We start from the raw sequence: 72,089 nt of genomic DNA, 5'->3' as shown, positions 1-72,089 counted from the left end.
TCTCTTCACTTCAGTAACTAGAACTCTGATACAAGCCACCAACAAATCGCTCTGAGATCACAGTGTAAACCTCCTAACTTTAATATCTGCATTTACCTTTGCCCTCTACAGTCTATTCTTAATACAGCATTCAGAGTGTTTCTGTTAAATGAGTTAAATAATGTTACCTCTTTATTCAAAATCCTTCAATCTCTATAATGGCCAAAAATCCTTACATGTTAAAATATGTGCTCTGCTCCCTTTTATCCTCCTAAATGCTTTCTCATCTTCTTCCTCCACTCATGTGATTACAGTTACTGAGCACTCTTCTAAACTTCAGCACCATTCTGTGACAGTTTCTACTACCATTTTTCATCCTTGTTTTCCTCCTTAGTATTGATTATTTCCAAACATACCAAATATCTTACCTATTATGTTATCTTTCATCTCTCTTATTAGAATTTGAACTTCATAAAACAGAATTTTTTTTCTTGTCTGTTTTGTTAGGCATTGTATCTCTGGATTTCTATAATTGTCACTGATGCATACTAGTTGATAAATATTTGCTGAATGAATAAGTATTTGCTTTTCAATGAGTTAGAAAAAGCATATTTAATGTGTTATTTTTTAGAAAAAAAATATAGGTATGGTGTGCAAAAAGAATTGATAAGAACAACCCAAATAGAATTTCTGGGAAAAGTTATAACGATTAATATTAAAAACTCAAGGGGTAATTTGAGCATATTTTGTATACAGTTTTGTCTGTAGTTCTATTTCCAGTAATGTGATGGGTTAGTATTCAAGTGATAACTCCACTAAAAGCATCTTAAATACAGTAAAAACTTGGATTGCGAGTAACCTGTTCTGTGAGTGTTCTGCAAGATGAGCAAACATTTCTAACAAATTTTAACTTGATAAATGAGTGATGTTTTGCAATACAAGTAGTATGTGACACCAGATGTCACATGATCACAACCAAGCCAATGGAGCTGACCACCAAAGAACTGATGGATCTGCACTGCGAGCAACAGCAAGAGGTTATGGAGGAGATCTCATCTGCAGAGCAGGAGGAGGAAAAGGTGGAGGAATCCCTCACTTCAAATGAGATTAGGGAGATGTGTAAAATGTGGGAAACAGTGCAAAATTCTGTAGAAAAGCACCACCCAAATAAGGCTGCAGCAGTGCAAGCAATGAATCTGTTTAAGGACAATGCAATGTCACATTTCTGTGAAATCCTCAAAAGGAGGAAAAAGCAAGTGTCATTGGATACGTTCCTTGTTAAAAATGCATGAAAAGAAAAAGATTCCTTTGAGCCAATAAATAGCAGTGACTCCATTAGTGATAGTGAAAGTAGTCTTACACAATAACCCTCCTCTCTCTTGTCTCCCTCACACCAGGCACAAAGGTTTTAAAAGGTAAGTGCAGGTTAATTTGTTTATTTTTCTTTATATTTTGTGTTTTCTTTATTATTTTGTATTATATTACTGTATTGTAATCATTTTTATGTGAATATTTTTGGGTTGTGGAAAGAATCATCTGAGTCTCCATTATTTCTTATGGGGAAATTCGCTTTGATATACAAGTGCTTTGGATTACAAGCATGTTTCCAGAACAATTATGCTCGCAAACCAAGGTTTCAATGTATTGGGGAAATATTGCAAAAAAAAATTCTTAACAGCGTCTGACTGCTGACTACAGACTATAGACACAAATTATTAGATCAATACATAGAAAGAATTCAGAACAGTAAATGGAAAGCTAAAAGGGCTTTTGAGGATGTTTCACAAAGGTGGTGAATTTGAGATTTGTGTTCACAAACCTGGGAAACTTGCAAGAATGAAAATATTTCTCAGGACATGTTACATGTTGCAGATTCTAATATAATTCTCTCAACAACCATAGGAACTGAAAGTACTACCCACTATTTACTAGTGACCCAGAAATAAACCCACTCCATCCCTTATTTCAGAATTTCATGAAAAGTTACTTTGCTGCTAGTCAGAGTACAGCTGATAAAAACCAAATAAATATTTGAAACTTTATGTCTACAAGTTGACCACTTTGTGATACACAGTTCAAATTATTTGCATGATCAATGAAACTCAAGTGATGTATTTAACTTAGTTAGCCTAGTGACAAGATGAAAAGGTAAAAAGAGTGAGGTTTCATACATCTAATCAGAGTTCCAGAGGAGAAGGTAGACAGAGAGAGAATGGAGGCCAATATTTGGGGATATAATATTTCAAATGTTTCAAATATTTGCAGAGATAATAGCTAAGAGCTTTACAAAATTCTATTTAGAGGCTATTATCTGGGTGTTTAGAGTGCTTGTATTTCTGTGTTGCCATTGCTTCTAGGCCTTTTCAGTGAAGAAGTTGGAAATACATATATCTTCAGAAAAAATGGAAATTCAAGATTGCCAAATCTATTTGACTACTTAGAATTTATATTTATATCTCTTCTCCATTGAAAACTTGATTCCTAATGACATTAACAAGAACATAATTACATATTCATTTTATCTTCATTTTATTGATATCTACCTACCCGCATATGCATACTATTATTTTAACTTAGACATATTAATAATAATTAAATAATGAGATCAATACATGAAACATCATTTATTTGAATTTTTTAACTGTAGGCTATATACCACTAGAAATAGAGTCAAATATTGTTGTTTAGTTCACAGATCATGTCACCAACTTATATATAGTTAGATTTCATTTAATTACTTTCAATTTTAACAATTGTTTTATTAGGTTATTTTATTTTATTTTGCTTTTAGATTATGTAAAGTGCATACATGCTTCCAAAGTCAAAAATATAAGACAGAATTTTTACTTGCAATCACATGCCTGTTTTCAGTTTTTTCATACAACAAGATGAAATATAACATTTTATGTCTTGCCATTGTATCTCTGGACAGATAATTATAAATAGGATTTCTGAATTTAAAAGATGACTGCATGTATAATTTGGTTAGGTATTGCAAAATACCCTTCATTGAGTTGTACTATTTTGCATTCCCATCAGCAATATTTGAGAATGTATTATTATTTAAAGGCTTGCCAACAGACTATGCTGTCACACATTTCATTTGTTGCTAATTTAGTAGGTGAATGTTTTTTCAGAACATTAGTTTGAAATCATTTATTACAAGGATTTCAAAATAGATTTAAGCTTTTTGCATGTACTTAAGGGTTACAGTTATTTCTTTTTATGTGAAAATTCTACATAAATATCATTAATTTTTCTGTTAATTTGTTGGCCATTTTCTTCTCATTTTTTTAGAAGTTTAAACAGAATTGTAAAGGAATGATATTGAGGCTAAAGGAATATTATTCCAGATGGGGAGCCTAGGATACAAAGGAGAGAAGATTAAAGAAAGAGGTAGGTTCATGAATAAACCAAGTAAATACACTATTCAATTTATACTTAATAGTAATAATATCCCATGTGATTAACTAAAATACAATTTTAAAACATGAAAATAACAAAGTTGGAGTGGTAAATTCATTGACACTGATCTAAGATCTTTGTTATCTAAAAGGAGAGCAAAAAACTGAGTTAAATTTATATGCTGAAATGTTAATAATGCTTGATATAAATTTTAAGTTAACCACTAAACAAACACAGAGTATATTATTTTCAACTTAGTGGAAGGAAAAATAAAGCAAGAAAAATAAATCCCCCAAGCTAATAGACTCCAGACTTCTCAACAATAAAGGAAGCTAGAAGAGTATAAAATATATTCAAATTATAACTTAAAAATAATTGTCAAGACTTCCCTGGTGGTGCAGTGGTTAAGAATCTGCCTGCCAATGTAGGCGACATGGGTTCCATCCCTAGGTTGGGAAGATCTCACATGCCATGGAGCAACTAAGCCCGTGTGCCACAACTACTAAGCCTGTGCTCTAGAGCCCACATGCTGCAACTACTGAGCCCACATGCTACAACTACTGAAGGCCATGTGCCTAGAGCCTGTGCTCTGTAACAAAAGAAGCCACCACACTGAGAAACCCATGCACCACAACAAAGAGTAGCCCCTGGTGGCCACAACTAGAGAAAAGCTGATATGCAGCAATGAAGACTGAACACAGCCAAAAATAGATAAATAAATTTTTTAAAATGTCAACCAAAAATTGGCTTTTTTGCTAAACTGAGTTTCAAAAGCAAAAGTTAAAAAAATACTGAACAAGTAAAAACTGAGATATTTACCACCCAAATGCCCTTACTGATAGACCTTCTAAAGGTACTTCACAACATAATAAAATGATCACAGCTAAAGATTTGAGAGGAAGCAAGGACTAGTGAGTAAATAGAAACAAACATCTGTGTATAAAACAGGAACAACACTGTCTAATTTCTTGACATTAAAAATTCAAGATCAAACTAAAATATTCAATTGCTTGTGAATGAAGAAAATTATCATTAAAACTACACTGAAATACATTCATATCAATGAATTTTACATTTAAAATAAAAATGAGTTGAAACAAGCCATAATACAATACAACAAAATATGATAAAATACTAACAAATGGATTTGTAAATTATATCTTCAAATATAAAGAAAAATGTAATTGAAAAAACAAAAGTAATATCAAGACAAAAGAGTTTAATATTAAGATACTTAACAAAATAAAGGAAAAAGTATTTGATGATGAAAGGCACACTTTTGTAAGAAATAAACCTGTGTGAACAAACAATATAGCAGATAAATAATACAGAAGCAATAAACAGGAAAGAACAGAAAAAAGAAATCATAACAATATATCAACACATTAAATTCGTTATCATACACATCCATGACAAAATAGAACTATGGATATAGATTAATTGATTAATATAACCAACATATTAAGTTATTTATGTTTACTCATATCAAATTCTATAACTGTTTCAAGAAGTATTTTCCTCCAGTCTCCTGCTTCTGCTTCAAATCTCTACCAAATATCAGATATATAAATTAATTACAAAGTTGCAAACAATGAGCATTTTGGACATACAGTTGCATTGTGTTACTAACATACCATATTGTCCCTCCAGCAGTTAAAATTTGTTTTAGTTTGTTTTCCTTGCTTTGATCTTATAGTTGAGTACCTCTCTCTTTTTTCACTTTTTACATAAATTGGATATCTGTCTAAAATAAAATTTTAACTAGATTCTTAATGACGTTAAAAATCGAGCATTTGGAAAGGCAATTTACCTTTTTAAATCTGTTTTCTATCATCAATTTAATTCTTTTAAGATTCTCTTCTAAACCCCATCTACAATACAGTTGTAGCAATATGCTTATTAAATGTTTCTTTGTTCACTAATATTCATGGTATCATGAATCAATGTAAAGTAAAATCAATGGTCATAATTAAATACATTCACATTGTATTAAATTGTTTAATATGATAAACAGACTTTAACATATTTTTAGCATATGCGTTAGATACTGATAAATGATACATGTGTAAATAGGTGAATAGAAGAGAAATCACTTCAAGAATTTGTCACCATTTTTAAAGGAAAGAAAAAATAACAATTTAGAAACAGATTTTACTGCCCCCTGCAAGCATAATCCGTATAATTTTAAGTCACAATCAGAACAATTTTATAGTACCAAAAAAGTGAAATCTGACAGGTTTTCCTAGTTTTTAATCTTTAAAAAATCCCCCTTAGGTTGACTCTACAGTAGTTTTTTTTGGTTGTTATTTTTGCTTTTGCTTTTGTTTTTTTTAGTGTGTTGGTGTAAAATTTTTTTTAATTTTTATAAAAATTTTAAAGGTTACTTTCCATTTACAGTTATTACAAAATATTGACTATATTCCCTGGGTCACACAATACATCCTTGAGCCTTACACCCAAACAGTTTGTATACCTCTCACTCCCCAACCCCTTTATTGCCCCTCCTCTCCTCTGCTGGTAACCACTAGCTTGTTCTCTGTATTTTTGAGTCTGCTTCTTTTTGTTATGTTCCCTCATTTGTTGTATATTTTTAGATTCCACATATAAATGATATCATACAGTATTTGTCTGTCTCAGTCTGACTTATTTCACTTAGCATAATGGCCTCCAAGTTGGTCCATATTTCTCTAGAAGTTATCGCTTCAATATCAGAAGACAGATATTTTGGTTTAGTAAGAACACAAAGTTCCACATGTAGTTATTCAGGTTTTTTTGTGAGCTATCAGCACAAGAGTATCTACTTGCAGTCTCCCAAGAGCGAAAGCAAGGATTTATTTCCAGAAGAATTTGAAAATTGAATAATTTTTAAAAATACATGTATATATGTGCACAAATATATATATGTATATATGTACATACATTAATGTATCATTGAAATATCACTTAGTAATCCTATACCATCTGTGTTCCATTTAAACATATTTTTCAATATAAATTTAATCATTTCAAATACTATAGTGCAGAATATCAGCCCTTTATTTTACTCCTATTTTCCCACAGACCATGTGCAACTTCCCCAGACAGTGTAAGCAATAGGGGTATGGATTTAGGCATCAGACTTCTATTATTGCTGAAATTCCAAGCCAGCTTCTGTTGAGAACCTTGAACTACAACTTATACTATTCAAAGTCACCCCCAGGCAATGAGGTCAATCAGTAGAATAAGGCAGATGGCAAGGATACAGAAACAAAGTCTCTTAGAGATACAAGGCGTATGTGCACTGCCCAGAAGTTTTCAAGTGCAAAAGGTAAAATTTACTATTTTCTTTTATTCAGATTAAATTCTTCCCATTTTGCCATCATTAAAGAGAAGGAAGATGCAAGGAAAGACATTTTCTTCAAAAAATCATCTCTGCAAAATTTGTTTAAAGCAGACTGTGGTGAGGTTTTTTTTGGCATCCCTGTAAAGGGAAGTTTACAACAGAGATCAGATAAATTATGTGAAATAAAGAAATCACATTTTTGTTGTACATCTTGGTATAGAATGTGAATATTTGCATTTACCATTTCCACTTTTCTAAGACAACTTTAGACAATTATAACATTAAAATAACTTTTGGCCAAAGTCAAGCTTAACTTTTTCTAAACTTGTGAGTCCTAAGCTTACGCTTCTTTAGGATATAGCTTACACAATCATGACAGCTATAATGAGCCTCTCTAAGCCAAACAATTTCTGAGAGCTGGGAAGAAAGGCAACAGAGAGATAGACTAGAGAAGAATCTGGTGATTCAAGAACACCCATCCCACTACAAATGGGTAGTTCCACTATTATAAAAATTTAAAAGTATCTCACCCAACTCCCTTACTTAATATATGAAAAGAGAATCATAAAGGAAATTAATTTATGTACTCAAGATTCTAAAGCTGATTTAAAGTCCATTTCACACATCTGTTTTGTGGCAGAGCTAGGGTTGTCATCGAGTTACCACCTCCTTGTTCAGTACTGATTTCACCTGGCCCCAGATTTAAATTTGAGGATCCTTAAAAAGTCTAAAATTAATATATTTAAGTATTTCAGAAGACAGGTGGCTATTCAAACTACGTTATGCTAGAAGCATTCAGCCACTTATAAAACCTAATCAAATTGGAAAAATCCCAATAGACTATAAAGTAGAAAAAGATGTCACAAAAATCTACTCAGTTACCAAAAAGCTATCTGCAATACAAGGAGCAAAATGTTTCTTCATTGTTTTCTTAAAGTTTTATATGTATTATATATATACTTAAAAAAATTAAACATAAAGTCAAAAATAGTATTTCATCTATGCATACCAGGAAACAATTTCTCATCCTCATTGCAAAGTATTTGGCTGTAATTATGTATCAAATTATGATGATTAGGATGTTCATAGGAGAATTCAACAGTGTGAACAATTTATTTTTGTAAACCCAGTTTTCTTTCCTTTAACATTCCAAAGTACATAATCACAGATTTTTGATTCCATTAACTTCACCAAATTTTTACACTCTGGTAACTGTAGATTTATGAGAATGTGTACCACATATAATAAGTGCACAAAGTAAAGACACATTAAAAATTTAGATTGATGAGAGAGGCGATTTATGTTCTATTTTCCAGTTGTTTTCAGAATCTTGAACATTTCTCTTTTTCTCCATATCTCCATATCTATTGATCATTCCCCTCTCCCCCCAAAAACAATACACTTTTAATAAAATGTTTATCATATTTGTGGTTTTATTAAGAGTAAATATTAAAAGAACATGGTTGGGATGAAGGGTTAGTGTTTAGGATATAAGAAGCTTATCACTAAAAATATAAGCAAGACAAAGTTTTACCTGGCTAATTGCATACACACACACACATACACACACACACACACACACACACACACATATCCAGAGTTTGCAGACTATGGTGGTAACTATAAGGGAAGTTAAAAATTAACAGAGAGAAAAAAAGAAGATATAAAGGGGCCAGGGCATATACATAGTGATTACTAGATTTCTTAGAAAGGGAACAAATAGAATTTGGGACAGCAACAATCTCCAAATAACATATGAGAAAACTTTTAGTCTTGTTTTATACATTGTTTCTTCTTTCTGTATTTTTACTACACTTAGAAAGAAAGAAAGAAAGACAAGAAACAAAAGAAAAAAGAAAAGAAAAAAGAAACAAAAGAAAGGAGAAAAGAAAGAAACCTGGTCATTTATTCTTTAAATATACACTTAGTGTCTCCTGTTGGCCAGGCATCACATGGAACTCTTCTTAGGACACAAAGATACCTAGACTATAGTTCTCTTTCAAATGCTCTTCATTCAGTATCTCTATAGCTTCATAACAGTAAATATGGTCTCAAACAGATACAAATCAGCTCCAAAATCTTAATATATACAAAGTAAATATATCTGTAACAAGTGATATATAGGTATGCATATGCATATGTATAACATATAAGCATATGCATAAATATATACTTAGACATAGGTATAGGTATATATGTTTTTAAAAAGATATATGTACCCTAAAGTTTTAAGCATCTAAGGTCATCAGAACATTGGATCCCTTTAGTAGTTATGTTGTCTTGGAAGAGACATCAAGTCTCTAATAAAATAATCAGGGAATTCCCAAGACAACTCCAGTACAAATTTAAATCCAAAGGGTAAAAATCCTAAACTACATTTTTCTTAGGATTTCTGGTCCTAAGACCTTAATTACATGAGAACAAATTAAGACAGACACCATAGCATTTTTTAGAATTACTTTGAATGTAAGATAGAGTCCTTAGATCTATTTACTCATTCAATTGTTTAGTTGTAACTTATCTTGTGCCTAGTATGTACCAGGTTCTTAGTGAACAGCTGGTATACCCAACTGAATAATACAACAAACTTGGTTTCTGTCCATGTAAACGTTAGAGTCAAATGGACTCAAAGTTTATCTTTCCTGAGACTTGGGTGTCATAGCAAGGAAAAAACCATAACTATGTAGTGCATGGGTAACTTGCTCCAGAGTAAAAATCCTTCAACTTCTACCACTTTTAAGCACCTCTGGCATATATACAAAAGGACTCAATATTAAGAAAGAGCTTGTTTAATATAATCTATTATTGTCACACATCTTCTTCTGCAGAAAAATGAAAAATTGATAGCAAAACATTACTATAATTCTATATCATTGCTATTTTTTTTTTCTTAAGCTTTATATATTATATTCTATTTTCAGGATTGTTAGAATGACCTGACACTTTCAAAAGGCTCAAAGTCAAATGGCAATTATAAATATTTCATTTATTTTTCATTTAAAAGCATCTTTTCTTCATCAATTTAAGTTCCCCTTTTTTGTGCTATTTTAGCAAAATACACACAAACACACAACTATGTTAAAGCAACGTATATGCATGTATGTTTTGTAGCAATGGAGCAATTTAGTTGTCCACAATAATGGATGTATATTTTTTAATTCTTATAAAATTATGTTAATTACAAAGGCATAAAGGAAGCCTTTTTCTTTCAAATTATAACTTTTTGACACAGGGAATGTCATTTAACCATTATTACTTAAGCATATAGTCATTTATCATTTGACTTTTAAATCATATTAATAAAATAATTATTTACTAATTCATTAAAAATGTTTTGAGTACCATAAAGTTTCAAACAATACAGTTTTACCAGGAAGGACACACATTTTTAAAACAAAATCCCAGTCTAAAGAGGTATTTTGATATTTCATGTATGATCAATAGCAATTAAAATTATCCAGATGTTTAATTTTTTTAAATAATATTTTAAGTGGAAATAGCTCACAAATTTACAGAAGCATGTTTCTTATTCCTTATTTTAAGAATTCTGAATTTTTTCTATTTAGTGATGGATGCTCAATTACTGATTATTATTCAATCTATACATTCTTTATACAACCACAAAAAATTCAGTTTTCCTATTTCCTATCATATGAATGCCAGGTACGAATTTCTTTACTGGAAATAAATTTATCAAGTACCAGGAAATTGTTTAAGATCATTAAGTGTTACATAAGATTGGACCACATATCTAAATGAGATGCTGGTGGAAAATGATTTTGATCTAATTTTCCATGCTGTTAATTAAGTAAAGCACCACAGCAGAGTCTATTATATATTGTGTACCATTGTCTATCATGCTGTACAAAATTTAAGTTGTGGATTCAGTCCAACTTTCTTTTATTCTTTAAAAATTCAAGAATGTCATAAAAATAAGTATGCCACTCTTCCTAATTAAAAACTGTGCATATTTCATTAAGATATTCTTATGATTTAATCTGTGGCATTCTTTTAATTGAAAAGGAAAGGCCATGTAGGTGACACAGCACACTTAAACATTATTCATTGTGGATTTGCTCATATTAATCATGTCCTTTATGAACCAGGAAGACATTCTATAACATTAATTGTTATGGCAGTTTGAGAATACTATAAAAATAGAAGTTATCGGGCTTGCCCATCTTGGAGAAAAACTGTTTTATTCCAGTAAGAAGCATAAACACAAAATGATATGACTTTTCTATCTGTAGTAACCCCACCCCCACTATCTTAGTAGGGCACCCCTATCGGGTGAAGGATTAAACTATCTTATTAGTGCACTTATTATTATCTTTTCCATATTCAATTCATCAACCAATGAAAAGTTGTTCACTGAAACTGACAACACTTAAAAAGCACGAATAGAAATCTGTTACAGTTAATCTGTCTTCTATCTACCCACCTACCTATCTCTATTTTCCTCCCTGTTTCATCTTTTCCTTCTCCTCTCTCTCTCTCTCTCTCTCTCACACACACACACACACACACACACACACACACACACACACACAGTTGCCTGGGGGCAGCTCCACATCGTTCCCCTCTGGCGCTCTGTAATCACGGCTGTCCTGTTTCTCTAGCCTTATTCTATAACATTACCCATTCTTCTTCTATCTGTGAAAACTATTTTCTTTTCACTTGTCTCTTTTAGTTAAGGGCACCAAAACTCCCTCTTCTCAGGTATATAGATCTTGCCTATTTCTCTGTTGAACAAAAAAAGAAATCTAAAATATTAAAAGTCACATAACATCTAGAGCAAAAAAAAATTGTCTTAAGACAGGGAAAAGAGTGCATAAACAATTTATGACTATGGGATTTTGGAAAGTTGAAAGTTGAGAGCTTAGAGAACTGTATCGCTAACAACGTTAAGATAGATTTCATGTCAATAAGGTAAAGATTAAATGGCTTCATGATTAATAGTTACTCTGGAAATGGCTAATAGAACTTTGTAAGCTAAACAGAAAGGACTGCAAGTTTAACTCATTAGAGTAATAGAACAAGTTATTTTGATATCCAATAATTCAAAGAATAGAGAACACAGTTGATCAAGATTAGAATGTTATAGTACAGGCTTTTGGTATATTAATTGAATATGGTGGTAGGTTTATGGGGAAAATACTCCTACAACAAAATCTCGATAGCATTTAAAATAATATTTCTTTTTTTCTCCTGACTTTCCATGTTTGCCTCTTTAGATCTCTTCTCACAAGCAGATTGTATCTGCATGGAGTGTTGTGATTTGCCAACAGTTTTTTGCTGTTGTTGTTTGTTTTTCCATTTTCGTCAAGTTGTTGTTAGTCTTTAGAGAAAATGATTTAACTTGGTTATTTTCATATTCAGTTGAACATGAATAAGACTGGTTTACATTCAACTAATTTAAGTAAGAGCTGAGAAAAATCTGTTGGAGAGGGGAACCATTTTCCAAGCAAGAAAAATTAGAACATATTTGTGATACCTGGTAGCTTTTTTCATCTAAGTTTGTAGGCCTTGATCTGGGTAGTAGGCAGACTTTCATTCATTTTGCATCCAAATATGCTACCTAGATTTGGAACCAATTTCATACAGTGCAAATCTGAAGGAAAGAAATGATCCCTGAGATGTAAGATACAGCAATGGCAGTCAATTTAGATTTACAAAAGGAACAGAGCAATAATCATCACAAAACACCATCATGTAAAACATAATTTCTGCTAATTTTTGAGACACAAAAATTTTACATAAATAAATTTAAATTGGAAATATACAAACTAAAATATATCAGAAAGTTTTGATACAAGAGCTGGTCACTCATATTAATAATTTGTGTATGGGCAATTAAGAAATTGACTGTTTGGTAAATTTTATAAAATAGTGGAAAATGACAAGATTTAGAACCTCAAAGAGACCTGTATCTTAAAATTCAGTGTCATCACTTACTACCAGTACAACTTCAACCTCTTTGCATCAATTATCTTAACTATCAAAAACCACAACAAAAGTACACCTATCTCATGAAATAGTTGAATGGGTTAATTAATCTACAATGCACAGAAACATATTATAATTTCTAAAGCACGATATAGTTCTATCTGTGCTTAAATATGATTTTCGTGCTTCCTCCACTTTTACTATGCATTTACATGTTCACATGGATATAGGTTTATGTCACTCTTCCTATACAGAACTACTGAGTAAAATTAATGTACTATTTATTTATTATGTATATGTATATGTGTATCTCTATATCTTTATATTTCCCTTATTAGTTAGCTGCTATATATTAACATGTGTATATATATACACACATGCATACCTTCATGCACTCACACACACATATATAGTTGTTATAAACTGAAGAGTCTAATTGTAATCCCTAGCACAATCACAAATAAAACACCCCCAAAATATACAGAAAAGGAAATAAAAAAGGAACAAAAATGGCACACTACAAAAAATAATCAAACACAAGAGAAGGGAGTAAAGAGAATTTGAGGATCAAAAAACATATGATATATAGAAAAAATAGAAAAATGACAGAATAAATCTGCCCTTATGTGTAATTACTTTAAATATAAATGGAGTAAATGCTCTAATCAAAAAGCATAGAGAGGCAGAATGGATTTTAAAAGAGTATTATCCACCTTTGTGCTGTCCAAAAGAGACTAACTTTAGACACATATAGCTTAAAACTGAAAGATGGAAAAAAAAACCTTTCACACAAATAGTAACATGGGTGGTATAGTAATATAAGGCAAAATAGAATATGTCAAAAATTACAATAAGATACAAAGAAGGACATTATACAAAGAGAAAGAGCCAACCTATTAGAAGATATAACAATTATCAACACATACACACCTACAAAAAAGCCCCAAAATATATGAAGCAAAAGCTGACAGGACTGAAGAGAGAAACAGACAGTTCTACAATAATTAATGGAAATTTCTACACCTCACTCTAAGTAATGAATAGAATAAGACAGAAGATCAATAAGGAAACAAAACACTTAAGTAACATTATACACCAACTAGGCCTAGCAGACATATGTAGAACACTTCACTCAAGAATAGACATTTTCTTGGGACTCCCCTGGTGGTGCAGTGGTTAAGACTCTGCACTCCCAATGCAGGGGGCCCAGTTTCAATTCCTGGTCAGGGAACTAGAATCCCACATGCATGCTGCAACTAAGAGTTCACATGCCACAACTCTGTAGCCAGTGAGATGCAACTCAGGAGCTGGTGAGCCACAACTAAGGAGCCTACCTGCTGCAACTAAGATCTGGAGCAACCAAATAAATAAATGAATTAAATAAATAATTTTAAAACTTACTTTAAAAATCATTAGGTATTGAAAATTAAAAAAAAAAGAATACACATTTTCTCTAGTGCACATGGAATGATATCCAGGTTAGATCACATGTTAGGTCACAGAGCAAATCTGGTGAGTTTAAAATGATTTAAATCATATATTTTCTGACTATGATAGAATGAAACTAGAAATCAAGACCAGAAGAAGTAGAAAGTTTATAATTATAAAGATTAGAGCAGAGATAAATGAAATAGAGAATAGAAAAACAATAGAATCAATGAAATAAAAAATTGGTCCTTTGAAAAGATCTCAAAATTGACAAACTTGATTAAAAGAAAGAGAGAATACCTAAATAACCAAAATCAGGAATAAAAGTGGAAACATTACTATACAGATATAAATAGAATTATAAGAGAAAACTATGATCAATTGGATGACAACAAATTAAATAACTTAGATGAAATTAACATATTCCTAGAAAAACACACATTACCAAGCTAATTCAAGAAAAATAGAAAATCTTAACAGACATATCCAAGTAAAAACACCTTCACTCAAAACCAACAAAGAAAAGTTCAGCTCCACATGGGTACACTAATAAATTCTACCAATCACTTAAAAAAAAATAATAGTGATCCTTTTCAAATTCTTCCAAAAAATAGAAGATTCATGCTATAAAGTCAACATTACCTTGATAAGAAAATGAACAAAATTCCAAGAAAACTATAAACCAATATCCCATATAAATATACAAGCAAAAATCCTCAACAAAATATGTACCAACTGTTAAAGTATTATATTAAAAGGATTATATACCAGGACCAAATGGGATTTATCCCAAGAATGGAAGGATGGTTCAATATAATAAACAAACACCAATGTAATACAGCACATTAAAAGAATGAAGGGAGGAAGAAAGCTACATGTGATTATCTCGATTGATGTAGAAAACACACTTGAAAAATTCAACACCCTTTCTTGACAAAAATCCTTAACAAACTAATAGTTAAGGGGGATCTCCTCAACTCAATAACTACATCTATGAAAACCCTACAGTTAGCATCTTACTGAATTTTGCAACAGTGAATATCTTAACCTAAATCAGTAACAGGACAAGGATGTTCAGTGAGGCACTTACATTCAGCCTTGTATTGGAAGTTCTAGCTGGAGCAGTTAAGCAAGAAAAAGAAATAAAAAGCACCCAAATTGAAAAAGATAAAGTTAAAATATCCCCATTTGCAGGTGACATAATCTTATATATAGAAAAACCTAAACAATTCACACATACACATGGACACAAGGATGCACAGACACACAAACATATTTAGAGCTAAAAAATTTCAATAGAGTTCAGGATACAACATAAGGACCCCAAGTTAGATGTGTTTTTATTAAAACAGCAATAACAAACCAAATCAGAAATTAAGAAATCAATACTATTTATAATAGCATCCAAAAGAATAAAGTATTTAGGAATACAATTTAACAAAAGCACAAAATTTAAATTCTGAAAAATACAAAATATTGATGAATGATATCAAAGAAGATCTAATCAAATGGAGAGACATTCCATGTTCATGGGTCAGATTTAATATTGACAAGATGGCAACGTGACCTGAACTGATCTAATCTATACATTCAGCACAATCCCAATCAAAATGACAGCTGTTCTCTTTGTAGAAATTGGCAGGTTTACCCTTAAATTCATATAAAAGCACAGCACAACAACAAAAAGTCAAAACAATCTTTAAAAAGAAGAACAAGGGCTTCCCTGGTGGCACAGTGTTTAAGAATCCATCTGCCAATGCAGGGGACATGGTTTCGAGCCCTGGTCTGGGAAGATCCCACATGCCACAGAGCAACCAAGCCTGTGTGCCACAATTGCTGAGCCTGTGCTCTAGAGCCCATGAGCTACAGCTATCAGGTCCATGTGCCACAACTACTAAGCCCACATGCCTAGAGACCATGCTCCACAATGAGAAAAGCCACTGCAATGAGAAGCCTGTGCACTGCAAGGAAGAGCAGCCCCCACTTGCCGCAACTAGAGAAAGCCCACGTGCAGCAACAAAGACCTAACGCAGCCAATAAAATAAATAAATCAGTAAATAAATAAATAAATAAAATTTTAGAAAAAAGAACAAATTATGAGAACTTACATTTCCTGATTTCAAAAGTTACTACCACAAAGATCTAGTAATTAAAACAATGTGATACAGGCATATGGATAGATACATAGATCAATGGAATAGAAATAAATCTGTACATGTATGATTCACTGATTTTTGACCAGCATAGCAAGACCATTCAATTGAGACAGAAGTCTTTTCAACACATGATTCTAAGACAATTGAATATCCACATGCAAAAGAATGAAGTTGATACTTTACCTCATACCATGTACAAAAATTACCTTAAAGTGTATTAAAGACCTAAATGTAAAGTCTCAAACTATAAAACTCTTAGAAGAAAACCTAGCAGTAAATATTTTTGACCTTAATTTGGCAATGAGTCTTGAGATGCAACAGCAAAATCACAAGCAAGAAGAGAAAAAAATAAATTGTAGTTCATCAAAAATAAAAACTTTTGTGCATCAAAGGAAGTAAAAAGACAACCCAAAGAATGGCAGGAAAGATTTGCAAATTACATACTGATAAGAACACATAAAGGACTCTTGTAAAAATACATATAACATGATTAAAAACATGCCACGGTTATGAATAAATATTTCTCAAAAAAGATGGCTACTGAGCACATGAAGAGATGCTTGATATCATTAGTCATCAAGGAAGTGCAAATCAAAACCACAGTAGGATTCCACTTTATACCCACTGGAATTATGATAACCAAAAGGTCAAATAATAGCAAGTGTTGACAAGAATGCAGATGTGGTAAAATAAGATTAAAATAATCATAGATTGTTGGTGGGAATGAAAAATGGTACAGACACTTTGGAAAACAATCTGGAAGGTAAATTTTAAACATAGTGTTACCATTTGACCCAACAGTTTCACTCCTAGGTATATATACCCAAGAGCAATGAAAATAAATGTGCATATGATAACTTGTACATGAATGTTAATAGCATGATAGTAGCCAAAAGGTGGAAACAACTCAAATGTTCATCAACTTATAAATGGATAAATATAATTGTGGTATACCTGTACAACACAATATCATTTGTCCATAAAAAATCAAAGTACATGCTATAACTTGTATGAACCTTGAAAACATTTTAAGTGAAAGAAGCCAGGCACACAAGATCACATATTACTTTTTATATAAAATGACAAAATAGGCAAATCTATAAAGTAGATTAGTGTGTATTTAGGGCTGGGGAAGATTGGGGGATTGGGATGTGATAGCTAAAGGGTATGAGCTCTCATTTTGAGGTGATGAAAAAGTTCAAAATTTGATTGTAGCAGTGGTTGCACTTTGTGAACATACTAAATATTATTGTACACTTTAAGTGGGCATTGTATGATATGTGAATTTGTGAATTATATCTCAGTAAACTCTTACAAAAAATTAGTTGTCCATATGGGTCAATCTATTTCTAGACTCTCTAACCTATTTTCATTGATCTATTTGTATATCTTGATGCAAAAACACAGTTATAATTTTGTAGATGTATAAGAAGTTTTGAAATCAGGTTAGCCCTTTGACTTTGTCCTCATTTTTGAACGTTATTTTTCCAATTCTAGGTACTTAGAATTTCGGAATGAATTAAACAGTGTGTCAATTTCTATAAAAAGCCTGCTGAGATTTTAAGTTATTCTATTTAATTTATCTTAGATATATTCAACCTCTTCATAATATTCAAACTTGTGAGACATGACCAAAGTACCTCCCTCCTCTTATTTAAGCCTTCTTTAATTGCTAATGAGCAATTTTTTCAGTTCTCAGTTTGCAAGTCTCACACATTTTTAAAAACATATATTTGATACTATTATAGATGCTATTTTTATTTTAATTTCATTTTTTTATTTCCATAGGATTTTTATGTTGATATTATATACCACAAACTTCCTATACTTATATGTTAATTCTAGGAACATTTTTGTAAATCATCAGATTTTCTACATTGATCATCCTGTTGTCTGCAAATCAATAGTTTTACTTCTTCCTTTCCAATCTGGATACCATTTTTCATATCTTATTACACTTACTAAAACTTCCAGCACAATATTAAATAGAGGACTTCCCTGGTGGCACAGTGGGTTAAAAATCCACCTGCCAATGCAGAGGACACGGGTTCTCTCTCTTGGCTGAGAAGATCTCACATGCTGCAGGGCAACTAAGCCCATGTGCCACAACTACTGAGTCTGCGATCTGGAGCCCGGGAGCCAAAACTACTGAGGCCGCATGCCTAGAGCCCATGCTCTGCAACAAGAGAAGCCACCACAATGAGAAGCCCATGCACCACAACAAAGAGTAGCCCCAGCTCTCCACAACTAGAGAAAGCCCACGCACAGCAACAAAGACCCAAAGCAGCCAAATAAATAAATAAATAATATAAATTTATTAAAAAATATTAAATACAAGTATGAGAGTGAGATATACTTGTCTTTTTCCTGATTCTAAGGGGAAAACATTCAGTAATTTGCTATTAATTATGATGCTAGCTGTAGAGATGATGTATATAGATGTTTACATCAGGATGAAGAAACCCTTTTCTCCTAGTTTGCTGAAAGTTTTTCTTTTCAAAGTGCATTTTGGATTTTGTTCAATTTCCCTTACATGTGTTGAAATTACTGATGTTGCCTATGACTAATCAGAAACAATCTCAAGCTGGATATGAGATCATCTTCAATTCAATAACATGTTAGAGGAATGGGCACCTAGACAAAATTAATGGAGGCATTGGATTTGGGGTAGGAGGCAAGAGCATCCATTCACCTGTCTTTCAAGTGAAGCACTTTCTCCTTTTTACCCAAAACTTATCATCAGCCAAAAGTGACATTCTGAATGTACTCTTTTAGGCTTCTCTGCCTTTGTATATTCTGTCTAATGTTTCCAATTTACACATTCTCAGTATATCCATGTACATGATACATCTCCAACCATATTTTAAGTCTAAAAAATTAATTAGGAAAAATTTTACACAGAGTTAGTAACTTCCTTTCCAGGCTTCTACATAGAAATACAGACAGTTGTACTTTTTAACACATAATATTAATAGTATAATATGGATAGTAGGTTGGGAGTTGAGGACATAGCATCATAGCACCAACTGAGAACTATGAAATATTTTTCAAAGTGTTTAGAAATTTTGTATTTCACTGGGACACATACTCTGTGAGATCATTCAGACCATATTTTGGATTAAAAAATATTTCATTAAATGCTTCTTCCACATAATCTAATTTGTCAAAATGTAAACATTTCTTCCTGGTTTAAATATTGAATGAAAAATGGTCATTAGAGTAATGACAAACACTACAGAGTTTACCTATGCGTAATTAGCTTCCCTTCAGTCATTAGATTTTACCTCTCCTTTATTTAACACTTTACAAATTATCCTAAATTATGGAATGAATAGTGTAATAATGTGATGCTTATGTGACTTTAAATTACAGAGTTTCTAGGGAAAATAAAATCACAATCAAATACAGGACAAAATCATGGATTTTAGAGCCTATCATGATTAACCCATGGATATTATAAATAATGAACTATAAAAGACAGATTAATTAAAATATTTCACAAATAAAAGTGATACAGCACAGTCAACAAAAGGAACAAAACCTATGAATATAATAGTAAATAAAAAATGAAGAGACACCCTGTACTAAGAATGGAAATTGATATTATCATTGGTGAGACTGCAGCTGCAAATATTGTGTTAATCCTGGGGCACTTCAATACCAGGCATATGTAGTAATGCTGGAAAGAGTCCAGGAAAAAACAACAACAACCACAACTTGAATAATGAGAACGAAGACTGATTTATGGGGGAAGATTAAAGCAGCATAATATTTATAGCAGGGCTAAAGGAATATGAAAATGATCTGCAAATATTTGAAAGATGTACATAACAAGTAGAAAAGGAATTCTTGAGGAGGAAGCAGAATTAGAGGCAATGCAATCTGAATGAAAAGTGGCAGTGTGATTTACGCCAAGGAAAGATTAAAACACACACATAACTTCCTGACTGGACTACTAAATAGAAGAACAGACTTTCTCCTTAAGCATCAAATGCCCTCCTGCACACAACACTAAAATGTGTTATTTTATGGATTACTCATGCGTTGACAGGGAGAGAGTGTGAATTATTTTATCAAAACCAGAACAGAAAGATATAGGATATGTTGTCTGACTCACTATGAATCTACGGAGTAGAATTCCATTTTTCCTTTGATTTAAGAATGCAGAGACTTATTTTTTGTTTTTTTGAAACTTTCATATAAGAGGTTATTTATGATTATTGGGAACAGCTCATCACTAAAATCATAAGCAAGCAGGGAACATTTACACAGAAAAGCTATACTAAGATCCTACTCCAAGAGGAGAGGAGGAATGATTGGCATTTAAGTAGACCCACAGATGGTAGCTTTTCCAGTGTAGTGTTTCAGTATGCCTCTATGAATCTAGCCTCTCAACTGCTTGAATTATCTTACTTAAAATGAATGGATAATGTCACCGGCAAAGCCCACCAAAAATTCCCAGGGAATAAAAATAGAATCTGGGTAATAAAATAAAGTCTAACCTTTTTTTTTTTTTTTCCTTTGTGGTAATTCTAGTTTCAGTGCTCATAGGGTGCCACACACAAAGGCCTCGCCCTGGCACTTCTGACTAGAGTTCCTAGTGTGAAACGGCTACGCCCAACATCCCAGCTCAGGAGGACACCTCGATTCAAGATGGCAGTGGCAGGCTGTGTGAAAAGATGCTGCCCTGGGAACTGCCATCTGGAGCCTGAGCAGCAAGGCTGCAGCTGTGCAGGACCCTTGAGAACTCCATCCCATCCCCCCCACTAAAGAACACTATAAAACAACCTGCCCACTGCCTTTTGGAAGAGCATGTGTCTAGAGTGCGTGCCCACATCTCTCCATTCTCTGATCAAATAATAAAGCTTTCCTTTACTTCTGAACCAAACTTGGTCACCTTCTTTTGGTGAGAACTTGGTCTCATTCTATTGGCGAGAGCAACACCAGGCAGAAGGACCCTTGTTGGGGACCAACTTGGGGGGGTCTGAAACAATAATTCAGTCCTATGCTTATTCCTTAGAAATTCTCATTATTTTTACACATCTTAAAAAAAAAGGGGACTTTCCTGGCGGTGCAGTTGTTAAGAATCTGCCTGCCAATGCAGGGGACACGGGTTCAAGCCATGGTCTGCAAAGATCCTATATGCTGCGGAGCAACTAAGCCTGTGCACCACAACTACTGAGTCTGCACCTTAGAGACTGTGAGCCATAACTACTGAGTCCAAGTGCCACAACTACTGAAGCCTGTGTACCTAGAGTCCATGCTTCACCACAAAAGAAACCACCACAATGAGAAGCCTGTGTACCCCAACAAAGAGTAGCCCCCACTCACTGCAACTAGAGAAAGCCCATGTACAGCAATGAAGACCCAAAGCAGCCATAACCTAATTAATTAATTAATTATTTCTAAAAGTGACTTAAGGAATTCCACTCTTTTAAAGTCCCTTCCCATATTCACATTCACTTCCAACACATGATCTTTTTCTCTTTCCCATAGCCTGGAATAAGTCTGTGAGCCATATTTGAACAGGCACATAAAGTCGGCAAAGATAAATTTAGAGAAAAGCAAAGATAAATTCTGGAAAGAAACTAGGAAATCCAATGAGCTTCAGTAGCTGAAGCAGAGCTCCCCACCAACCTGGAACAATCACTTCAGGTCTGTCATTAGAAACAGAGTAAACTTGAAGCTTTTTAAGCCACTCTATTTTCAGGATATCTCAGTTAATCTTGCTGATTCTTTAACTTAAAGTATTCACAGGGATCACATTGTATCTACCACCATCACCCTCACTATGCCCCTAGTGTTGCTGAACAATTTTTCTATATTTGACTAGTCCATTCATCTTTCCACTCCCCTGAGGGATGATTTCAGACATTGTTTTGTGTCCTCAGGTATCCAACAACTTTTTCTCCACGCTCCCTTTTATTTTATAGCTTTGCATTTTATTTCATTGAAAACGAAAAAAAAGAGTAGAAATTCCAAAATTTAATATCACAGGATCTAACTACCTATTACAACCTGCATAATATGTTAGTGTTGATTAACTTTATGCCTAATCCCTCAACTCAACGATATCACTCCAGTGATTTTTCTCCTTCTCTACAGCATTATTAGTTTTTCTTCAAATGTTTATATCATTCCAATCAGTTTGAAAATATGCATTTAGATAACCCATCAAAAATAGCAACAATAACAATAACTTCATTGATGCCCCCTTCTCCCTCCACCAGCTACTCCATATTTCTCTTTTTCAGAGATATTCTTCTGAAATATCTCATTTCAGAGATATGCTTAAATCAGAGTTAAGAAGTCATAAAAAGTTCCTTCACATATTGATTTTTCTTAATATATGGCAATTTCCTTAGTTTAACCAGAAAAAAAGTAATTGTACAATTGCTATTATTAATATTTGAACTCACACATTATATTGAAATAAGTAAAAATGATTGATTTTCCAATTAATATAAAAAATAACCCTGAATAAAATCATAGAGCAAATATGTCCTTTCCAGATAATTCTAGTTAACCCCTTTTATCATGTCACTCAGTTAAAAAGTATAAAATTTAAATTTTGTGACACAGTAGATCAAGTTATTAGTAATCTAAAACCACCCTTATTCTACATCTGTATCCCCCATTAGCCGCCAAGAAGAAATCTTCTGTTGTTGCTGTTGTTATTCAGCCTGTTCTGTGTGTTATTCTTGGAAAGACTATAAACATTTCACCTAAGTCTCTTCTACCTTTTCCTATACCCAGAATGCCATCTCCTTCCTTCCACCTTCTGCACATCTTCCTAATCAACATCTGAAAAATATGCTCACTATTCCACAAGGCTATGTTATGAATTGTACTACTAATTTCAAACTTCAGCATAAATTAAAGTATGGCATCACTGTCATTTCATTTGTATAAATGTATTTCATTTTCACAATAAGATTTTAAAGTCAAGGGAGTATATAAATATTAAATTAAGGATAAAGCAAGAAGCATGTGTGGGAGGTGATGAAATATGAAACTGTAAGGTCAATTTGATGAAAATCAAATAGAAAATGCTTCAAAACTCCTAACAGCAAATTAAGTTAGGAGAATACAATTCCTTGAAAAACAGAAATATGCTGGTGGTTTTTGAGTGGAGGATGACATGATCAATACTGATCCTTAGTGAGGTGGATGGACCTAGAGTCTGTTATACAGAGTGAAGTAAACCAGAAAGAGAAAAACAAATATCATATGCTAACTCATATATATGGAATCTAAAAAAATGATACTGATGAACTCAGTGACAGGGCAAGAATAAAGATGCAGATGTAGAGAACGGACTTGAGGACATGGGGGTGGGGGTGCAAAGGGGAAGCTGGGATGAAGTGAGAGAGTAGCATTGACATATATACACTACCAAATGTAAAGTAGATAGCTAATGGAAAGCTGCTGCATAACACAGGGAGATCAACTCGATGATGGGTGATGACTTAGAAGACTGGGATAGGGAAGGTTGGAAGGAGTCACGGGAGGGAGGGGATATGGAGATATATGTATAAATACAGCTGATTCACTTTGTTGTACAGCAAAAACTGGCACAACAGTGTAAAGCAATTACATTCCAATAAACAGCTTAAAACAAAACCAAAAAACAAAACAGTGTAAAGTAATTATATTCCAATAAAAAGTTTAAAAAATAAAATAAATTTATAAAGAAAATTGAAAATATTTATACAGTAAATTGAAAGGAAAGTGCAAAATGGAATATGGAGGGTAATCATTGCAGATCCACCAGGAGCAACAGTAGGAATATGAGGGTACTTCAATGTACCAATCAGACAGCCAAAGAATGTATGAAGCCAATGTATAGAAGATTAAATGAAAAACAAATTATGTATATATGTACATATATGTATCCTTAACAAAGAAGTGGTGAATAAAACTATAGAAGTTTTGAGTGTTGGGAAGTTTGAAAATATTATAAAATTAATGATTGATAGACTCTCAAGGATTAGGTTAACATTATCATAACTTGTTTAAAATAAATATTAGGAAGCAATGAAGGTTTCAGTGCTTAGCTTATACAGAGAGAGTCATGAAATAAGAAGATCATGGACCAAGATGCACTACCATTGCAGAAATCAAGAAGGTAGATAAAGAATAAAATTATACCTCTGAGTTTATAAAATGAAATTTATAATTATTTTTATATATTATTATATAAAATATATAAAATTATATAAAAATATATAATTATATATACTCCAAATTATAATTGGAGTTTATAAAACAGAAATTACTCATATTAGAGACAATAATAAAAACATTGAGAGGCAAATGTTCAGTAACCCACACTCCTTCAAAAATATCTGTGTATTATAAAATTTTTATCTAGCAAGATGTATGAACAGATATTAAAGTCTAGAAGAAGAGTTTGGCCATATATATTAGTCATATTATTGTAAGTCACAAACATGCTATTTTATTAGAATTACAAATAATAAAGCATGAGTATTCAGAAAACCAAGACAATCATTTTCAACTCAAAATACAAGAAAAATATGAGAGGAAAATTTGAGTATATGATACTTATAAAAGTGAACATTTTCACAGTAGTAGCTCAAAAATATTTGTGAATAGATGAATAAATATATATATATAAAAGAAAACTTTTTAAACCTGAAGCATACAGTTTTTATAAGATTTTTATGTCAGGATTATACTGAATTTTAATTCTAGGTTAATAAATTTGAACTTTTGATTAGGAGAACTGCTGACAGAATTATTAGGAAAATGCAGAGAATAGGGTTCTTCCATTAATTATGCCTTTTTGCTGCAGGCAACAAAAAGCAATTTGAGGGAAAATAACTGAAAAAGCAATAAATTAGAGAAAGCTTTACACAGAGTTTGGTTTCACAGAAACCAAGGTAAGAACACAGGTTAATATTAAAATTCCATCAACATCTCTGCTTCTCATTGTGCATTTGCTGTTGCTGTTTGTGAACCACTTAAGTTTACTCTCAGTCCACAAGAAATAATAATCACTGTAGCATCCAACTTTACATGTAAAAATTTAGACTATATAAAGGAAGTAATCCACAGCTACTAATTCCAAATCTTGCACGAGAGAAAATTTTTGGTCTAAGTTATTATGGCTAGAGATAGACAGAAAGCATAATTTATTACAAATAGGAACAAAAACTTGTAAATTAAAAGCAAAAAATTCCCAGAAACCCAGAAAAAAAGCCAAAACTGGTTGTTGACTTATGGATAAACACCCCCAAAATTGAACAGTTAAAATTTTACCTTGTTACCTTAGTATCAAGTACCAGATTTAGAGTGTTTACAGGAAGCATACATTTATGTGAAATTATAGAACTTCAAGTTTAGAAAAAAACAAGTTAACTATGAGCAATATCTTCAAAATGTTTTGCCTTTAGTAGGGAAATATTAAACACATTGCATTTTTCTAACTAGTTTAGGTAGATTTTGGGAAATTTTACTCTAGTTTCATCTTTTAAAATTATACTAACATCTTGAATATCTTATTAATATGAATGTGGCATTAGATGTAAAAAGAAATCTAAGGCAATACATGATATTTAAAATAGAAGATATTGTTTACAGAAAATAGATATTGTGATTGTTCAATTTGTTTTTCAGGAAAAAATATGATTTTTAATTTATCTGCCAGTTGATTATAATTGCATTTCAATTTTTTGAGATTAAAAATTTCTCTTATTTTCATTAGAAAGTAATTTTAGCTTGAGAAATTAACCAATTCCCTGAATATGGAAAAATAAAAATATCAGTTTATACTGCTTTAGGTTATAACCTCGGTGTTACAAAGCTTTTGCTCAGATAAATTACTTCATAAAATTCATTCTATAAGCAAGCACCCAAATATTATATTCATCTCTATATTGGCAAATATTTAAAATAAAATTATGTTGTCATTAGAAAGTCCATTTGAAATTTCAATAACATATCTAGAGACAGAACAGCTTGTAGGACATCATTCTTCTCCTTTCATCATTTACAATTTATTTGACCTTTATGTCATGCTCACTTATTCCAACACTAGAATGCTCCTCCTGCCTTTTGAACTTGTGATATCCTTCTTTGTCTTCATTTGAACATTTTCAAATGTAAATTCAGGGAGTTTCTTTTATATTATGCAAACTGTGAACTTGTAAATACAAAATCTGAAATAGTAGTGAACAGTATAACAATATTGTTGTATGGAGAAAGATATTCTCAAAAATATAGATATGCTAATTCAGGTGTTCAAAAGAAAAATAAGTTCAAAAGAAAATAAAGTTGGTATCAGTGTACATTATATTCCCAATTAAAGTAATTATTTGCTGTGTCTTAGGTGAAAGGAATTTACTCTACACATGAGCCCTGGGGTGTTACAATAGCAAATTTATTTCTTATAGAGTTTTGTTGTTTTTATTTTCTTTTTGTTTCATTTTTTAATGCATACAGAGTGTGGATAAGTTATCATTAAACTAGGATTATTAATAGGTTTCAATGACATGGAATATATTACTTGAGATAATCAGAATAGGAAGATAAAATTAGATGGAAACTGAGTGCTGATAAAGCTCTTATAAAAACAGATTTGATTTTATATGTGGTTGGATACAAGGCAATGCACCACTTTGACATGCCAATCTAGCATCATATATTGCTTATGCTGTTGCATTATCTGAATGAAAATGTTTGTGTCTGTGTACAAAAAAATACAATATACAAAGACAATGCTAAAGTCCATTAAAGATTGGTAGTGTTGTAAATTATATTCAACAAACACTTAACTGTGTACTGGGTACCAGGCACCATGCTAGGAATGAGTATAGGAAAGGCAGGCAAAATCTGTTCCTTCATGGATAATAAATTCTAATGAATTACATGCTTTATGACTTATTTGTTCTCAATCTAACACAGGGATCAACAAACATCTTTTGGGAAAGGGCCAGATAATAAATATTTTAGACTTACACTGTAAAAATGTAAAAATCATTTTTAGCTCATGTACCTCACAAAAACAGGCCGCAAGCTATACTTTGCCACCCTCCACTCTAAAAGATAATTCATGTGTTTGATCAACGATACCAGTAAGGTTAATTCTTTTCATTATCTGAAGAATTTGGATGCTAGTTCACAGTCTTTTCTATTCCAAGGATAGTCATTATTTTTGTAATTTAATTTTGTGTATGACCCCTTCAATACGTTGTCCTTTGAGTTAGATTGAGCATAATTGATTGACACTCATCATCCATTTCAATGTCCTTCCAGTTTTTTTTCCTGTGTTGCAGAGGGTCTCCCTTGATGTTAGGTTCTAAAAGTGGATAAGTTACACAGATTTGTTGTGTAAAATTTGAAAGACGGTAGTTAAGCAGAGGCCTACTTCCTGCTGCACTGGGTTACTGAGGAAGATCATGGCTATTACAATGTTGAGTCACTCCATGAATACTGGAAGGTGATCACAGGACTAAAGACTGTTGGATTTCACTCTCTGGTGTCCACAATGTTGTAGAAGTTCTGGCGCTAATCCCCTGATCTGGAATCCCTGAATTTCAGCTTATGTGTGCATGCTTAACCCCAGTAGTTACAGCAATGACCTCTGGATCCTCTACATTCATAACTGTGGCAGAGCTTGGGACTCTAACAGGGGTCTGTTTTCTTGTTTTCTGCCAATCATTTGAGAAACTCCAGTCTGGAGCCAACTCTTTTAGAGCTTTGAATAATTTTGTAAGCATCTGTTTCCCTGTTTTAAATTACTTTATGCTGAAATACCTAAAATTATCTCTGTTCCTTTTATGTGTCTTCAACAGCAATCTATTGTGTACTAGAGGTGGTTGTGGGTAAACATATGCTCAACATATGGGAAACAGAGGTTAGTTATCTGACACTGCTGGGTTTTCAGTGAGACTAATCATCACTGAAAAACGGACATTGGTAATTCATGGAATGCAGAAACAAAATACTTAAATTATTGCTTATGGTCACTTGGAATGGAATACTAATGCATTGGTCATTTTGTTGCAAATAAAAATGCAAGAAAGATGGGGGCAGATGGCAGTTTCTATTTGAATTGGAGAAATTTAAGTAAGACAGCGATAAGCTCAGAGCTTTAAAACCTAGTTTAAAACATAATGAAGGACTAGGGAGATTTTATGACTGTCCTGAAATCATTTATTTTACATTAGCCACATGGGTAACATACTTAAAACCATCACAGATTTGATGTCATGAGTTGCTGAATTAAAGCATCAGTTTAATTCACAGGTATTTTTAGGTGTCTTAAGTAAAAATTTGGGCAGAGATTTGGAAATAGTAGAACTCCAATCACTGGAGTTGCAGAGACAGGACATTTCTTTCAGTCATATTGGAGTGGATTCAAATGATGCTGAATATTCAACACTATTGTCAGCATAAGCAACCTTTCATCTACTATTTGAGAAGGTTGTACCCGTCTTACCTGGAAACCCTATAATTACCACTACTTGAGGGAGTGACCTTAGAAAAGAGTTTTCCCCATGCTGTTCCCATTCCTTCTTCACATATAAATAGAGTTAGATCTCAGAATATCCAAAAGAACAACACTAAATTCTCCTCAAAATAAAACCTTTCTATGTATTTATTAGGCTGAATTATATGAAATTGAATGTGACAATTTAGACCTATAAATATAATTTATACATGTCCATCTAAAAGTTGACATATGCATTAATAATATATGTAAAAATGTCTAGTAAGAGAAGCTAGAACAGGTACTATGGGTTCTAACTTTAGTTTAACATAAAGGCAAGTCCAACTTGTAGTAAACTCTGAGATTGATGATATGAAAACTCACCCACTTTGCAGATATTATCACAATTCTGGGAGGTGTGTCAGGGGAGAATGCTCCTGACATTAAAATCTACTTAACTTGTCTGTATGGCTTGTTAGGAAGGCAGATGGATCTTGAGAAAATACCAATAACATCTCAAATGTAATTATATAATACACAAAATGGTATCTCTTATTTTCTGGAGCAATTCAACCTACATCCTTTCGTGTGGTCCCTACCATTGAGCTGACTAGTATTGGTTTTTCTCTGTTCCAATAAGCAGAGAACAACAGGATCAGTTTACTTCAACCTGGAAGGAACAGGAACATAATTTAATTCTTTATCAAGTCCACAACAATTGCGTGATTCTGTTATAATTTAGTTCCATATATTCTCTTACTTGCCTTTACATTGATAACATTAAGGCAATATGACCAGAGGAACAGGAGTAATAGGTATGTTAGAAGTCTCAGTAATATCAATACATGTTAGAAGGTGGGGGGAAGTGTCATAAAAATTTGAAAACCTACACCATAAGTGCAGTTTTAGAGGGCCAAAAGTCAAGCTTGTCAGGATACTCCTAAAATGAAAAAAAAAAAGAGAGAGAGAGAGAGAAATAGAATTTGCTACTCTGTGTATACTATAGCACAGTATCTGAGGTCTCCACTGAATACTAAAAGCTAAACATATCACTTTGTGTGTACTGATCTACCTTAAAAGATTTCTGTGTTTGGGAAGAATTCTTGGCTGAGAATAATTTTCTATACAACCTCAGGCCATGGTGCAAGCAGTTCTGACCTTGAGCAGATCAAATGTTGCTTGAAGTGTCTGTGTCAGATCAGGATGCTCTGTGGAGAATGAACCAGTTCCTGAAAGGAGAATCACAAAATATGCTCCTAGAGTTTTATAGCATAACCATTCCCTATTTGATAACTTGGTATTCTCATGTAGAGAAACAGCTCCTGCATTGTTATTAAGATCAATTGAACACCTGACTGCAGAACAATAGAACCTATACAAACTGATATTCTTATCATGAGTTAAATGCTAAGTGATCTAGCAAATCATGAAGCTGATGGTATGTGACAGCATTCCTTCCTCATTGGAAGTATATTCAAGATTAGACATAAGATGTTCCTGAAAACACAAGTAATGAACATGGGCATGTGGCTTACTCACCTAATTCACTTATTTCTACAGTGTTTCCACATTTCACTCATCTACATACCCATGGAATTGTTACAAATATTTAGTTTTCTAAGGAAGGGAAAAAAAGTCCTGGTTTATAGATGATCCATGTGACATCCTGGTGCTAGGTAGAAGTAATCAGGAACACAGCATTACCACCACTTCAGGTGTGATCCTGAGCTAAAATCTGGATGGAAATCTTTCCAGTGAGCAGAAATTTTAGACCTTGAACTAAGTATAGTAATTGCCTTATCTATATACTTTTACATAGGCCAAATAAGTTAATATCTACAAACCACTTAAATTTTTATAATTACTTTATTATTCTTTTTAGTGCAAAATATAAGAAGTTAAAATCTACACAGAATTATAAAAACTACATTATGTAGTTATTTGTACACCCCTCTATAAACAATTGTGAAAACTTATTCAAACTGTTCCCCCCAAAATTGTATAAACCACTTGTTTTTAACTTGAATTTAAAAGTTGAAAAAAAGTATCTTAAATGAAGATTTAAACTTTGTTTACATTAATATTTAGAGATGTATGGCCTGTGAAGAAGGCCACATAACTGAGCAAATGTTATTTGATCAATGTAGTTTTATGTATTTAGACAATTTGGCAATAGTTACATAAAAAGAGTAAAGCAAGGAGATGTTAACTGCAGAGAAAATATTGTTCAGGAAACAAAATACAGGTATAAATTATATATGAATTAGAAAACTCAAAATCATTTAATGATTTTCTCACCAAGTAGGCCTATAGATTCAAATCACCCCAGAAGACAACTTTGTAAGAGTTAGCAAATTTATTCTAACTTTGATTGTATAGAATATCCAAATAGCATTGAAAAAGAATACATTTATATGATATACATTGCTTGGATTCAAGCTTTATTTAAAGCAAACAGAATAAGCAAAAAATCTAAAAGTGAAAATAGGCACTAACATCCCTCAATATGTGAGAGAAAAGCAGATAAAAATCAGTAAACATACAGAAAATCTTAAAGGTATCAATAACCTTCTTATCAAGAGTACATGAAATCAACACTATTAGGCCCTTAAAAAAGCTTCTGTAAATTTCAAATAATAGAAACCAAAGTAATTTTTCTGACTATGATGGAATTAAATTAGAAAACAATAACAACAAAGACAAATATAAAATCTCTAACTTCCTGGAATTTAAACAATTAACACCTTTAAATAATGTACAATTAACAAGAACATCCAAATATTTAAAAATGAATAATAATAAATTTGGCATGTCAAAATTGGATACTTGCTGTTAAAGTAGTACCTAAATGAACATGTACTGCATGCAATGGATATATTTGAATTAAAAAACAGTCTGAAAAATCAATGATTTCATCTTAGTTCTCAAAAAAAATAAAACATTACACCAACTAAAGCTAAGAAATGTAACGAAAGGAGTTGATGTCAGCATTCATGGTGGCAGAAGACAAAATCTGTTTTTGTCCCTCCCTGTAACAGCTAAAAATTTGGCATTCCTCCACAAACAAAAGTGCCTTTGGGGGAGTTATAGGATCTAGCACTTGATGCCAAAGGACCTGGGAGGAGTCTCACCTGTGTAATGGTTAATAGACAGACCTAAGTTTAGGCTGTGGAATGGGCTTCTGGACCCTGTGAACTGGCTTCAGCTCCTTTTGGACTTGACCTGGGATCACATGGAGAAGGCTGACTCTGGCAGACACTCACTGACTAGAAAGCCTTTGCAAAGGTCCAGGTTACCTGGGGAGACAGCTCAGCACACAGTTGGAATATATATACATATATATATATATATAGGTGTTTATATATGTGTGTGTATATATATGTTTATATATGTATATGTTTATATATGCATATGTTTATATATATATGCATATATATACATTTGGATACACTGGAGTGGGGCAAGAGAAACTGCCAGCATCATCCCTTCACCCAACGTGGTACATCTTAACCTAGAGGAGGCCAGAGATCTCTACCTCAGGGAAGTAAAAGTAAGTAAATGTCTCTTTTCCCCAGCTGTGCAGGATGATGCTAAAGACTCCTATTTCTCTCCTGCAACACCTAGCTTATTAAAGTGGAAGCTACACTACTGGGGGAGGGAGAAGATCAGAAAAGAGGCAGATAAGTATATCAGATGGCATCAAAGGGACACAGTTCCTGCTGACTGTGTTCTGGACTCCAGCAAGATGCCTGCTCATGAAGCACTGGGAAAACCTTACCAAAAGATGCCTCATACTGGCCTGCAGGCACCTCCATGAATGCCATACCCACACCTTCTCCCACTCTGTAGCTGGCTCTTTGTGCATAATCCCAAGGGTGGTGACAGGAGTGAGCCCAAGAGACAAGGAGCGCTCACAGAAAACACTCCAGGGTCTGTAGGTAAAGAAGAAACCAAAATATTGAGCAGTAGTGTCACTTTTGGGAAACCAAAAAAGCAATTTCCAGCATCTGGCCTGATGCTTGGTAAAATCAAGAGAAGACAAGCTTAAGAATTCTGCCACGAGAAGCAGCAAGAAACATGAAGCAAAGATACCTATATGAGGCTGGAGAAAGCCACAGAAAATACAGCAGGACAAAGAAAAAGTAGCTCTCACCTGAAGGCAGCTAGTAAAGATTGGAGGAGGTGGACTTCCTAGGTGATGCAGTGGGTAAGAATCCGCCTGCCAATGCAGGGGACACGGGTTCGATCCCTGCCCCAGGAAGATACCACATGCCGCGGAGCAACTATGCCTGTGTGCCACAGCTGTTGAGCCTGCAATCTAGAGCCCGTGAGACACAACTATTGAGCCCATGTGCCACAACTACTGAAGCCCACATGCCTGGAGCCCGTGCTCTGCAACAAGAGAGGCCATCACAATGAGAAGCCCACGCACCACAACAAAGAGTGGCCCCCGCTCACCACAACTAGAGAAAGCCCGTGTGCAGCAACGAAGACCCAACACAGCAAATAAAATAAACAAATTAATTAATTAATTAATTTTAAAAAAATTTAAAAAAAGGATTGGAGGAGGTAACTGCTACTTCAAATGCAAAACAACAATACAAAACTCCAAGGTACTTGAAGAATGAAGGCAACGGGGCATCATTAAGATTTCACAATAATCCTCCCGTAACTGAACCCAATGACATGGAGGTTTGTAATTCACCTGATAAAGATATAAAAATAGGACACTCAATGAGCTATATGAGAAAACACAGAAAGAAAATTCAGTGAAATCAAGAAATAATATACAATTAAAATAAGCAATTTGAGTTAAAAATTGTAAAAAGGAATACTCCCCAAAAAGTCTGTAGCTGAAGAATTCAATGAATGAAATAAAGAACGCAATAGAGAGCAAGAGTGAGTTGTATGGTAGGAACTTAGAAATAATCCAGCCAGAGGAGTTCAAAGATAAAAGAATGAAAAAAGAAAAGTGAATAAGCCTACATGATTATGCAACACCATCAAAAGAATCAATATCAAAATCATGGGAGTTCCAAAAAGAGACTGAAGGGAGATGAGGGCAGAAAGTTTATTTAAAGAAATAATGTATGAGAACTTTCCAAACCAGGGGATATTTATATTTGAAGTTCATGAAGCTAATAGATCATTCTTTCAATCCAAAATGATCCTTTCCAAAACACACTATAATACAACTTTAAAAATTAAAAAAAAAAAAAAGAGAGAATCCTAAAAGCAGCAAGAGAAAAAAATAAATTGTAACCTATAAAGGAATGCACATTAGGTTATTAGCAGATTTCTCAGCAGAAACCTTATAGACTAGGACAGAGTGAAAAGGTTATACAAAATGCTGAAAGAAAAAAATGCCAGTCAAGAATACTCTATCTAGCAAATTTATCCTTGAAATACAAAGGAAAAATAGAGACCTTTCTAGAGAAACAAAAACTGAAGGAGCTTATCACCACTAGACCTGCCTTACAAGAAATGCTGAAAGGAAACAGAGCTAAAATGAACAGATTTTAGTTAGTAAGATGAAATCATAGGAAAGTAAACAGCAGACTAGTAAAAGTAAATATAAAGTCAGATTCAGAAAACTCTAATTCTGAACTAGGATAGTGTGTCAACCTTTAACCATAGTATAATGATTAAAGAAAAAGAGTATCAAAAATAACTATAATTTCTGTAATTTGTTAATAAGTACCTACCATAAAGAGATATATTGTGACATTAAAAGCATAAAAGAAAAGGCAAGTAAAAGGTACAGTTTTTGTATGTGATCAAAGTTAAGTTGCTAACAGTGTAAAATAGACTGCCATATCTATAAGATGTTTTATGTAAACTTTACGGTAACCACAAAACAAAAACCTATAGTAAATTCACCAAAGATAAAGAGAAAGGAATCATTTAAAGAATTAACACCAATCCTTCACAAATTTTTCCAGAATATTGAAGAGGAAGGAACATTTTCAAATTTATTTTTTGAAGGCAGCATTACCTTGATACCAAAGCCAGATAAGGACACTAAAATAAAATCACACCCCAATATTCCTGATGAAGAGATACAAAAATTCTCAGCAAAATATTAGCAAATTGAATTCAACAGTACATTAAAAGGATCATACACAATGATCAAGTCAGATTTATCCCTGGGATGCAAGGCTGATTCAGCATATGCAAATCAATAAAGTTGATATACCACATAATTTCATCAAAACTTGCAAGAGTGGTGAACAATGTGTAATTGTGATTAAAAACTTATGGAAATATTCAGGCTGAGTTCTTGTCCAAAGGATAAAACACCATGCTATGATATCCTTTTCAGATGTGACCATCAGTCCTTCTAATATGTGGAGCATGGGTCATCAGAAGGACTGAATAAGGAATTCCTGTACGGAAATGAGTTAAATATATTCACTGGTCTTAAGCAAGTGGAATTTCCACTTCTTTATTTATTTTATAATCTGTCCCAAATCATTAAAAATCAATGACCATATTTTATTAGATAAATGACTTATGGAAACTTGAGGATTTATATTCAGTTGTGCTAGAGATTGAACTTGGTGAGGCATTTAGTCATTCATTCACTCACTAGTTTATTCATTTATTCAATGTATGGGTGCTTATTCTGTGCCAGACACTGTTTTGGATTGGATTACCACAATGCACAAGAAAGGCAAGGTTCTTGCTTTGATGGAGTTTATCTTCTATTGGGATTGTGGATGATAAAAAAACTTTTTTGAATGAAGATAATAATATCAGATAGTGTTGAGAGGATAATGGAAAGGTACCTTAGCTCCTCAAGAACAACTTTTCTGAGAAAAATGGAAACTATATAAGTATTGTTAGCTTATTAAAAAAACAATGCATATTGTACTTTTTTATGTCTAATAAATATCTGTAACTTAATAGACCCCAAACAGAACTACTTATTTTTCCCCTAATACCAACTCTTTTCCAGTCTTCAATATCTTAATAAATAGAATCACTTTGCTATTTCTTGTACCCCAAACCTATGAATCAACCTTGATTTACTCTTGACATATTTCAAAAGTGTAGATTTTCCTTAGCATGGCAATTATTTATTGAAAGGTAGATAGCATAAATGTTTTAGCATAAATAACTAGAGCACATATGAAGCAGAATCTAAGAAATTTATATATATAGTTAATTTAATATATAATTATTATATATTTCTTGTCTTTCTATTTTTCTCATTGATAAATATGTCTATTCTTACACCAATACCAAACTCTCTTGTTTACTGTAACTTTATAGTAAATTTTGAAATTAGGAGATATAAGTCCTCAAATTTTCATCTTTTTTTTTCCAAAAAATTCTAAGGATTTTTATGTACTTTACATTTACAGACTCATCATGTTTTGCAAGAAAGTCTGTTAGGAATTTGCTTGGGATTGAATTTAATCTATTGAACAATTTGTGATGAATTAACATCTTAGAAATAACTCAACCTTGTCTTTAAGATAAAATTCAGAGAATTTTTATGGGGTAGAGAACTTCCTTGAAAAACACAAATTATTACTGAAGAAAATTGTGTAGACATATTGCTGTTAAAGTAATTGAATAATGATTAATATATTCCCACAATGATTTTTTCAAGTTGTCTACCCCAAATAATTTATCAGATTTACTGGCATAATATTGGTTCATACCTTTATCATTCCTTAAAATCCTATAAGATGTCTTGTGATAATCCTTTTTTTTCTGATATTAACAAATTGTGTTCTCTCTTTCTTTTTGGTAAGTTGCATGAGAAGGCTGCTATGGCTCTTGTTGAATTGACACTTTTAACATTATGAAATGTCCCTCTCTATCCCCAAAGAAGCATAATTTGATATTAATATAACCAGTCAAGCTTTCTTTCAATTAATGCCTGCCTGATATACCTTGTTCCATTCTTTTACTTTTACTATATCTTTCTCTTATTATATAAAGTACATTTCCTGTACACAAAAGATAATTGATTCTTTTAAAAGAATACAGTGTGACAAATTTTGTCTTATAGTTGGTGTGTGTAACCTAATTATATTTGATACAGTCACCAACATGGTTGGATTTAAATGTACTATCATCTTGCTAATTGTTTTCTTTTTGTCCCATTATTTTCCCCTTTCTCTTCTCCTTACCTTGTCTCCTTTTGAATTAACTGACACTTCAAAGAAGAATCAAATTTTATCCTACTCACATGGTATTTCATTCATTTTTGGACAAGCTGTCCATATTTTAAATCAGATTCTCCCCAAAATGCTGTTCTTAGAATTTCTTTCCTTTAATAATATGTAATTATTGCACAGGCAAAAAGCAGGTCCCCAGCTGTAAATCCTGCTCATAGAAAATTTTTAACCAATGCCTAAGGGGTTCTGCATTTCCAACATAACATGAGAAAGAATTTCAGAATTTTGGAAAACTTTTATTATTATACAAGGTTTTATTTGTTCCCATTGACATTTCACTGCTCTTTTATATTCCTTTATAAAACATCTTAAGCCATAAACAAAAGATTAAAACTGTAATTATAAAGACATTATTACAATCCATTGCATGCTTTTTGTAAATCCTTAGAAGTCTTTAGTGGTTATCCAAATGACTAAGTTTGTATATATATATATGTTAAGTTTATGCTGTGAGTAACTTTAAGGAACATTTGAATGCAGTAGAGTATATTACACTCTCAAAAATAAAAGGCATTCAACCAAATCATAGATTGATTTAAAAAACACAATTTTTTGACCTGGATACAAAATAAACATGATTTAGAGTAATCAAGTTTTTCCTCTAGTAGAACACATTAGGGTTAGTATGTTGAAATTGATGTTTGTGAACATTTTTTTTTATCTCAAAAGATTATTATTACTTAAATTTCTAAAAAGAAATGATTCTATAGATAAAATAATTATGCAGCATGGTAGGATTCACTTTAAGTCTATCAGCCCTTCCTTCACATTGGGCATGTTATAGCTCTTTATCAGTTCTCTTATTATTCATTTTGCTCATGATATTCTTGTTCATAACATAAATAAAAATGTAAACACTTATTTAATTTTATTTGGAGAAGGGTTATTTGTGTCATAAGGTGTCTTCGTGTCTGGATTAATCTCACTGCCTGTACTACATATTATGAGGTTTCCAGGCTTCCTCTAGTTGCCCAGATCTTAACAATTATCAGTTGTATACTAAAACCAAGGATAAGAGTATAGTAAAATAAATATAGTGTAGACTTCTATTTCAGAAATGTTTAGGTTTATGGATGGACCCAGAGATTGTTGTCATACTGAGTGAGTTCAGTCAGACAGAGAAAGACAAATATCATATGATATTGCTTATATGTGGAATCTAGAAAAATGGTACAAATGAACCTATTTACAAAAAAGAAATTGAGTCACAGATGTAGAAAATAAACTTATGGTTACCAAGGGGGAAAGGGAGGGGGCTAAATTAGGTGACTGGGATTGACATATGCACACTACTATATATAAAAGATAACTGATAAGAACCTACTGTATAGCACAGGGAACTCTATTCCATGTTCTGTAATGACCTATGTGGGAATGGAGTCTAGAAGAGAGTGGATATATGTATATGTATGGCTGATTCACTTTGCTGTACACCTGAAATTAACACAACACTGTAAATCAACTATACTCCAATAAAAAATTAATTAAAAATTACTTCTGTTTAAGTGCCAAATATATAATTAGAGTTAAAACAATTAGTGTCTTTTACATTTAGTCCCTGCATTTTAAAATTGGGCTTATATTGCACCATAAATAGTTGTGGTGAAATTTGATAATATAATCCATATAAAGGCAACTAGTAGAATGCTAGGGGTTTTGCAGGTTCTCAATGAGTGACAACTACTTTTATATTTTATTGATGCCAAACTTGTATTTTTCACACTTAAGAATATCTGAAAGTGAGTTGTCTACTATAATTGATGTTTTTGATGCACCTTAAAATTATACTATTGATACCAAATCCACTAAACAGATCAAGATTATCATCATGTGTTAATACTGTGTCATATCATTCTAAATATTCTCCCAAATCTGTCAAAAAAAACAGTTTAGTAATTACAAAATAAAAATTTGGAGGATTGTATCATACTTATATTGGTAGTTTCTTGAAATAATGGTGTGAATTATTTTTGACGGCAACTTAGATTAGATGAAATACAGTACCATTAATAACAATTATACTACAAGGTGCAAAATACCTCTCTTTCTGTCAGAAAATACTTTTATTAGTGAGCAGTTAATGGAAACCAACTATATCTAAGAGTGTGCTGAGCACTATCTGACAGTTTCTCATAATGGCTAGAGCCAGACAATCTGCACTAAAATTTCAAATTCCTCTTCTTCTATTTCAAAGCTGCATGACCTTAGAAATGCTACTTAAACTCTGTGCTTTGGTCCCTGATCTGTTAGAAGGTGAATAATAATTTTACTCATGATCATAAAGGGTTATGATAAGACTAAATAAAGTATACACTTAGAATAGTGTATAGCTCATAGTTACTACACAATAAATGTTAGTTGTTGTATAAGTCATCCATTAGGGTAGAGATTTTAAAGGCATAGTTTCTATTAACCTTTAACCTCTGTTCATCTTCGATAAAATTCTGATGGCCTAATATTATCCTTGAGAAATGACACTTTTATACACTTTATTCTGTTGCTAGTTTTTGGTCAATATTAGTTGAATAATGTTTTGTGTCATTCTCTAGTACAGTGGAATCAAAGTGAGGCATCTGAGGATAAAAAATGTAATTGTGTACTAGAAAAAAATATTTGGTTAGCACTTGAACACTTTACTCCCATGTCTTTGAATCTATACCTTCTAAAAGATACATATAATTGAGTTAAAATAATATTCTACTTCATTAATTAAAGGTGACAATTTGGAATTTCATTTGGTGAAATGTTTAATAGATTATGCCAGGATAAGTGAATTAAGTATGTGCTCGTTATTTGCAAACTTTCTGTTTGAAATTTACTTTTTAAGTGGAAAGGAACATCTGAAAGGCAGATTCTATAGTTATGTTTCTTTATATTTCTTTCACAGAGCAATAAATTAGAGAACTCTGACTCGGGCAGTTATTACTATAACAGGATGGAAGGGGACATACCTCTTAATTTATAAAGTAAGCAAAGGCCACAGATTTTTAAGAATATTTTAAAGGAAATTTATCTGGTCATACTCATTTTAGTAGTTAAACACACATCTGTGAAAAATAAGGACTATAGTGTACTGAGAATCAACCTTGTATCATGGTTAAAAGGACTGTCAGAGCATCTGCTTTTTGAATTCACCTAAACAAAGAAAGTACAGCATTGCATCATAATTGTTTTGACAGGGCTGCTGTAATGTGGAAAATGTTTTGACAAAGCCCTTTCAATAATGTAAAACACAGTATTTTATTACCAAGTAGTCAGCACAACAGGCATCTTTGACACATTGTCCCTGAGACTTGCTCTTTCCTGAATTTTAATTTATGTAATGAGCCAGGGAAATGGAGTTATAATATGAATGGGTAAGTGATATAAAATTGCAGAAACAGAAAATATCTCTGTATTAGTTTTTTAGATATAGATATGTGTTAACTACAAGTAAGAAAGAGAAATATAAATGTATACATGTAGTAATTATACTTATTGACTTAATCCAAAGGAAAGATATTGATCAAGATCAGGTTTAAGGAAATTATTTATGTGGGCACCAGCAGGGGAACAAATGTGCTCTAGCTGCTTTCTCTCATGCTTGTATTTCTCCAATCTGGATATGGAGTTCTGAAGAAATAATATGCTAAGTCTAGCCTGGGTCTCCCAATGACACCTACTTAATAGAATCCAAATGCTGTATACAATAAATTGGAGTCAATGCCCCCAAAGTTAATTAGGATTGCTATAGGAAGGGGAAATAGATACTATGTAAGAAAACAAGCAAATGACAATAGCAAAATATCGCTGAAGTTCCTCAGCTTGACCACAAATTAAAAAGCATAAATGAAACAAATGATAGATATAACAAATGTAGCCAGAACAAAACAAAACACAAAAATACAAAAAATACAAACCCACCACCAGAATCAGCAGATAGATTAATAATCATATAATATAAAAGGGTTTTTGCAATTCGAAAAAGCAAATGAATGAGTGACCTTTCAAAAAATGTAAAAATGGTTATGTTCAAAATTAAGGTAATATATAGTTCTTTCCTATTCTTTCTGAGCAAATAACCTTGCTTCTTGCCTCAGTGAAAAAGTAGGGCCATAAGCTAATCACTTTCTTAACATTCTGTAACCAAAATATTAAACTGACCTAAATCCCCTCTAATCCTTTACTTCTTTTGTCCTTGGTAGGTAGCTCCTACACCATCTTGATTCTTTACTCTGTCAACTATCTTCTCTTTTTTCCATATCCTTATCATTTCACTCTCTGTTAGTATTTTACTAACATTTAAATGTATTTAAATAGTGAGACTCCTGGAAAGCAGAATGATGGGACAATAAACTGTCCAAACTTGACTTACCAAATCAAAAGAATGAATAGAAAACAATGAGTAAGAGAAAAACTACAAACACTGAGAAATAGTGTTAACTCTATGTTGTAAACTCTTAAGACATTTTTTGCCAATTAGGGTGCAGACTGGACTAATGAAAGGATGACACTAGAAGCCAAAACTTAATTTACATTCCTGAAAAAGAATTACTAATAAAGGATTTTGCATAATAAATTCAGTCAAAGCCAACAAACGTAACAATTTAGAGGAATGGTTGGAGGGACTGTTTCACTCCTGGTGCAGAAATGTGCATTCTAAATAGTGATTCTTTTTCCACTCTGGTTGCACAGTAATCCTTGGTCATAATGATGAGATGGGAAGAAAAATTTGCAGCAACTCTAAGACTTTTCTTGATCTGACTTGCTAAAAGACAGGATGTTCAGGATGTTTTGAGATGTTTTTTAAAAGAAGAGTAACACATAGAAGAATAAGTTCTGAAGGAAAGATCAGGTTGTAAGAGAGACAATTTTCATTGTATATATTTTTTCCTACTTTGAGATACTTGTCAAGTATATGATGAGATAAATACTAAATCAGTAAAAAGAATTCCCCTGAGGTCTGTTGAATAAAAAATAAAATTTGTTTCTATTGTTTGGTTGCACATCTCTTGCCAAAAACAGTGCAGGAAAAAAAAAAAAACATAAAAATCTGAGTAGACCATTGCACCTCTTGAATCTTAATCCAGTTATTATGACTTCATATTATAAAAGACAATGTGCCACCTCCAGTCTAATTTTATTGCTAATCCATAAAACATTACTGAAAATTTGGTATTGGAATAATTTTAGAAATAGGGATGCTTGATGAGGTAATAGAGAACTCAAATAAACCTGGCATGGCTCAGAAAGTATAAATTGGGGCAAATGTGTCTGAAATAGACATGCTGCTGACCTTTGGATGATGGATATATTGAAATTCCTCTTATGAGATATAATTGACAAATAAAATTGTATATACTTAAAGTGTACAACATGATAATTTGATATAAATATATATTGTGAAGTGATCACCACAAACAAATTAATTAACATCCCTTTTGTGTGTGTATAGTGAAAATGCTGAAGATCTACTCTCTTAGCAAATTTCAAGTATACAATACAGCATTGTTAACTATAGTTACCATACTGCACATTAGATCCTCAGAAGTTACTCATCTTACAACCAAAAAATTGTACCCTTTGACCAACATCTCCCTTTTTGCTAAACTCCCCTGCCCTTGACAACCTCCATTCTACTCTCTGATTCAAGGAGTTTGACTTTTTTTAGGTTCCATATATAATATTTCTAGTAATGAGTATTGGCATACCTTTACATCTTGTGTTTTGGTTATTTCAATAGGAAAGTGGGAAGTAGAAATGCAGGGATTGTTATTTATGTTTCATTTAATGTAAGAATAGTCTTTTCAAAAGTAATTTGCATTTTTTTCCCAAATACTGTATCCCTGTAATCTTTCGTATTACTAGTTTCAGATATTATTTTATTTCCTTTAGCTATCTTTAGCTTTTATTGACTAGTATAATTTCAAATTTAATAGTGTTCACTATCACAAGTTCAACAGTACAGTTTATGTACAAATGAAAAAGTAATAATCTTTCCCATACTCCTTCCAATGCCACTCCTTAGATTATATGTATGTTTATGTATATTGTTATTTATGTTTATAAAAGTATGTTATGTATTCACTCATAGATTCTCTACATTTATCAAAAAAATCTGTGTATATGTATTTGCACGTGTGCTTCTGCATGAATGTGTCTAGTGAAACAGAAAGGAAGGAGACAGAGGGAGAGAGAAAGGAAGCAAGACAGAGATTTTCTCTTTCAAAGATATTAGAAAGTACATAAAAATTACTTTGCAACTGACATTGCAATGTTTTTAACGAGTTATCATAGGTGTCTTTCAGAGATAATTCATGCAGATCTAATGCGATCTTTTTAATACTAACAATGTGTAAAAATGAGAATATACCATAACATATTTATCATTTCCCTGTGATAGACATGTGATTGTGAACAATTTTTGTGTTGTTTTGTTTGTTTTGCCTATATAAATACAGCTACAATAAACATCCTCGCCATGTATCTTCACACGTCATTGCTTTTATTTTGGCAGGGAATAGGCTGCAGAGCATAATCAAGGAATAAAAGGTTAAGTACCTTAAAATTTTGATAGTGATGACCAAAAAATGTTATAAAGTTTTTATAATTAATTTTGTTATGAGAAATGAATTAATGTAATCATTTCTACATTAATTCATCTTTGCAATCATTGTATTTTATCAGCCTCTTAATCTTTGCCCATCCAATAGGTGAAAATTGTATCTCACTATAATGTTTTCAGACAGCACTGCAGATATCTAATGATATCTGCTTCTAAAAAACCTTTGTTTTCTAATATATTGAACCAACAATTACCAATTAAAGATAAAATTGTCCTTTAAGTTCAAATTTTACTTTCCTGAACTTGTTATTAAATTAACACCAGTTATATTGGTGTAAGAGCAGTTTCTTTCTTGTCACAAAAATAAACTACTCAGCAGTCGAATGGGTTATCGAAGGGATTGGTTGCATCTAATGGAGACCAGAGACAAGATATAAAGAGAGATAAACTTTGGGGACAATAAGAGAAGCTCCAGGAAGGTGACAGAAGCATTATAGGTGTATCATATATACATACCAATGAATCAATAGAGATTATGAGGTCATGGAAGGAGGCACTGAAAGCTCTTCAGATACACATTATCAACCTTCTCTCCAGATATTCCTTGCAATATCAGAAAGAAAAATAAAGAATGAAAACAGGTGATGGTATAGCAATATATGGCAGAAGAGAGGGAGGGCTCAGCTATTATAATTATGAATTTAGGTGTAGACTCTACACCTCAAAAAAGACTTAAAGAAACAAGATAGAGTCTCAACTAAGGCACTAGAGTCTGAATGTCTGTGCCCCACCCCCTAATTTTTATGTTGAAAATGTAATGCCCAAAATGATAGCATTAGGATGTGGGGCTTTAGGGAGATTATTAGTTCATGATGGTGGGGCCATTATGAATGGCATTAGTGCCCTTATAAAAGAGGATCCAGAGAGCTAGCTCACTCTTTTTTGCCATGTGACAATATGACAAGTTTGAGACCTGAAAGAGGGCTCTCACCCAATCATGTTGCCATCCTGATCTTGAACTTTCAACTTCCCTATCTGTGAGGAATAAATTTCTGCTGCTTATAAGCGACCCAGTCTATGGTATTTTGTTATAGTAGCCCAAACAAACTAAGACATAAATAAGGCAATTTAATCTTTAGGTAAGAAGAAATGAAAGAGAAAATCTCCTGTTGAAACAAAAATAAAATTTCATGGCCTATCTATAATAACAATGGAAACATTCTATTTCTGCAATGAAGTTCGAAGGCAGGAAGTTTATTGTCAATCTGCAGTGTGCCAGCTAAAGAAATACATTCTGTATTAAATATAGAAGGAGTGTGCTCTATGCTTCTTAACAAAACCCTCCTGGTCCCCATGAGCATACTTGAAATAATTTTAAAATAGCATAAGTACCAAAAAAATTAATTTAAATGAGTTATTCAGCTAGTGCCATCTGCTGATACAATACTAATAATGAGAAATTTAGGTAAGAGGAAAGCTTGTAAGATTCATTGACTTTTCTGATGTGTGAGAATTTTTGATATATTCCCAAGAAAGTAAGTAAATATTTGTGAATATATATGTTCTAAATTGAGACTGTAGAATCTATTTTGGAGGGAAAGTATCATTTTGAATAAAAAAAGTCACATTTTGGGAAGAGAATAATTTTGAATGGAAAAAAACTCACACTCTCCCCCCATACATTATCATTTTCTCTCTCACCACAACAAAACAATCTTCTAAAATTATCATCTTCAATCTTTTATTTCATTAGTATTTCTAGGTGTATGTTATACAATCATGGATTTGACAAGATAACATGAAAAAAGGGAGTAAACATAATTCCAACATGCACCATAATATCACATTTAATTAGAAAGACAAGTCAGAAAAACCTAAAATGGGAGCAAAATAACTTAATGATTAAACATTAAAATGTAAGTGCATGTAAAATCAACCAGAGAGCTTCAAATTTCTGGCATGCCTCTGTACTCCAAGAAAAAAGAGGAAATTCCCCAAAATTAATATTAAGTGGCAAAATAATGCACAACCTGGAAAGAACCTAGCTAATCTTGATAAAGCTCTATAGCCAGTTTACAGATGTTACTCTTCATGAATCAACTCAAATCCAAATGGATATGTAGACCAAAGATTATACATCTATGAAACATAGTTGTCCCAATTTATATTTGACTAATTCCCACAATTCCACAAATAAATCTTTATACTTTGAAGTCAGCCTTTGCTTAGTGTTACATTGCAACATTTGAGGAGATGAAACACTGTAGCAGTTATTTCTATGTTAGGTGAATAAATTAAACAGAATATGAATTTTGTCAGAGGAGAGTAGAGAGCACATAAAGGTGATAGATATGGAAGATGTATTTGTATCCAAAGGTTCTTTGAACACCAAGTGAAAGTAAAGCTAAATGGGCACACTTTAGGAAATTAAACAACCAATATAAACATCTGTTGTCTATAGTGACTAAAGCCCAGCTCATCATTCATAAATTCAGGAATTTTTAAATGAGATTCAGGAAGTCCCTACTTCCTGAATGAACATTTAGTGTAATTGAAAGTAAATATATGTTCTAGAGATAGAGCTCTTATTCTCCATACATTGACTCAGGGGTTTCTAACAAAGAAAAGTGAGCACTGGTTAAATATTACATAATCAAATATTGCATAATTTTACTCAAAATATATAAAAAGGCTTTAAACATGAAATATTGTTAAAGTATAGTTTTTAAATGCTAAAATCCTCAAAATAGCACTTCATATAAATACAAAATAAACACTTCTAAATCATTTACTACCTCATTAAAAAGAGAACCAATAAGATAGTAAACTTAGGTAAAATAATAATTAGATGGGGCAGGGGTTATAGATTTCATCAGGAAAGGCATTTCAAGTTGAAGACAAATCTGGTTAATGTCCTACCAGCTAACACAACCATTACCTATACAATTATTTTTTCTGACTGACAAGAATTATATCTCTACAGGACAAGATATACAAGTTACTATACCAACTCACAGAAAGGATCTTCAATTAATAGCAAACATTAAATTGAAACACAATTACATTCCTTTAGATAATTAAGTAGATATTTAAAATAATTTAGATAGAAAATTCAACTATTCTCAGTATGACAGCAGAAGTACTTGCTGTGTTCTCTTTTGTATTATTTGCAAGTTTTGAATAATTTCTCTTAATATTTTCTTTGATTATTCTTAATAAAATATATACTCTGATTAGGTGATGTTTTCTCTGAAGAAAACTTGTTACATGCATTATTTTAAAGAAATACTTGATACATGCATTATTTTTAAAAACATAGCTTATGTGATTTTAAATAAAATTATTTTCACACTATAAAATTACCTGATTCAGGTAGGACTGTTATTTATATTTACTATGTATCATCAGGGGTTGGTAAACTATGATCTCATTAGTTGGCCACCTGTATTTGTAAATAAAGTTTTATTGGAAGGCATGCCATGCCCATTCATATACATACTGTCTGTACTGCTTTGAAGTAGTCAACAGTAAATTCAATAGTTGAAAAAGAAACTGTATGGCCTACAAACCAAAAAAGATGTTCAATCTAGCCCTGGGGAAACACTCACCAATCCCTAAAAAAATGGACTAGATCTATAAGATTTTACGTATTGAAACTTGGAACTTATTTATTTAAAAAAAATAAAGCAATACCTAAAAATTTCTACCAAGACTATGAAAGAAATACAAAACAATTCAGGCATTTTAAGAAAAAGGAAAGTTGTTACCAGCTTTAGATGAGTCTTTAAAGAGAGTCTTAACAGTTATTTCATATAGAAACTCATGGAATATAAAATCATGGGGTCATTTGGGCTCAGATTTTGGTACTAAATTACAGTTTTAGGTGTTCAGGGGTTTTTTGTTTGTTTGTTTTTTGGTATTACATCCAGTTTCCTAAGTAGAAAATCTAGGTTTTACCCTTGATTCATTTAAAATCAGATCTAAGGGTCTAAAATACAGTTTTGTCACTTGGATCTTTCTGAACTTCAGCAAACTATTCACTTTTTAAAAATCTCAGTCTTCTAGGCTCCATATTATGAATAAGATATCTATATATGGGAAAATACTATTATGATGTTTGAAATTTTAAACTAAAGCACTTACACTGTGAATCTCAGAAAAAGAATGGTTAAAGCTCATTATTCATTGTTTTTATTCAATTATCATGTTGAATGTAAATACTATGATATTTATTAAGACCATCTTTTAAATCTCTAGAAGCTAGCTGAATCTTTAATCTTACAGATACTGCCTATTTATATAAAGGATTCATTTTGTTTGCTTGGGTTGCTACAATCTTTTAAAAATTTTAATTCTATAGTATTTTTTTAAATATCTACAATCTACTGTGCAGACATAATAGTATATTAAAATACATATGTTTTGCATATTGCCTTAATATACTTGCCTAGTGGTCTTCATTTAATTCTTATTGTTTCAAAGATAATAACCAAAGTATTGAATATGCCTACAAAACTCCTCAATTACATAAATTACATCTCAAATGTATATCTCCAATTTGCTAAGAGTTGCTTTCTACAAATATCAAAGTTCCACAATTAACCAAGTTCTTCTTCCAGACCATATCAGTTTTCAAAGCTACTAAAAACAATGTTTCTATAACCTGAGTTGCTTTTTGAAAAGACAAAGACTATGAGAAGTCTGGTAAATCTGGAAGTCTCTGCTTCTGTTATTTTTCTCCCCTATGGTGTTATGTCTAATTTTGTCCCATCTTGAGCCTATGGGTCTTTTAAGCAATAAGTTGAATTCTAAGTAGTTGGATGATTGAAGAACCACATTCATTATTAACCATTTTTCAGTAGTTATATCTATGTCACGGATAATAAATTCTAGAAAATTATATTTTATTTGATTTCATACCTTTGACAAATGGTCCCATTTTTGGAATAGTATGAATCAAATACTTTTTGATCTGATTAAAATATCACGTTTTCTCTGACAATGACATGGATCAGATGATTAACAGACGAAGGAAAAATTTTAGAAACCAGTTTGATGTTGTTGATACAAACAAATGTAGAGTCTTTCTTAATATATTTTTGCTCTCTCATTTAACTACATCTAATTAATCACTAGTCTTTCCCAAATTGTCCTCCAAATATATCTCAACTTCACCCACTTCTTCCTGTACCCAATGCCATCATCTAAGTTAATATTCTTCCATTGATTGGACCTTCTTATCTCCTTTATTGCCTGTTCTTTAAACAGTTATTTACAAAAAAGACAGTGATTGTTTTTGTTTTTATTTAAAATACAGATATGAACACATGGCTCTCCTGCTTAAAATTTTCCAATGGCCCTCAACTATACATATAACAGAATCTCAAATCTTTAACCAGCCTATAACATCTGGCATATTCTGGCCTCTATGTTCTACAGATTTCACTGACGTCATTTAGCCTTTATAATAAGTCAGCCACGGTAGACTCATATGTCCCTGTATCTATCAAACTCTTTTTGCTTCAGAACCTTTTCCAATTAAGCTTCTTATCTAGAATGCTTCTTAACTCTGTCATACATTCTGTCCAACTCATTTGCATCCTTTCAGATGCAGCTTAAATGCCATTTCATCAGAAAAGTTTTTTGATTTTCACAGGAAGATGGTGGAGGAGTAAGATGTGGAGATCACCTTCCTCCCCACAAATACATCAAGAATACATCTATATGTGGAACAGCCCCTACAGAAACCTACTGAATGCTGGCAGGGGACTTCAGACTTCCAAAAAGGCAAGAAAACCGCCATGCAACTAGGTAGAGCAAAAGAAAAAAGGAAAAAAAAGAGACAAAGGAGTCAAGATGGGAATCTGTCCCTCTGGGAAGGAGCTGTGAAGAGGGAAAAATTTCCAAACACTAGGAAGTCCCCTCACTGATGGAGACTTAGGGGAGCTTCGGAGCCTTGGAGGAGAGGGCAGCAATAGGTGAGCAGAGGGCAGAGCAGAGAGACCCCAGCAGAGAGATTGGTGCCAACCAGTACTTCCTAGCCTGAGATGCTTCTCTGCTTGCCAGCTGGGGTGGGAGAGGGATGGGTGCCGAGGCTTGGGCATTGAAGGTTATACTTCAGGGAGAGGACTGGGGTTGGCTGTGTGAAGACAGCTTAGGGGGGTTAGTGCACCATAGCTAGCCAGGATGGAATCTGGGAAAAAGCCTGGGCCTGATGGAGAGGCAGGAGACCTTTGTTTAGGGATGCTCAAGAGGCAGCCTGCCATAGAAGCTTCCTGCTCCACGTGCTCACAGATGGCAGGGCAACACATGAGCTGTGGCTGTTATCTCAGAAAACAAAGGCTGCCACTGCTTCCATCAAGGGTCCTGTGTGCAAGGCAGGTCACTGTCCACACCCTTCTGGCAGCCTGTGCAGCCCGCCACAGCAAAGGAGCCTGTGATCCGGGTCCAACTTCTCTGGGAGAGTGCACAGTGTGCCTCTTGCAACTTTACGCCAGAGTCTTTCTCTGCAGTCACACTCCACACATTTCAATTGCGACTGCCCTATCCCTCCCTCCTCCCAGCCTGAGTGAGCAAGTGAGACCTAATCAGCCACTGCTTTCACCACACTTACCTGGGAAGGGAAGAGATGCCTGAGGGTGGCCCACATGTAGAGGCAGGGCCAAATACAAAGCTGAACCCCAAGGGCTGTGCAACCAAAGAAGAAAAAATAGAAACATCTCCTTGCAGTCACAGTAGCATACCTGAATAGACAATGAGTGTTCCTGCAATTGAGGCTGTGGACTTTGGTGGCAACTGTGGATTTGGAGGGCAAGTACATGCTGGAGTAAGGCAAGATCAGAGTCTGAGCTGGCCCCACTGTGCCAACAGCAGATTCAGAGACCTACCTAAAAGTATTAGGGGACTTTCTGGGTAGGCAGGAATTGGCTGTGGCTCACTGTGGGGGAAGGACACTGACAGCCAAGGCCACAGGAAAATATTACCCTTTCTTTTTTGTTTGTTTCTTTGTATGTTTGGCTTGCTTTGATTTTTTCTGTTGTTCTTTTTCCATTATTCTTTTAATTTTAATTTTTTATATGCTTTTTCTTTTCATTTCCTTTTTGTGCTTTTATTTTAATATATATTATATTTTACTTATTTTTTTCTATTTCTTACATTTTGGGTTTTTTTTATTAAATTGGTTGCTTTTTTCTTCTTTGTTTTCACTTTTTTTTTCTTTTTGTTACAGTGTGGGTGTATGCTTCTTTATGAGATTTTGACTGTTTAGTTTTGCTTTTGCCATTTGTCTTGGGGGGTTGTCTCTTCGTTTTTGTTTGTTTGTTTCTCTCTCTTTTTTTTTTCTCTTCTTCAGTTTCTTCCACATGGGGCAGCTAGCATGATCTTGGTGCTCTGGCCAGGGGACAGGCCTGAGCCTCCGAAGTGGGAGAGTTAAATCCAGGATGCTGGACCACAAGAGAACTCCCAGCCCCACACAATATTAATCAATGAGAGATCTCCCAGAGGTCTCTGTCCAAACACTAAGACCTGGCACCACCCAAGGGCCAGCAAGCTCCAGTCCTGGACACCTCATGCCAAACAACTAGCGAGACAGGAACACAACCAACCCATCAGCAGACAGGCTGCCTAAAGTCATACTAAGCTCACAGACATCCCAAAACACACCACTGGTTGTGGCACTGCATCAGAGGGACAAGATCCAGAACCGCTCACCAGAACACAGGCACTAGTTGCCCCCACCAGGAAGCCTACACAAGACACTGGACCAACCTCACCCACTGAGAACCAACAACAGAAGTAAGAGGAACTACGATCCTGCAATCTGTAGACAGGAGACCCCAAACATAGTAAGTTAAACAAAATGAGAAGACAAAGAAATATGCAGCAGATTAAGAAGCAAGGTAAAACCCCACAAGACCAAAGAGATGACGAAGAGATAGGCAGTCTACCTGAAAAAGAATTCAGAGTAATGATAGTAAAGGTGATCCAAAACCTCAGAAATAGAATTAAGAAAATGCAAGAAATGTTTAACAAGGACATAGAAGAACTGAAGTGAAAACAAACAGTAATGAACAACACTATAACTGAAATTAAAAATACTCTAGAGGCTTCCTAGGTGGCACAGTGGTTAAGAATCCACCTGCCAATGCAGGGGACATGGGTTCAATCCCTGTGCCAGGAAGATCCCACATGCTGTAGAGCAACTAAGCTTGTGCACCACAACTATTGAGCCTGCACTTTAGAGCCCATGAGCCACAACTATTGAGCCCATGTGCTGCAAATACTGAAGCACATGTGCCTAGAGCCCATGCTCTGCAACAAGAGAGGCCACAGGAATGAGGAGCCTGCGCATCACAACAAACAGTAGCCCCCACTCACTGCAACTAAAAGAAAGCCCACACACAGCAAAATAGACCCAACACGGCCAATAAAATAAATAAATAAATAAATAAATAAATAAATAAATAAATACTCTGGAAGGAATCAATAGCAGAATAACAGAGGCAAAATAACAAAAAAATGAGCTGGAAGATAGAATGATGGAAATAACTGCCATGGAGCAGAATAAAGGAAACAGAATGAAAACAATAGAGGACAGTCTCAGAGACCTCTGGGACAACATTAAATGCACCAATATTTAAATTATAGTGGTCCCAGAAGAAGAAGAAAAGAAAGGGTCTGAGAAAATATTTGCAGAGGTTATATTTGAAAACTTCCCTAATATGGGAAAAGAAATAGTAAATCAGGTCCAGGAAGTACAGAGAGTCCCATAAGGATAAACCCAAGGAGAAACACACCAATACACATATTAATCAAACTATCAAAAATTAAATACAAAGAAAAAATATTAAAAGCAGCAAGGGAAAAGCAACAAATAATATACAAGGAAATCCACATAAAGTTAACAGCTAATCTCTCAGCAGAAACACTGCTGGCCAGAAGGGTGTGGCAGCATATTTTTAAAATGATGACAGGGAAAAATCTACAACCAACATTACTCTACTCAGCAAGGATCTCATTCAGATTCAATGGAGAAATCAAGTTTTACAGACAAGAAAAAGTTAAGTGAATTCAGCAATACCAAACCAGCTCTACAACAAATGCTAAAGGAACTTCTCTAAGTGGGAAACACAAGAGAAGAAAAGGACCTACAAAAACAAGTCCAAAACAATTAAGAAAATTGTAGTAGGAATATACATATTGATAATTACCTTAAATGTGAATGGATTAAATGCTCCAACTAAAAAAGACATAGACTGGCTGAATGGATACAAAAACAAGACCCATATATATGCTGTCTACAAGAGACCCACCTCAGACCTAGGGACACCTACAGACAGAAAGTGAGGGGATGGAAAAAGATATTCCATGCAAATGGAAATCAAAAGAAAGCTGGAGTACCAATACTCATATCAGGTAAAATAAACTTTAAAATAAAGACCATTACAAGAGACAAGGAAGGACACTATATAATGATCAAAGAATCAATCCAAGAAGAAGATATAACAATTGTAAATATTTATGCACCCAACATAGGAGCACCTCAATACATAAGGCAAATGCTAACAGCCATAAAAGGGGAAATTGACAGTAATACAATAATAGTAGGGAACTTTAACACCCTAGTTACACTAATGGGCAGTTCATCCAAACAGAAAATAAATAAAAAAACTCAATCTTTAAATGTCATATTAGACCAGCTGGACTTAATATTTACAGGACATTCCACCCAAAAATAAGAGAATACACCTTCTTCTCAAGTGTATGTGAATGTCCTCCAGGATAGATCACATCTTGGGTCACAAATCAAGCCTCAGTAAATTTAAGAAAACAGAAATCATATCAAGAATCTTTTCTGACTATAATGCTATGAGACTAGATATCAATTACAGGAAAAAAGCTGTAAAAAATACAAACATATGGAGCTAAACAACACACTAAAAAATAACCAAGAGATCACTGAAGAAATCAAAGAGGAAATCAAAAAATACCTAGAGACAAACAGCAATGAAAATATAGTGATCCAAAACCTATGGGATGAGTCAAAAGCAATTCTAAGAGGGAAGTTTACAGCAATACAATCCTACCTCAAGAAAAAAGAAAGTCTCAAATAAACAACCTAAGCTTACACCTAAAGCAATTAGACAAAGAAGAACAAAAAACAAAGCTAGCAGAAGGAAAGAAATCATAAAGAACAGATCAGAAATAAATGAAAAAGAAATGAAAGAAATAATAGCAACAGTCAACAAAACTAACACCTGGTTCTTTCAGAAGATAAACAAAATAAAACACTAGCCAGACTCATTGGGGATAAAAGGGGAAAGAATCAAATCAACAAAATTAGAAATGAAAAAGGAGAAGTAACAACTGACACTGCATAAATAGGATTACGAGAGACCACTACAAACAACTATATGCCAATAAAAAGGACAACCTGGAAGAAATGGATAAATTCTTCATAAAGTACAACCTTCCAAGGAAGAAACAGAAAATATGAACAGACCAATCACAAGCACTGAAATTGAAACTGTGATTAAAAAGTCTTCCAACAAACAAAAGTCCAGGACCAGATGGCTTCACAGGTGAACTCTATCAAGCATTTAGAGAAGAGCTAACATCTATCCTCCTCAAATTCTTCCAAAATATAGCAGAGGGAGGAACACTTCAAAACTGATTCTATGAGTCCACCATCACCTTAATACCAAAACCAGACAAAGATGTCACAAAAAAAGAAAATTACAGGCCAATATCACTGATGAACATAGATGCAAATATCCTCAACACAATACTAGCAAACGGAATGCAATAGCACATGAAAAGGATCATACACCATGATCAAGTGTGGTTTATCCCAGGAATGCAAGGATTCTTCAACATATGCAAATAAATCAATGTGATACACCAAATTAAAAAATTAAAGGATAAAAACCATATTATAACCTCAGTAGATGCAAAAGAGCTTTTGACAAAATTCAACACCCATTTATGATAAAAACTCTCCATAAAGTGAGCAGAGAGGGAACCTACCACAATATGATAAAGGCCATATATGACAAACCCACAGCCAACATCATTCTCAATGCTGAAAAACTGTAAGCACTTCCTCTAAGATCAGGAAAAAGACAAGGAAATCCTTCCTACCCCTATTATTCAACATAATTTTGGAAGTCCTAGCCATGGAAATCAGAGAAGGAAAAGAAATAAAAGGAATCCAAGCTAGAAAAGAGGAAGTAAAACTGTCACTGTTTGCAGATGACAGGATACTATGTATAGAAAATCCTAAAGATGCCACTAGAAAACTACTAGAGCTAATCAAAGAATTTGGTAAAGTAGCAGTATACAAAATTAATGCACAGAAATCTCTTGCATTCACATACACTAACAACAAAAATTCAGAAAGAGAAATTAAGGAAACACTCTCATTTACCATTGCAACAAAAAGAATAAAATACCTAGGAATAAATGTAACCAGGGATGCAAAAGACCTCTATGCAGAAAACTATAAGACACTAATGAAGGAAATCAAAGATGATATAAACATTTGGAGAGATATACCATGTTCTTGGATTGGAAGAATCAACATTATGAAAATGACTATCCTACCTAAAGCAATCTACAGATTCAATGAAATCCCTATCAAATTACCAATGGCATTTTTCACTGAATTAGAACAAAAAATTACACAATTTATATGGAAGCACAAAAGACCCCAAAGAGCCAAAGCAAACTTGAGAAAGAAAAAGAGCGGGAGGAATCACGCTCCCCGACTTCAGAGTATACTACAAAGCCACAGTAATCAAGACAGTATGGTGCTGGCACAAAAACAGAAATATAGATCAATGAAACAGAATAGAAAGCCCAGAGATAAACCCAGACACCTATGGTCAACTAATCTATGACAAAGGAAGCAAGGATATAAAAGTGAGAAAAGACAGCCTCTTCAATAAGTGGTGCTGGGGAAACTAGACAGCTATATGTAAAAGAATGAAATTAGAACACTCCCTAACACCACACACAAAAATAAATTCAAAATGGATTAAAGACCTAAATGTGAGGCCAGACACTATAAAACTCTTAGAGGAAAACATAGGCAGAACAGTTTATGACATAAATGACAGCAAAATCTTTGTTGACCCACCTCCTAGAGTAATGGAAATAAAAACAAAAATTAAAAAAAAATTGGGCTTCCTAGGTGGCGCAGTGGTTAAGAATCCGCCTGCCAGTGCAGAGGTCACGGGTTTGATCCCAGCTCCAGGAAGATCCCACATGCCGTGGAGCAACTAAGCCCGTGTGCCAAAAAAGAAAAAAAAAAAAATTAAAAAAAATTGGATCTAATGAAACTTAAAAGCTTCTGCACAGCAAAGGAAAACATAAACAAAATGAAAAGACAACCCTCAGAATGGGAGACAATATTTGCAAATGAAGCAACTGACAGGATTAATCTCCAAAATATACAAGCAGCTCATGCAGATCAATATCAAAAAAACCAAACAACCCAATCTAAAAATGGGCAGGAGACCTAAACAGACATTTCTCCAAAGAAGACATGCAGATGGTCAACAGGCACATGAAAAGATGCTCAACATCATGAACCATTAGAGAAATGCAAATTATAACCACAATGAGGTATCACCTCACACTGGTCAGAATGGCCACCATCAAAAAATATACAAATAATAAATGCTGGAGAGGGTTTGGAGAAAAAGGAATGTAAATTGGTACAACACTATGGAAAACAGTATGGAGATTCCTTGAAAAACTAAAAATAGAACTACCATATGACCCAGCAATACCACTACTGGGCATATATCCTGAGAAAACCATAATTCAAAAACATACATGTACCACAATGTTCATTGCAGCATTATTTACAATAGCCAGGACATGGAAGCAACCTCAATGACCACTGACAGAAGAATGGATAAAGAAGATTTGGCAGATATATACAATGGAATATTACTCAGCCATAAAAAGGAATGAAATTGAGTTACTTGTATTGAGGTAGATGGACCTAGAGTCTGTCATACAGAGTGAAGTAAGTCAGAAAAAGAAAAACAAATACTATATGCTAATGCATATATATGTGATCTAAAAAATCAATACTGATGAACCTAGTGGCAGGGCAAGAATAAAGATGAGGATGTAGTGAATGGACTTGAGGACACAGAGGGGAAATGAAAGCTCAGACAAAGTGAAAGAGTAGCATTGACATATGTACACTACTAAACGTAAAATAGAAGGCTAGTGGGAAGCTGCTGCATAACAAAGGGAGATCAACTTGATGCTTGGTAACAACTTAGAGGGGTGGGATAGGGAGGATGGGAGGCAGGCTCAAGAGGGAGGGGATATGGGGATATATGTATAAATACAGCAGATTCACTTTGTTGTACAGCAGGAACTGACACAACATTGTAAAGCAGTTATACTCCCATAAAGATCTGAAGAAAAAAATAAAATTAAAATAAAAAAAAATAAAAGCCACTGGCTTTTTTTGACCCATGGCCCCTTCCTCCATCTTCAAATCAGCTATACTGAATCTCTCTGACCCTTCTGTAGTCATGTCTCCTTTGTCTGAAGCCTGAGAAAACCATAATTCAATAAGATACATGTACCGCAATGTTCACTGCAGCACTATTTACAATATTTAGGGCATGGAAACAACCTAAATGTCCAGACGCATGAATGGATAAAGAAGATGTGGTACATATATACAATGGAATATTACTTGGCCAAAAAAGGAATGAAATTGAGTTATGTTTAGTGAGGTGGATGGACCTAGAGACTGTCATACAGAGTGACATAAGTCAGAAAGAGAAAAACAAATACTGTATGCTAATACATACATATGGAGTCTAGAAAAATGGTATTGATGTACAGAGTGGCAGAGCAAGAATAAAGATGCAGATGTAGAAAACAGACTAGAGGACACAGTAGGGGAAGGAGAAACTGGGACGTAGTGAGAGAGTAGCATTGACATACATACACTACAAAAGGTAAAATAGATAGCTAGTGGGAAGCTGCTGCATACACAGGGAGATAAGCTCTGTCCTTTGTGAAGACCTAGAGGGGTGGGATGTGGAGGCTGGGAGGGAAGTTCAAGAGGGAGGAGATATGGAGATATATGTATACACATAGCTGAGTCACTTTGTTGTACAGCAGAAACTAGCACAACTTTGTATAGCAATTGTACTCCAGGAGAAATTGGAAAAGATGGTGGTGAAGTAGAGGGATGTGGAATGCATCTCTCTCCACAAATGCATTGGGAATGCACCAAAAGATGCAAAAATTCCCACAAAGAACAAACTAAACAGCAGCAGAAGACCTTGGACACCAGAAAGGACAGCAAGAATCCCAACATAACTGGTAGGGAGGCATCTACGATGGCTCAAAGAGGGTGAGGCTGCTGAACTGTGGCAGATGGGAGGGAGTGAGAAACACATGGAGGGTCCACATGACAGCTCAGCATTCCAAGACTGAGATGTCAATTCACAGCTGAACAGAGAGTCCAGGAGCGGGAGCATGGGAACCGGAGAGCTGGTTCAGGGTAGGAAAAATTGTTGCCAGTAAGGTGACGGACCTAGAGGACAGAAGGGAAGAGGACAACGGTGAGGAGTACCTGCCCCTGAGAGCTGCCCAGCCATGATGGCAGCTGGATGCTGCAGGCTTGGGGGAAGGGGGGAGGATCAGCAGGCATAGCCTCTCTCTCTCTTTCAGTGCCTGCAGCGGGAGGTGGAGAGACCCCTGTGGGCCACCTAAGGCACTCAGGGATAACAGGGACCCTCAGGCCCTCAGGCAGGGCTAGCTTAAAGCCCCTTGGAATGCCAGCAGCAGGGAGGCTGCCGAGAACAAAGAAAACCAGAGAGAGGCCCAACTCTGAGACATTCCGTTTACACCTGAGGCACCAGCGCCCCTCTGCAACAGGCATCTCCAAGCCCAACGGAAACAACACAGTGCCATTGTTCACTTACTCCCAAGGGAAGGAGCCACTATTGTACCCTCTCGCTCCTCACACACCAATGCTTACAGATGAACAATAAAGGAAGCTGTGCTGGTCACAATATAATACAAAAAACCCAAGGCAAGTAGAAAGACACTTACAGCTGAGACTCTAAGGAAACAGAAATATTAGTATCAATTCTATTGAACTGGTCCAATCTGGGATCAATTCCAGTTTTTTTTTTTTATTATTAATTACGATCTTAGTCCTAAGGGATCTACAAGTTTTATAACATATTTTTTATTCTATTTTTTATTCTATTTTTATTTTTAGGCTTTTTATATACTTCTATTTCTAGCTAAGTTTTTGGTAGTGCAGACTATATCTCTTTCCTACCTTCCTTTCATCTCTATCCTTTATACATTTCTATTCCCTTCTTTTCATTTACATATTTCCAGGCACACTATGATCTTCTGTTCCCTTGTCTTCCATCCATTTTTAGTTTATTTTATCTTAATTTACAAGCAACACTATTGATCTGCTCAGAATACTTGCTCTATTCTCCAGATGACACACCACCTTGGTATTTAATATTAGGTTTTTGTCTTTATCTTAGTTCTTAGTACAATTGTCTAATTTTATTCTGAGAATCTCCATTCTGTCTGGTGGTACTTTAGCACTTTTCTATATTTGATCCCAGCTTACAATATCTCCCTGGAATAGTGTTTGTATGTGTAAGGTGTTATTTGCTTGTTGGTTTGTTTTTTGCTTTTGTTTCTGTTTTGGTTTTCAATTTCTCTTGGGTTTCTCTCTCAATATCTGATAGCATACTGGGGTTCTCCTGTCAGGTCTTTTCAGAGCCTTAGGTCCTAATGGATTCAGTAATTGTGTGTCTCATACATGTACCTGTTTCCTAGACTTAGTATTTGTTTAATCCAACACTTGGACATTAGTCTGGGGCTTGGACAGTCTTCTATAAACACCTCTATCACCAGGACAAGCAACCCCAGAAGTTTGGACAACCATGAGGAAACAAAGAAACACCATGCAGGCAAAGGAGCAGGAAAAAAATCCACAAGACCAAATAAATGAGGAGGAAATAGGAAAAATGCCTGAAAAAGAATTCAGAGTAATGATAGTAAAAATGATACAAAATCTCAATAACAAAATAGAGAAAGTACAAGAAACAGTTCATAAGAACTCAGAAGAACTAAAGAACAAACCAAACAGCAATGGATAACAAAATAACTGAAATTAAAAATACTCTAGGTAGTATAACCAGCAGAATGACTGAGGCAGAAGAATGAATACGTGAGTTGGAAGATAGAATGGGGGAAATAACTGCCACAGAGCAGGAAAAAGAAAAAAGAATAAAAAGAATGGAAGACAGTCTCAGAGTCCTCAGTGATAACATTAAGCATACCAACATTCTAATCATAGGCATCCCAGAAGAAGAAGAAAACAAGAAAGGGTCTGAGAAAATATTTGAAGAGGTTCTAGTGGAAAACTTCCCCAACATGGGAAAGGAAATAATTAACCAAGTCCAAGAAGCACAGAGAGTCCCATACAGAATAAACCCAAAGAGAAATACTCCAAGGCACATATTAATCAAACTAACGACAATTCAACACAAAGAAAAAATATTAAAAGCAGCAAGAGAAAAGCAACAAACAACATATAAGGGAAAACCGATAAGGATAACAGCTGACCTTTCTACAGAAACTCTGCAGGCCAGAAGGGAATGGCAGGATATACTGAAAGTCCTGAAAGAGAAGAACCTACAGCCAAGAATACTATACCCAGCAAGAATCTCATTCAGATTTTAGGGAGAAATCAAAAGCTTTATAGACAAGCAAAACTGAAGAGAATCAGCACTACCAAATCAGCCTTACAACAAGTGCTAAAGGAACTTCTCTAAGTAGGAAATACAAGAAAAGGAAAACACCTACAAATACAAACCCAGAACAATTAAGAAAATGGTAATTGGAACACACATGTCAATAATCACCTTAAATGTACATGGATTAAATGCTCCAACCAAAAGACACAGACTGGCTGAATGGATACAAAAACAAGATCTGCCTATATGCTGCCTACAAGAAACCCACTTCTGACCAAGGGACACATATAGACTGAAAGTAAGGGGAAGGAAAAAGATATTCCAAGCAAATGGAAATCAAAAGAAAGCTGGAATAGCAATCCTCATATCAGACAAATTAGACTTGAAAGTAAAGACTATTACAAGAGACAAGGAAGGACACTACATAATGATCCCTTGATCCATTCAAGAAGAACACATCGCAGTGGTAAATATCTATGCCCCCAACATAGGAGTACCTCAATACATAAGGCAAATGCTAACAGCCATAAAAGAGGACATTGACAGCAACATAATAATAGTGGGAGACTTGAACACCCCACTGACATCAATGGACAGATCATCCAAACAGAAAATAAATACAGACACACAAGCTTTAAATGACACATTAGACCATCTTGATTTAACTGATATTTATAGGAAATTCTACCCAAAAACGACAGAATACACTTTCTTCTCAAGTGCACAGGAACATTTTCCAGGATAGATCACATCATGGGTCACAAATCAAACCTCAGCAAATTCAAGAAAATTGGAATCATAGCAATCATCTTCTCAGACCACAATGCCATGAGACTAGATATCAATTACAGAAAAAAAAAATGCAAACAATACAAACACATGGAGGCTAAACAATTCACTATTAAACAACCAAGAAATCATTAAAGAAATCAAAGTGGAAATCGAAACATATCTAGAAACAAATGACAATGAAGACACAACAACCCAAAACCTATGGGACGCAGCAAAAGCAGTTCTAAGAGGGAAGTTTATAGCAATACAGTTCTACCTTAAGAAACAAGAAAAATATCAAATAAACAACCTAAGCTTACACCTAAAACAATTAGAAAAAGAAGAACAAAGAAACCCCAAAGTGAGCAGAAGGAAAGAAATCATAAAGATCAGAGCAGAAATAAATGAAAAAGAAAGGAAGGAAGCAATAGCAAAAATAAATAAAACTAAAAGCTGGTTCTTTGAGAAGATTAACAAAATTGATAAACCGCTAGCCGGACTCATCAGGAAAAAAAGGGAGAAAATGCAAATCAACAGAATTAGAAATGAAAAAGGAGAAGTAACAATGGACACCACAGAAATACAAAAGATCATGAGAGACTACTACAAGCAACTATATGCCTATAGTTGGATATAATTGGATAACCTGGAAGAAATGGATACATTCTTAGAAAAATACAATCTTCCAAGACTGAACTAGGAAGAAATAGAAACTATGAACAGACCAATCACAAGTACGGAAATTGAGGCAGTGATTAAAAATCTCCCAACACACAAAAGCCCAGGACCAGATGGATTCACGGGAGAATTCTATCAAATATTTAGAGAAGAGGTAACACCTATCCTTCTCAAACTCTTCCAAAATTTTGCAGAAGGCGGAACACTCCCAAACTCATTCTACGAGGCTACCATCACCCTGATACCAAAACCAGGCAAAGATGTCACAAAAAAAGAAAACTACAGACCAATATCACTGATGAATATAGATGTAAAAATCCTCAAGAAAATATTAGCTAACAGAATCCAACAGCACATTAAAAAAATCATACACCATGGTCAAGTGGGGTTTATCCCTGGGATGCAAGGATTCTTCAATATACACAAATCAATCAACGTGATACATCATAACAAGAAATTGAAGGATAAAAACCATATGATAATCTCAATAGATGCAGAAAAAGCTCTTGACAAAATTTAACATCCATTTATGATAAAAGCTCTCCAGAAAATGGGCATAGAAGGAAATTACCTCAACATAATAAAAGCCATATATGAGAAACCAAAAGCCAACATCATTCTAAATGGGGGAAAAACTGAAAGAATCCCCTCTAAGAACAGGAACAAGACAAGGGTGTCCACTCTCACCATTATTATTCAACATAGTTTTGGAAGTTTTAGCCACAGCAATCAGAGAAGAAAAAGAAATAAAAGGAATCCAAATTGGAAAAGAAGAAGTCAAATTGTCACTCTTTGCAGATGACATGATATTACACATAGAAAACCCTAAAGACTCTACCAGAAAACTGCTAGCACCAATTGATGAATTTAGTAAATTAGCAGGATACAAAATTAATGCACAGAAGTCTCTTGCATTCCTATATACTAACAATGGAAGAGCAGAAAGAGAAATGAAGGAAACTCTCCCATTCACCATTGCAACAAAAAGAATAAAATACCTAGGAATAAACCTGCCTAAGGAGCCAAAAGATGTGTATGCAAAAAACTTTAAGGCACTGATGAAAGAAATCAAAGATGACACAAACAGATGGAGGAACATACCATGTTCCTGGATTTGAAGAATTAACATCGTGAAAATGATTGTACTACCCAAAGCAATTTACAGATTCAATGCAATCCCGATCAAATTACCAATGGCATTTTTCACAGAACTAGAGCAAGAAATCTTACGATTTGTATGGAAACGTAAAAGACCCCGAATAGCCAAAGCAATCTTGAGAAGGAAAAATGGAGTTGGTGGAATCAGGCTTCCTGACTTCAAACTATACTACAAGGCTACAGTGATCAAGACAGTATGGTACTGGCACAAAAATAGAAAGGAAGATCAATGGAATAGAATAGAGAACTCAGAAGTAAGCCCAAACACATATGGGCACCTTGTCTTTGACAAAGGAGGCACAAATATACAATGGAAAAAAGACAGCCTCTTCAATAAGTGGTGCTGGGACAATTGGACAGCTACATGTAAAAGAATGAAATTAGGACACTTCCTAACACCGTACACAAAAATAAACTCCAAATGGATTAAAGACCTACATGGAAGGCCAGACACTATCAAACTCCTAGAGGAAAACATAGGCAGAACACTCTATCACTTCCATCAAAGCAAGATCCTTTTTGACCCACCTCCTAGAATCATGGAAATAAAATCAAGAATAAACAAATGGGACCTCATGAAACTTAAAAGCTTTTGCACAATGAAAGAAACCATAAACAAGACAAGAAGGCAACCCTCAGAATGGGAAAAAAATAGTTGCCAAAGAAACAATGAGCAGAGGATTAACCTCCAAAATATGCAAGCAGCTCATGCAGCTTAATACCAAAAAAGCAAATAACCCAATCCACAAATGGGTGGAAGACCTAAATAGACATTTCTCCAAAGAAGACATACAGATGGCCAACAAACACATGAAAAGATGCTCAACATCACTAATCATCAGAGAAATGCAAGTGAAAGCCACAATGAGGTATCACCTCACACTGATCAGAATGTCCATCATCACAAAATCTAGAAACAACAAATGTTGGAGAGGGTGTGGAGAAAAGGGAACTCTCCTGCACTGTTGGTGGGAATGTAAGTTGATATGGCCACTATGGAAAATAATTTGTAGGTTCCTTAAAAAACTACAAATAGAACTACCATATGATCCAGTCATCCCACTACTGGGCATATACCCAGAGAAAACCATAATCCAAAAAGAAACATGTACCATAATGTTTATTGCATCACTATTTACAATAGCCAGGACATGGAAGCAACCTAAATGCCCATCAACAGATTAATAGATAAAGAAGATGTGGCGCATATATACAATGGAATATTACTCAGCCACAAAAAGGAATGAGATGGAGCTATATGTAATGAGGTGGATAGACCTAGAGTCTGTCATAAAGCAGGAAGTATGTCAGAAAGAGAAAGACAAATATTGTATGCTAACTCATATAAATGGAATCTAAAAATGGTACTGATGAACTCAGTGATAAGACAAGAATAAGGACGCGGATGCAGAGAATGGACTGGAGATCTCGAGGTTTGGGGGGGCGGGGGGTTGAAAGGGAAGCTGAGACGAAGTGAGAGAGTAGCATAGACATATACATACTACCAACTGTAAAATAGATAGCCAGTGGGAAGTTGCTGTATATAACAAAGGCAGTTCAGCTCAATGATGGATGATGCCTTGGAGGACTGGGATGGGGAGAGTGGGGTGGGGGAGTTGAAGGAGGGAGGGGATACGGGGATATGTGTATAAATACAGATGATTGATGTTGGTTTGCCTCAAAAACTGGTACAAGAGTGTAAAGCAATTATATTCCAATAAAAAAATTATACTCCAATTAAAATGTTTAAAAAAAAAGATTTTTCTGAACCCCAATTCTAAGTTATGTCCCCTTGTAAATACCCTCTCAAAGCACACTCAATTTTTTAGCACTTTATTATAATTTTTTGTAATATACTTAATTCTTGAAAATTTAAAACCTACTTTTTTTCACTGGAGAGGAAACAATGAGATCAGTTTTCATATTTCTATTTTAGTGCAAACCGGACTATCAATTATGATTTATGTAATTCATATTGTAAATTAGACCCTTATGAATAACATCAAGTTAATCTTGAGTAGCTTATGTATTACTTTCAGATTAAGACTGTGACTATTGTGGTTTATAATAAGAAATATATGTTGATCTCTGCCCCTGGCTCCTAACACAGGGCTCGTGAAACCGTTGTAATTTCCTGGGTGATAGAAGTGTCTTTTGTTCAAGTGAGGTGACCATGGGTAGGCTCCTAGATGGGGGCTGGTCACTTGAAAGACCAAGCTATGATTAGAAGCTTGGAATTTTCAGCCCACTCCTTATTCTCTTTAGAAGGCAGAAGGGCTGAAAATGGAGTCAATGACTGATTATGCTGACATGATGAAGACTTCATAAGATCCCCAAACTACAGAGTTCAAAGAGCTTCCAGGTTGGTGAACACATCCACACTGGAAGGTAAGGTACCCCAACTCTATAGGGACAGAAGCTCCTATGATCTGGATCCTTCCAGACCTCATCCTATGTATCTCTTCTGGCTGTTCATCTGTATCTTTTATCATATCCTTTAGTAAGCTGGTAAATGTACATAAGAGTTTCCCTGAGTTTTGTGAGCCACTCTAGGAAATTAATTGAATCTGAGGAGGGGATCAAGGGAATCTCAGATGTGTAGCCAAATCAGACAGAAGTTGTGGGTACAACTTCCACGTCCGCTATCTGAAATTGACATATAAAGCGGGGTGGGAGCCATCACAAAGGACTGCACCCTAACTTGTGGGATCTGATACTATCTCCAAGTAATCTCCAGGTAGATAGTATTAGAACTGAGAGAAACTGTAGGACACCCAACTGGTGTCACAGAGAATTGCTTGGTGTGGAAAAAAATCTCCATACATTTGGTAGTAAAAAGTGTCATAAGTGAAGTGTTCTGTGTGAGTGTGCTAGTATTGTGAGTAGCAAAGAAGATACATGTTAAAAACAAACAAATGACAAAACAAACAAACAAAAAACACAGTAGGGAAGGAAGAACTGGGTTTTCCTCTAAACGGTTGGTAGAAAACTTAAGTTTTTCCAATTTAAAGACCTATTTTAACAATCCACAAAAGTAACTTAAACACTATGTGAAAGAGATATTGTGACATTTAAAATCTCATTTAATCACCCTTGGAAAAAAATTTTATTATGAATATTCCAATTTATTCAATTTCCTTAAACATACCTTGGAAAAAATATTTTTTTCAATTTAGTTTCTACCCAGAGGTGAGTAATTGGATATATTTCTGAAACACTGTTGCCTTAAGACTATATGAACTTTTAAAATTTGCAAATTTCCAAGTGTACACATTGCTCAAATATTTATGATTTTGAGAGTAAAATTATATTTTTTAGAAAGTTTTAATAATTGTGCATTTTTGATGAAATGCAGTCTGCCTTTTAGTCCCACTTTTATTAAGAGAAACAGGTTCTAGGTCACAGCAAATCACCTGGACAATATCAAAATCAATTAAAAAATTCACATAAGTTAGTAATCATTTCTTTTCACATAGATGTTAAGTGGAAGAGCATTTAGCAAGTGGAAAAAAAACCCTTTTATTTATTTTATGTCATATGTAGGTAGGTGTTGAAATTAATGCTTTTGCAAGAAAAATAAATAGGTTTTCATAAATGTCATTCATTTCTCAAGCTTACTGAAAGTTAAATGAGTTTTACAAAAGGATAATATAGGCAATATAGAGTTAATGTGGTAATTTGTCAACTACAATTGTAAAAAAGATGGTTTCTACCTGGGAAAATGTTAAAGGAATTAACACATGTAAAGTATTTAGAGCAGTGCTTGTAACCACCCAGTAGCTGTTAATTATTTTTAGTAGTAGTATTCTAGATATGTTCTTTCCATTCCTCCCAAATCTCTATTATTGGATTTCTATTACAAGTTTTGTTAATAGCACCACCAAGAAACCTTTCCCTTACCCTGTTGATAAAGTACAGAGGAAGAATGGCTAACTTAGACGTGAGAGTGTCAGTATTAGCATGCTTAGAAATAATGGAAATTTCTATGGTTAGAATTGATTTTTGAAAACTAAAAAGAAACTGTGCAAAAACACAAAAAGTTTACTTGGGATGGGATGAGCCATATGTGGAGTGATTTCAACTGATTTTACCTTTAGGTCTAGGAATATCCTTCTTCCTTCTTAATAATACATCTTATATCAAGATTGTTAGGCTCACAACAGGTTGCAGCTCTGTCTACCTAAAGCCTACCATTCAGTTGAGTGTAGTTAGTGCCTTTGAGTGGTAATGGTACTTTGCATGGCAAAAAGAAAAAAAAAGTTGCTGAATCAATCCCTGGTGTTTTGTAAAGTTACTACCTTATCAAACCACAGAAAGGAAATATAACTAGATATTCAAAATAATAATTGTTTTCAAAGACATTGTTATTTGAAAAAGTATTACTGAGTGTAAAGGGCCACACTATAGCACTTCTTAAAAATGATTCACTTATTCTTTCTACACATATGGACTGAACATCTGACCAAAATGATTTTACCTCTTCTCATCTCAGGGAGCTTATAAACAAAGAGAAGAGATAAAATTTTACATAAACTACCACAAAACACTTTTGTGGTACTAAAATAATAATCATAAAACCAAAATAAGATAATAAAATATCACTTGATTATTTATAAATAAGAAAAATACAAAGTTTAATTTTCATATGTTATTGAAGAATAATATAAAATAAAAATAATTAAAAAGAAGAAATTATTGCTTATAAAATCATTCAGATACCCATGGCCCAGGAATAATTCTGTCAATGGAATGTCAAATTTATATATATTTTTCTATGTAAATGTGTATGTATTTTGGAGAAACTAATAATGAATATGCATATATAATATATAAGTATGTAATGTATATGAAAATATTATATACAAATAGAAAACTGGGAATTTGTCATGTGTCATTTACAATATGAACTCATTTCCCTCACATTTTCTGTATTTGCCAGCTAACACTAAGATCATTACCAAATATTAGCTGAGTTTTTAGCTTTATCAGAAATTTTGTAAATATTTATCAATACAGAATTCATCAGTAGAGTACAAAAGTACCTGATGCTCTACTTCATGTCAAAATAAAGTGATATTATGGATAAAGACATACAGATTACAAAAATTTGTAAAAATTGAAGTAGATGTACCTATAGAAATAGATTAAATGTAAATATAAAAATTTTGGTCAGTCTTAAAAATAATAATAAAATATAGATACATAAATGCAGATGTATAAATACATGTATTAATTTTTTATACATGTGATAATTTTATGTTTTAGATGATCAAAGGAATCTTTTCATTATTTGAGTTGTATTTTCTTGATGGGTTTGAATATTTTGGTGATGTTTTTTCTGCCCTAGATGCATTAGTTTTCTGCTGCAGCATATAAAATTACCATGAAATTAATCTCTTAAAATAACATTTATTTATTATACCATAGTTTCTGTGGGTCAAGAATTCAGCATGGGTTAGTTGAATCCTCTTCTCATAGTCTCACCAGGCTGAAATCAAGGTGTCACATGGGCTGCATTTCTTTCTGAAGCTTGGGTTCTTCTTCCAAGCTCACGTAGTTGTTGGCAAAATTCAATTCCGTGAAGCTATAGGATAGAAGCCCATTTTCTTTCTAGCTAACAGCTAAGTCTGCTCTTAGCTCCAAAGGCAGCTACCAGTTCCTTGCCCTTTTTTTGTCCGTCCTCTCACAGACCCTCTTACAGTATGACACCTTCCTTCAAGGTCATCAGAGCAATCTATCGTCAGTCAGCTAAGATAAAATCATGGGAATTACTGTCTCATCAACTTTGCCTTTAATAATCCTAATCAATGGAGCCACCACCCCATTACCTTGGCCAAATTCTATTGGTTAGAAGCTGTCACAGGTTTAGCCATCACCCAAGGAAGGGGATTACTCATTTGGAGTCATCTTGAATTCTCCCTACCATAATGGATGACATATTGATGTATTCTGTGTCTATTTTCCTTAGGTTTATATTTTGTTTTGTAAACAGTTCAGAAAGTACAATTACAGACTATTATCATTTATTTTAATTTTTATTCTAGCATCTGTCTTATGATTTATTATGATTTTTTTTTTTTTACTTCCAGACACTTTTATTATTAAATTTTTAAACAAATTTTGCTTTTGATATTATGTTTGGAAAGTTTTCTTTCCCATTCATAGATTATATATTTAACTAATATATTTAAATTTACATATAAATATAGAAGAATATTGCTTCTCTATGTATTTGTGTAAGATAAAAATATGTTATTTAACATCCTTTGGCTCTGAGACATGGTAAAATTTCTCAAATAGGATGGATGCACAAGCAGGAAAAACAGAAAAATAATGGCAAATTATACGATTTAAACAAAACTATAATAACCATATTATGTGTAAATGTTTAAAGGTAGAGAATAAAAATCATAACCTAGCATATCAAAATAATGAGATATAGCCAAAGAAGTACTGAAAGGGACAGTTATAGTATTAAAAAACTACTTTAGACAATTAGCAAGATTTAAAAACCCATTCAGTTGCCACCTTAAGAAACCAGAAAGAAGAGCAAAAGACACCCAAAATTATAAATAGAAAGAAATCAATAAAATACAAAATAGTAACAGAAAGAATCCATGAAAACAAAAATTGCTTTTTAAGAAGACTGAATGCTCACACAAAGATCCTATACAAATCCTCACATCAGCTTTATTTGTAGCAGCCAAAAATTGGGGGGAAAAAAATCTCTAGAGTTCATATAAAGCTATGTGGACAAACCGTGGTACCCACATTCAACAGAATATTTTTCAGCAGCCAAAAAGAACAAAAATTGATGCATAAAACAGCATGGATGAATCTCTAAAGCTACATTTTACTGAGAAAAGGGTAGCCAAAAAAACAAAAACAAAAACAAAAAAACCCAAAAAACAAAAAAACCAACTGTATGACTTCATCTAGATAAATTTCCAAAAAATAGAAACACACCTATAGCAACAAAACAGATCAACATGCCTGTGGACAAAATGTAGAGAGAAATGCATTACAAAGCAGCACAAAGGATCTTTGAATGTGATGGAAATGTCCACCATCTTGATAGAGATACTGATTTCACAATTGCATTTATACATTAAACCTCATCAGTTTGTACAATTTAAATATGTACAATTTAAATATGTGGTATATAGTGCATTAGTTTAAAAAAAGAAAAGAAAAAGAAATCATATCTACATTCTTGAGATCCAGTGAAGGGAGGGGAAAAAATTGCTCTAATTAATATCCCAGAACAAAAGTCCTATTGTTTGATTTTACCAAGTTTAAAAAAAAAAAAAGAAAAAAGGAAAAGGAAAAGAGAGAAACTCTAAATGGTAGAAAGTGTCACAGCTACACTATAAAGGCTTTTCCCTGTGTGTTGTTTCAATCAAGTTACTTAGGGACACCTCCCTTCCTCATATTATCACCACTCTTTCATATATATTATTATTTTCTTAAATATTCAAACTTGTATGAGCACATCAATTAGCCTTTTCTTGAACTGGTATTGTCAGGGGGGAAGAAATTTTCCTCTATCTTTCTAGGTTCTTCTGACTGGTATAAGAATCACATTGACATGAGACACATTAACAGGAAAAAACCAAACAAAAGTTTAATAACATGCACATTGGATTGACCCAGGAGAACTGAGTAACTCATCAAAAGGACTGAAACCCTCACCTTAAATACTATCCTCAGCTAAAACCAAAAGAGGATATTGAAGGTAGGGAGAGTCAGGAGAGTTTAGGTGAAAAAGCATAGTAAACAAGGGTAAGGTTGTTATGCAGATTTAAGTCATAGCCTTCTCCATTGATAAGTTACTAGAGATTTGGGTATCCTCCCCTTCCAGGTACAGAGTGGGAGACACTCTTACAAATAGAGATTTCCCTTATACATGCAAATTTTTCTTACAAAAGGATAACTCCTACTTGGTTTTCAGACTTTTTCCCAAGTTTGCTATTTCTTAGAAAATAACTAGCTTAAAATAATTAATGTTCCAAATAGAAATATTTAGGGGTAGCAAATTCTGCTCCCCTATACTCTCATTCTTTAAATCAAGTATAACATGACCAGCCTTCTTTAGTACTTTCTCCTCTTACACTCTTTGACACATATATTTCCTCTTAACTTGATTCTTAGGATAGATATTCATTCTCAGGGTCCAGCCACAATTCCACTACATTTTTTAATCACTATGGTATTAATCACCATGGTTTTAATCACTATGGTTTTTAATACTTTGGTTTTGCCTCTAATGCTAATATGGATTTTTGCTATCAGTTTATAAAACATATTTTGAAGAAAGTTAAGATCAACTAAGCAAGTTCAGGTTGAACTTGTTGTTGACTTTTTTCTTATGAAACCATGTCTCTCCCTAAAACTGAGTTCCTCTACTAAGTTTATGATGAGCCTCTCTATCCAAAATTTTGTTCCCTTTCTTGTCCCACACGTGTTTCCATTAGGATTGAGGAGTATCAAGGAAAAGGGACACTGAAACTGAGCAGGACCCTATGGGGCCCTCCTGGGTACAAAAGCCTTTCAGTGTCCACTGTTTCTCATTTGTAGAAAAAAGCTTTAGTCTCCTAAACCTTCCCAGAGTTCCAAAGAGTAGATTCAAGCAGTTCTAATTAGGGAAGTGAGGGAATGCAGAAACAAAAGAAAAGCAGTCAAGAAACATTAGTCCTAACCCCTCTGCCCCAGTGGAGGATGGTAACTATATGCTGAGACCCCAGACTACTCGGAACCAGAGGGTTGATGATTAAGACGCCTAGAAGACCACCTTGTTACCTCACCACCAATCAATCAGAAGAAAATCATGCACCCTGCAGCCCTACTCTAAATATCGCCTTTAAAAACTCTTCCCTGAAAACCACTGGGGAGTTCATATCTTTTGAGCATGAGGCACCCTTACTCTTTGCTAGGTACCCTGCAAATAAATGCTGTAGTTTCTTTCATCACAACCAGCTGTCAATAAATTGGCTTTGCTGTGAGGCACATGCAAGTTTGGTCTGGTTACACTTACTGCAAAAAATTCAAACTCTACCCCTAATTTATACACCAGTAAAAACACACTCAGGTTGTACTTTAGATTCTACAGATGACTTTAGAATTTCCTAAAACAGCAGACTTGACTTACATAAATTAAGATTTGGGTCTGTAACTGCAGGACCTCCCAAAGCCTCAGTGCATATTCATTACTTTCTATTGCAAAAGAAGCAAAACCAATTTACTAACAGCTGAAATATGTTAATAAACTTTAAATCTCT

This window comes from Hippopotamus amphibius, chromosome 1 (genome assembly GCF_030028045.1).
Source record: "Hippopotamus amphibius kiboko isolate mHipAmp2 chromosome 1, mHipAmp2.hap2, whole genome shotgun sequence".
Lineage (NCBI taxonomy): Eukaryota > Metazoa > Chordata > Mammalia > Artiodactyla > Hippopotamidae > Hippopotamus > Hippopotamus amphibius.
Note: the sequence above shows the minus strand (reverse complement) of the source record.